Source organism: Megalops cyprinoides, chromosome 20, assembly GCF_013368585.1.
Source record: "Megalops cyprinoides isolate fMegCyp1 chromosome 20, fMegCyp1.pri, whole genome shotgun sequence".
In the NCBI taxonomy this organism is placed as follows: Eukaryota; Metazoa; Chordata; class Actinopteri; order Elopiformes; family Megalopidae; genus Megalops; species Megalops cyprinoides.
Genome location: NC_050602.1, coordinates 25,796,939 through 25,869,027, shown reverse-complemented (window position 1 = coordinate 25,869,027; position 72,089 = coordinate 25,796,939). Strand labels below are relative to the sequence as shown.

General features: G+C 45.6%; 1 protein-coding gene across 4 annotated transcripts; it reads left to right on the top strand.

The window, feature by feature from the left end:
* Positions 1–36,855: 36,855 nt before the first annotated feature.
* LOC118795463 (serine/threonine-protein kinase N2-like) lies at positions 36,856–68,742 on the top strand. Of its 4 annotated transcripts, none has more exons than XM_036553942.1 (22): positions 36,856–37,265; positions 45,188–45,485; positions 52,143–52,297; positions 57,063–57,192; positions 57,570–57,715; positions 58,099–58,312; positions 59,904–60,089; positions 60,403–60,512; positions 62,553–62,696; positions 62,799–62,874; positions 63,410–63,575; positions 64,036–64,156; positions 64,347–64,483; positions 64,739–64,814; positions 64,988–65,079; positions 65,388–65,564; positions 65,907–65,969; positions 66,631–66,707; positions 66,995–67,137; positions 68,005–68,112; positions 68,326–68,406; positions 68,516–68,742. In XM_036553942.1, exons 1-22 carry the CDS (start codon positions 37,245–37,247, stop codon positions 68,717–68,719), a joined length of 2,925 nt encoding a protein of 974 aa, XP_036409835.1. In that variant the 5' UTR covers positions 36,856–37,244; the 3' UTR covers positions 68,720–68,742. The 4 variants fall into 4 exon arrangements, with proteins under 4 accessions (XP_036409835.1, XP_036409834.1, XP_036409833.1 ...); XM_036553941.1 differs by having other exon boundaries at positions 64,033–64,156; XM_036553940.1 differs by lacking the exon at positions 36,856–37,265 and adding an exon at positions 43,454–43,521.
* Positions 68,743–72,089: the final 3,347 nt, after the last annotated feature.

Here is a 72,089-nt window from a genome sequence, read left to right as displayed (position 1 = left end):
GTGTTGACATAATAGTTCTGTATGCAGCTATATTTTGCTACCATAATGCAATTACCAGCACCATGACTGTTAATGAATGGCCTTTTGGGATGCTGCTGTAATGTAGTTCACTAACACTGTAGCTTTTACTGTGAATAAGTTTTTGTAGATTCACAACTGAATTACTGTAGGAGCAGGGGGTATCTTGGTAAGTTATGTAGAATCCTCATGCAGGATATTCACTTGACTCCAGCCATTCCAAGAAGTACACAGTCTTTAATTCTCCGATTAGTCAATCTGAATGAAAATATCTTTTGTCTGTGCCTGCTCCAAAAAAAAAAAAAAAAAATCACATAATTCAAAAATAGATACAAAAATTCAACCTGATACATTGAACAACAATCTGAAAACTTTAAACAAGAATACCAATTACTATGGCATTATGAAATAGCCTTAATTGTTACTTAAGGGGATATTTGACAATCAAACTCAAGCACTGAACACGAAACTGTGTGCTCAAGTGGTTCTCCAGATTATAATTCTCCAGTGCATCATTAATTAAAGCAAATACCTTCTGGGGCTTCATGGTTTCGCACCAGAACGCCTTAGATACGTGACAATTAACCACGTTCAGCACTGTCCTGGTACTGTCTCTTTCAGATACACTCCAGCCAGGCTCTGACATTACTATGAATTTATTCCTCACATAGTATGCAAGAGGATCTTACAGTAGGGTCTGTTGTGGGGTTCTGGTTCTGACATTAGGGTCTGCTCTGTGGGCTCTGGTTCTGACAGTAGATTCCGCAGTAGGATCTGGTTCTGACAATAGGGTCTGCAGTCGGATCTGGTTCTGACAGTAGGGTCTGCTTTTGGGTTCTGGTTCTGACAGTAGGGGGGTCTGCTGTGGGGTTATGGTTCTGACAGTAGGTTCAGCAGTAGGGTCTGGTTTTAATGGCGGGGTCTGCAGCAGGATCTGTTTCCAATGGTAGGATCTGCAGGTGGTCAGCTTCCCCTGACAGTAAGTCTGCATGCTCCCTGTGGACAGTGCCAGTCGAAGAGACGGAGCAGGAAGGATTGCTTCCTGTAGAGCATACTCAAATGCCTGTCGCAGAACTGGGTTGTGCCACGTTTGTCTCTTATTAGCTGCCTTTGGTTGATTGCTGAAGTAAGATGTGGAGCAATGAAAGTGGAAAGTGTATCAAAGTAAAGCGGGTTTTCTGAAGCAGTCGCATCTAACGGCTGATAAAATCCCCTGTTTGAAGAGCGCAGGCTGAATTAAATTAAGCTCCCCCGCTCTCCGAAACGAGAGAGTTTGGGGAGAGGCTGAGCGGGTCTCTCTCGGCATCCCTGAAATCGGCTCCTTGGTCCTAAAGCTCTGCGCGGTTTAGAGAAATTTCATTTCTGCGGAGATTAGCGCCCGGCATCATCCCGCTCAGAGCGCCTCTGCATTAACGGCACCCGGCTGCCCACCGACGCTGGTGTGCGTCGGTTCGGCAGCATTCGGTGGGCCTCACTGCGGCTCTCTCTCCCAGCTGCCCGACCTCTGCGCTCCCAGGCCTCAACCTTCTGTGACAGAAATAGTGTGAGAGCTCTGCCAACCCGGGGAGTTAAAATGACATCTTCAGCGCGGTGTGCGATCCTTTTTCATTCGGCCGTTAGATGACACCCCCCCACCCCCCCGCAGCTGCGCTACGGCGCTAAAAAATCCTCCCCTCCCCTCACCCTCAGCTGCTGTGAGCCAGCTTCACTCTGGGGTCACACTGCTGTCCTGCCAGCTATGCATGGATTTCTACTCCACAGATGCACACACACGCATGCACATATACATACTCAGCTGACAAGTAACATATTAGTGTAAATAACAAATACTATACAGCTCTTTTGTTCACTTATCAGAAAAAAAAAACAAACAGAAGAGATTTCAGTTACAGAGTGAATGAAATATATATGAAATGAGTGGTTCTTTGGGTGAGTATCTCAGAGAGCAAAACAATGCTTCTGCATCATTGCAGGGCCTGAGCACAGCCGTGCAATGAGCAGAAGAGGGAGACGTGTTAACGGAATTTGTTTTATGTCTGCCAGTCAGGGAACTGTGATGTCATAATTAGCAATGATCTCATCAACATCTCAGAGAACTTGAGCGAGAGAACCTGAAATAGTGCAGTGGATGGAACCAAGTGTCAGGGTGGCACGTGTTTTACAGATGTTATTATCTCTCGTGTACATTCAATTCAATCAAATACTGCCCCCCCCCCCCCCCCCCCCAAACCCCACCAAAATATATTGCAGGAAATTATGCTGTCATAACACTGCCCGACTGTGGTACACATACAGAATGGAATGCCAATATCAATTGAGCTGTTGTGTTTATCACTCAGGGACAAGAGAGCGGCGCAGAGATTCATGACCTGTCCTAGGTCATTTCCTCAGTAACACGCATGCACACACACACACACACACACACATACACACACACCGAGCCCCCGCACAGGTCCACCGCAATACCTCTCCCCTTGCTAATGTTCCAGATTTATAATGTGGTAATTTAATATTGATAAGGTTGCAATTCTTCAATCCCCTTGTTATCTCATTACTGTGCTCCCCTGACCCCGTGCGTCAGGAACACTCCCTTTCTCCATCGTTCATGGCGGGGAGTTCACCGTTTCTGCCGAGAGGGCGCCCCGGCACCGCAGCTGTAAGGCGCTCGGCTTAATTGGAAATATGGCCGCTAATGAAAGCCATGCCACCCACCTACGTGCTTTTAACAGCATCGCACAGATCTCCTCCTCCTTCCTGATGTACAGCGTGTCACCGGTCTGTGTGTTCAAAGAGATTCGGAGATAACGACGTTCAGATGTCCATGTAAGGAGCGTGAGTGTATGTTAATACGCGGGTTAATGGTGGTCTTTCATCACCCATACAGTACAGGGTGAGTCCCCTGTATAGATGATCACCATATGCCCGGTCATTTTTATGCAGGCAGATTTGAGAACACCCCAGTGAAGGCTCCACAGAGGTCCTGAACTCATCTGTCATTTGTCCAGACCTTTGATATACATCCACCCACTGGACTGCAGGTTGCCATTTAAGCTCGCGGCAACAGGTCAGCAATGCTTTGAGGCTCGCAGTTCTACTAACCCTCTTCAGATTTCATGAGCTGACTATATCCGCAACATTAGCGAACTGTTAAAGGGTTATTTCATCATTTTCATATTGTATTTATTATTAAATTGACCCTATAAAAATCCTATCAAAAGCTGAAACGTGATAAGTTACAAATTACAGCTGGCTCACTTTGATATGTATGCTATGTACTCTGAGTCTCAAGGCATCTTCAGCACAAATTGCAAGCAAGATTCCTCTTTGCAGCATAATGATGTATTTCACAGACCTAGACCAGTAGACAAAGAAACCTGCGTTCATCTACCATGAAAATGATCTATTGCTGACTGAAGTTTCAGTTTCAGAGTTAAGAGCCATCAGCCCCCCTTACGTGTGAAAATATGGCCATCCAGTGAACACATAGCACTCTGACAATGTTTCATAGTGTCATCACCTTGGAGGAGCCTTCAGAGAGTGGTGCATTAACAGGGTAGAGGGTTACTGAACACTCAGATCATGAAAATTAAACAATTAGCTCAGAAAAATGGACTTGATTGCCTTTCTGTATGAATAATCTCAGTGAAAAAGAACAATAACTCATCAGGATAGTTCCTCATATGTAGAAGAAGACAGTGAGTCATGTTGCGGCACGCAACCCCAGCACGTTTACAACCAGTGTTTCCAGGGTGTTTTCTCCGTTTCATAGTTCATTTCTCCCTCCTCTCAACATGCACAGCTGACATGTTATTATGAAATTTTGGAGTATCAAACTGTACGGTAACTACAACACTTTAAATGTCAACTCACTCCTCGGGCTGAAAGAGCCATAATTACAGTCATCAGCGCTGATCTGACTCGATGTTTCACCACTGCGCTGATGGCCATAACAACACATAAACAAGGAGAAAACATATCCGGCAAACATAAGGCACGCCGCGCTCCTGTCATCCTCAGAGACGTGGTACGGAGGAGAGGAGGAAGACAGGAACATGAGGATGTGGAAACAAAGAGAGAAAAGGGAGAGAGAGGAGAGAAACGGCAGGGAACAGAGGAAAGCGAGAGAGAGATCGAAAGGAGGAGGGGGAGAGAGGTTAAGTACTTTACATTTGACAAAGCTATACAATATAAGGGAAGTCAGAAAAGGTTAGTCATATCATCAGATCTGTACAAAAGCTGACCCAGATTATCTTAACAACTGCGATGGTCTGACCTAAACATTAGGTCAGTCTTGCATTCACTGTCACCAAGGTTCCCAAAAAGAGGGGGGAATGAATACATTTTCTGTGATAAAAGAGGAGAAAAGATTGATTTCATCATGCATCATATAATAAAAACAGAACACCATAAGAAATTATACATATAAAGCATCTGTCATTGCCTGTGAAATTGGCTGGAATGAAAGCCAGTCAAAATGGCGACAGTAAGCGCCACCTGCTGGAAGAAAAACGCAGTTGCTCCATCTGAAGTCTGTAAATGTCTCTCAGCAGGACTTCCATAAACACTGCTAGAGATATGAATTATTAACAATGATGATTAAATGATCTGCATGACATTCATAAAGTTAACCTAATGAATATGTATGTGAGATTAATGTGTTTCTAATGTCCTTTCAAGCACTAATTTCAATTACAAATAAATTAGTGCTTGATAAATCTACTTGAAATCAGGACAAAAAGCACTTTTTGGATTACCACAATCCTAGCATGTATATATAGTCACATTTTAGTAACCAAAGTTCATCATTTTTATAAGGACAATGTGGGGCCTGATTCACTACAATGTGAAAGTGTGGACACCTCAACGACTGCACACTCAAGTCATTGTGCTGTCCCACATTTCCAGAGCTACAATTCAAAGGAAACACTAAACTGCCTGCTAATTGCAGACCAGGTATATGGTTGAAATAACTCTATATCTGTCAGAGGCTCTCTGAATGCAAGCACACACTCGCACACCCACGCATACACGCACGCACACATACATGCATGCACGTATGCACACACAGACAGTGGCTAGGTCTGAGCAGCATCAGAGGCAGCTTCTGAGTTGTGCAGGAAACAGGCCCGGTTCCTGACATTGGAAATCCTTAGACACGGCATGCGACCTCCTCCGTACTCACATCCATGTCCACAGCTCCTCGTAGGAACATGTGGCTAAACTGGGTTATCACCAGCCCTTTCAGATGGGACCATGTTACACTGCCTCTCTGGTCTGGTGCCAGTTAATGACTGGCAGAGTGGAACAAAAAAAATGCATTAATGCCAGAGTTATACGTCTATTCTCACTAAGCGCAGGATAACATTTCTATAGACATTTTTCCAATTTGAAAGAACTGACTTGAGACCAGCCATAACATGGGGATTGCCCTTTAATGCTTTCTTTCACCCTTCCTGCCATCTCTCTCTCTCTCTCTCTATCTATCTATCTCTCTCTTTATACCTCTCTCTCTCTCCCCTTTTTCTCTCCTTCTATTTCACCTACCCCCCCACCCCAGGAACCCTGACCTTGAAACTTCAGTGGAGTCTATAATTTGCTGAATTCAGTCATCAGCACAAGGGAAGTAACAAAGTAACAATAGCATGTTTAAATGGGATGGTCATGAGAGCCACTCTACCCTGGTGTATGGAGAGAGAGCCAAAGAGAGGCTGCCCCCAAGATAAAAGGTCTCACACACAGCTTTGAAAATGCGGTCTATTCCAAGGAGAGGACTTTGATACCTACAGATGCCCCATGCTGTCTCTTTAAAAAGCCCCTGAAAACACATCACCACTCGGCCTACATGTCTAAACCTCCATCTTCAGTTCAATCACAATTCTTCACCGGCACGAGAAACACACACTGCACATATTGCCAAAGGTAAAAATGAATAATAACAACAATAATTGTTCTAATGGGAATAATAAGAAAAGCAACAATAAAGGCTACATTAATAATACATTAAAAGTTGCTTATTTAGCCTTGCTCCAGTGGTCACTCTAGACACACCACAGGTTTCTGCTGTGCCTACTGTGTATTTGGAGCGGAACAGAAATGCTGAATGTCTGCATTAAGACCTACTTTACAGTGGAATATCTCCCTCTCCTGTTTATTCTACTCACTTCAATTGAGTGCCATACTGCATAACTAAGTAGACCCAGAGAACACACTTTTTTTTCCTTTTTAATGTGAGACAGCAAAGAAGCACAGTCTGAATTAATGACAGGAGCAGAGTTTTCTCTAGGTTTTGAACGAGATCGGCTCCGACCAGCTTCTTCTTGGAGAGTCTGTTCTTCGGATGCGGAGGGACGACGCTTGAGAGAGGAAAAATTCACTCGCTGCTGTTGCTGTTTTGATGTCCCACAATTAAGAACTGATAAAACAGAAAGAGTAAAGTAAGATCAGGGGCGAACATCAAACGTCTGACTTTAAAAGGCGGGGAGACCTTCGGGAAGCTGGCGGACCTCGCGGCCTCTCTCTCTCTCCCGTGGAAAGGGCCGGACGGAAACTACACACAACCTCCATTAAAGCTGTTTTCATTTCATTAGCAGATAGGACCTGGGCCCCAGAGAGGTGAACCGTCCGGATCAAAAGGGGGAGATCAGGATTTAATTAAAGCAAGGGGGCCTCCTCACACACACACGCCACATTCACGCGTGGTTAAAAAAAAAAACAGGGCTATTAATTTAACATCAAGATCTACCACCCAAGGCCAGCTCCAAAAGAAAAAAAAACAGGGTCCCGTACCAGATTGAGGTGGGGGAGAGATGTGTCCGAAATCATTAGCCCTGCTCTGAAACTCGCACACTCTCTCCCAGGAAACCAGATGAAAGCACTTTACAGGCTAATAGCCCACGCCACAGCCGCTGAGATGCACTGACATGGGAACAGTCCCGCTACAGAAGGTAAGGTAGAGCCGTCCTCTTTGGTAGCCTCGGTGCAGAAGAGCTGGTGACACACAGCTGACTCGGATCCTTTGTGCACCTGCACTCGGAGGGGGTTTTAGCGCGGGTGTCGGTGTGCGTGGCAGGAGGGATTATGTTCTGGTCGAGACTTTGGTGAACCCTGGGAGACAGCCTCTCTTTGTACTCTGTCATCAAAATCTGGAGCTTACATGGACAACGGCTTAGACCCCTGGCTACATCCATGACAGGTGCATTAAGACTGCAGGAGCTACACTGTCTGGTCTGTAAGGGATAAAGTAGACCCCTGGCCTCATACCTCAATCAGCACTTCCAGCTAAGGGCCATCTTCTATGTCTGCTGGTTAATCCGGGTCTTAACACAAACAGCGCGACAGCGATTCCCCATCTAATTGTTACTCCAACATTCAGAGCTGAGGCAGAGGGGGAAAGAAACCGCAAACAGGAGAGGGGCAAGCTGCTTCTGCAAAGCTAGGAGTATGAGCATGCATGACAGACAAGGACGATTTCAGCACAGCGCTTCAGAGATCATTACAGCGTAGCTGTGAATGTCGTGCCAGGTGAATCGGTCCTGAGCTACGGGTTCTCGATCTGAGGTGAGGGGCACCACACACACTGCGCAGCACAAGACGTTTCTCTGCATTATTTATCCGCTAAACGGACCTCCCGCAGGGCTGCTCACACTCCTCAGAGCTTTGCATGTTGAGCCTTTCGCGGGGAGTTTATTCAGCTGGACCCTCCCTGGAACTGGGGAGGGTGAGAAGCAGCCCCCTCTACGTCGCATCTGCAAACCCGGGGACGAGGACGGAGCCCGGGCGGCCGGCAGAGGATGCGCTGGCCTGTGGGGCCGGATTGATCGTTCGTCCTTGATGCGGGCCTGCGGCGTGGACATGGGGCTGGAGGCCCTGCGAAAGTGTGTCAGTCAGCTGTAATGCGCCTCCTGGAGAAAGGATGGGGGGGTACAGGAAGGGAGCCGCGCAGACTCGCAACAGAGGCTAATCAGCTGCCTCGCCGGGCTGGTTATTTTCGGTGAGGAGGCCGGGCGCAGCTCACAGTGACAGCAGAGGACAGCCAGGCGAGTCAAGTACAGACCATCCCTCACCAAGCATCGGCCTGCTTCCTGCAGGAGGGCGTGGCCCTCAAGGCCTCCGAAGTGACCGATACTGTGAGTGCAATTTGTCAAACTCCTGCCAGCCCTGCAGCGTTCACACACACACACACACACACACACACACGTACAAATACACACACGCATGCACGGATACACACACAGACACACACACACACACACGTGCATGCACGCGCACACACACACATGCACACATGCACACATACACATGCACATGCCTACACACATTCTCTCTCTCTCTCTCTCACACACACACACACACACACACACACACACACACGCGCGCGCACACGCACACACACACGCACACAGAGTTTCATGTAGCACATGTGTGCAAAAAATGTGGCAAAATCTAAATACAACTGGAAATGGCAAACAAGGTTACTGAAGTTGCAGGACTGTGTGATTTCACAGAGAAAAACACACAAAGGACTCTGAGTGGAGCACACACAGAAGGCAGCGGACCAGCGAACCCCCCTGACATTCCCAGCAACGCACTGAAGCCGCAGCTGTTTCCTCTTGTTCAAACAGAACGGAGCGACATTGGCCAGCCGAGGATTACTGTCTGTGGCCCATCTAATGTGACTCCAGCCCCTGTACAACACCCATCTGCTGCCCTCTCACTCATGTAGTTCATATGAATTATTTATGGTAATCACAGGAAACACATGTTGCTTATGCGTTCAACAGAAAACATGACCACGCATGAACCTTTCTGTATTAGGCTACCTCAGGAAATTTTAAAGTTATCACGCTGCTATTTTGTTTATATTTAGAAGACCAGAAATCTGATCTGGATCCATAAGGGTTTGTTTCCTTATAGTGGCGACTGCTTTATTTTTTACAGCCATAATTGTTTGTTTTGGTTCTCTGATAATGGCCTGTTGCAGGTAAATTTTCCATCAATCCATAAAGCCATTATTTGTATTTAAATTTGTCTTTTTCAGTTGTACTTTTTTGATCGCATTATAAAAATTTGCACTGCTAAGCATAATTGAAGGTTTCCCTCGATTGCATAGATATGAATTCCATATGACATCATCTCATTCCGTTGTAATGACCCTGAAATTCAAGCAAGTTCTAGCTGAAAGAACTGTAGCCAAACCTGTGCATAGATATCAGAAGAACAGCATTTTACACCGATAAGTATCCCCTACCTCTCTCAGCCTTAACCCAGTAAAATGAAAAAAAAAATCATCTGTTTAATAAATTTCCTATTTAACAAAAACTCAGATTGCTTCTGCAATGGTTCTGCCCCAAACCCGGCAGCCGTGATTTCTGACATGATGTCCATTGTGTCTAACTCAGTCTGTATGTAGGTCATGCACCTGTTATCTCGACCCAGAGATACCAGGTTTCGCTTAGCTACCATGGTGATGCCAGCCAGCCCGGACGAGGGAATAATAATGAAGGAATAAACTCTAAACATTCAGACCCCAACAGGAGCAGGACAGAAACACGGCTAAAGGCAGCAATGAGCAGGGGCCAAGCAGAGGGAGAAGAACAGAAGCTAATTTGTGATTAGAAATACTGTTCTTCTGCAGAAGCCTCCTTGTATATAATGTCACTGATCTGTTTGAAGACAACAGTGCTCATACCTGCTGCAGTGGGGCCTGTACTATAGAGACAGAGAGATCTGCTGAGTCAGTTACACACAACTTTGACTCTCAGAGCGCAAGAGACAGGGAGATCTGCTGCTGAACCTGAGTCAGCTACGCACAGCATTGACCCTCAGAGCAGAAAACATGGGGAAGATCTGCTTCTGATCCTGGGTCAGTGCCATGCAGTTTTAACTCTCGGAGCACACGGACTGTACGGTTTATGATACCGGGACCTGAAAGCACCTGCCTCTGGAAGAGTCACTGTGGGGAGCACAGAGCTGCTGGTTCACTGCAGAGAGAAGCAACTCCGCTTAAAATCTGACTGCTCCACCAAACTTCGATTTACAGCCCCATTTCAGACAACACGAGGGTTTCAACATTAGGTCAAACACCCCGTTGAAAAGCAAAAAGAGAAAATCTTACTTCTTGCACAATTTCTGCTTCAATCCAGATTATAGTTGGAGTCCTACATTCAATCTCTCAAAATGCCAAAATGGAGGTTATTTTACTGTCACAGTTTTACCTGCCACACATTATGGAGAGACAGTTTCATTCAGAATATGGAGCATCAATCAGAATGATTTACCACTTTCAACAGCATTTTCTTGTTGAATGACAGTTCATGTTTACAGGAAGAACCTCTAATGCACCATTAAATAAATTTGCATGTAATGCTAAACTGTAGATTGCACGGTTCCCATAATAAAACCATTGAGAAGAACATGGCAAAATAATGCAAATTGCATTTTTTTGTATTTGCATATGGATGTGATTTGCTTTCATCCTTCATCTTTGCTGGGAATGTCACACATAGTTTCACAGGGTTAAAAATGTTGCTGAAATAGGTCATTACTGCAGCTGGAGTCTATTGAAAAAGCGTGAAATTGCTAACAACAGCTGTGCGATGGCTCAGTGAATTATGCGCCCAGCACAGTGAACAAGGAGGGCCAATAAATAGCTCCATTTGCAAAAAAACCCACATGCCATCGAGATCCATCAGGGCCGCAGCTGAATACTGAAGATTTCGAGGGGACGGGGGGGAAAGCTAAGAGGTTTTACTTATTTCTGCAGTCAGATTAGTGGATGGTCTTCACTCATAATAGCATCTGCGCTGGCATATTCAAGTGTGTAACTCCAGGGCAGTTTAAAGATCTCCTGTGCATTACCATACAGTATGTCCCATAACAGCAGAGACAAGCACATGCAATCCAGGACAAAATATGGCATCTCTGCATATGCTGTAGACTATGTGGGCACGTCAGTTATACAAGCAATAATAATATGTTTCTCTCTATATGGATTTGACACAAAAATGCAATATGGATGCCTTTCAGACATGAATAGGCCATCTGGCATGGTCACTGTTCAGCCTCTTTATTTATAAATCCCTGACTAGTTTGTATGAATGTTTTGGAGAATGAAAGACTTTAATGTGCACCTCATATTATACAGCTACAGTTGCCTTAAATATTCCTCGACACATGGTGCCCAATTAATGCACATTTTAAAGAGGTGATTTTGGACGAGGTTCATGAAATCTCCTCTAATTAGATGCATTTGGGCCATACTTTATTCAGGCAGTGTGAATGGGTTATGTGTTTGCCTTACTCAGACTCGAAAGAACCCTGTTGTTAATTGTTTGGCAATTTATCTCCGGGATCATATTTTTCTACCAGACAGACCTGATTTCAACCCTATGAATCATGTCTGCAGACTGTGCGAAGACATATTTTATCGCTAATAAAGCACACAGAGAATTTGGATTGAATGTGGGCATGTTTCACATTTAATGAATACCCTTGTTGATGGAAATGGATCAGAAAGAAGAAAATGACAAGGCTTCTGCTTTCATGAAGGTTAATACATGTCTGTGGTTTGATTTAAGATTTAAGAATAGTAACTACGCACCCGTTTCTGGGAAAAAAAATATGGGCGTTAAATGTATGTTTTTACTCCTTTACTTGTAATGGGTAAACAAGCACAACATTATGAAGTATCAATGAAAAGCACATTGGGTGCATGGCTCGTTTTCCTCTCAATTAAAAAAAAAATCTTGCAAAAAGGAGCATTAAATCCAGTTTTCAAAATTGAAAACTTACCAAACAAATGACTTACACTTAGGGTTTAGGGTTGGAAAACTGAAGTAATTATCAGTAGCTGTAGCTTAAACATTTCTTTCCCCATTTAAAACACAGAGAAAAAGACAAACTGCCTAATTCCAAAATTAAGAGTAAATTAGATTTAAATCCAGCTGATTCCGGTTTATTATCCTGACAGTCACCGGGGTGATATCTTCCTCTTTATGATACGACAGTCTTGCTCCTGTCTGGCTGGAGATTTGGCGGGCCATTCGTGTTTATGATGCTCTCCTTGTGCACTTAATTCATCTATTGAATATCTGATTCGGGTAATGAACTCAAAGCATTAATTTCACAGCAACAATAGATCAATTGTTTCCAGTAAAGAGGCCAGCACAGATGAGCATTCCTGAACTTTTCAAGTAAACTGATCGTAGTTTATGTGTACAAATGCAGTCACAGGGGGGATCATCGATCCCTCTGCCGTGCAGACCCCATTTGCAGTGGATATCTGAGCTGGCATTGACTAAAACAGAGCACACAGCGCTACTCCCCCGTTCCTCAAGGGCGGTTAGCTGTGGCAGACGACTATTTTTAAAGAGAATTTCATTTGCTCCCCTTGGAATTTGGACAAATAAGTTAATGCAATGTTAGTGCTGTTTTTGTCATTTCCTATCCCTCGCCACAGAGAGGGCATTGTCTGTGACCGTGCGGGTGAGCAAGGGACTTCTCACCGGTCAGACACGTTCACCGAGAGCCAACACATTTGACATGTAACATTTTCACAACGTTACAGCAACGTCTCAGCCGCAGGCCAGTGCTGCAGTGGTACAAATAAGACCTGCTAAAGGGCATGGACTGATCGAAAAACAACTATGGAAGAGAGGTGTGCAATACGTCCAACATGTATTACAGGATGACTACCAAACAGAACAATGGGCAAAACATGACCCTGATGAGGTTAAAGAAACATGCATACAGGTAGTACTACAGCACGCATGTCCCTCTTTAATTATTGTTAATACCGTAAGACACGGTCTTCATTTGTAGTTGACTCCGTTTGAGTGACAGCCCATACTGTGTGCGACAGTGATCTGTTGAGGAAATTAAAACTGATTACTTCAAAGCATATGAGGAGTCCCAGGGGGTACCAGCCATGGCAGTCAGGCCTGGGGATGAGGACCCAGCCAATGTGACTTCCACAGAGGGACACAGATCACAGCCGGCAATCACTTGGCAAATACAGGCGATTCCTACGGCATTTTGCGAATAATTTCCTGTCTTATATTTAATAGGAAAGAAAAAAAAAACAGGATCTCAGGATTTCATGCAAATCTGCCAAGGAGATGAGCTCTGGGTATTGGGCAGACAGGAGCCAACAAAGAACTTTCAGATTTAAACAACTAATTAAGGGACACAATATCGAATGAGGGATAACTACTCTGAGAGGCAAATTCATCTGAACATGTATGAACAGAGACACTGAAATTCAAAATAGGTGGTTTGTCAGACAGCAAATTCCACATTTTATTGTATTATACAGGTAGGAAAGACGAGGCGGCTCAGATGTAGTTCTTCTGGGAACACACAATGCACTGACTATGGGGAATGCTGGTGTCACGTGGAGCCAGACACATCCGGACGCCTGCACTGGCTGCCAAAGATCCAGACCAACGTCAACACGTAAGATTTACCCTGTCGCCAGCACTCGGGTTACCCCCGCCAGGGAATGGGACGACTGCGTCAGGTTTCGGGCCCCAGACAGAGACAGTGGCTGGTAAAATGTTGCACTTTAACACCTCGTTAACTTTAATGAGTGTATAGCTTTGCAGTGGCAAGCCCAGTGCTGTACTGTATGCCCCCGTCCCCAGCCGACCGCACCACACCACACACACACACACACACACGCACGCACACCACACACACAAACACACGCGCACACACACACACACACACACACACAGACATACCCACACTCACACACCCACACACACACACACGCACGCACACACACACACACTCACACACACACACACACGCACAGGACAGAGCCTGAACTCAGGCAAACCATTTGTGGGTGACCTGAATTGCTAGGTGTAGTTCTCATGTTTTCCTGTAATCATGTAGCTGGACAAACAGGAAGCTTGACTTGCATTTATTTATTCTGTCTGCTTTTTTGTCTGGCACAGCAGATAAAATAGCCAGACGACTTTCATTTCTTTCATTTGAAGTTGTTGCCTAGAAGGTTACGGCTAGGACACGTCCTTATCAGATATGCAAATATCCATCTCATGTTTGTATCCTTTGCAAGCTGTCAGTCAGACCAGTAAGTGTTGGTCTACCTGAGTGTTTCAGCTAGTGTGAGTCAGACTAATGTAACAGAAAAACATTAAACAATCAGGTTACCTGTTATTGATCTCTACTCTTCACAACAAGTGTGTCTCCTCTCCATTACCTAGGGCTCACAGTGTAACTTAACCTGCATTTAAGAAGACGCAACACCAGTGAACTTATTTTATTCCTTATAAATCCCTAACACTGTGAATTTCTTTTCAGTTTCACAGAGTTTATTTGTAATAAGCAGTGCTACAAATTATCTGATGAAATAATAAAAAAAAAATTACTGTGCCATCCCCAATTTAGGTGTGTTTACCTCCGGTTGAAGTAAACGTGCGAGTGATCCCTTTCTGTGACTGAGGGAAGATAAGGCCCTTCACACACCCGCTTTTGCTCCTCAGTGAGAAGTTAAGGCCATGCCAGATCTGCTCAGTGGCTATAATGATAAGAAACTTAATAGCTACAGGTTATGAGCTTCATAAATGTAAGTTATAGAGAACAATTTGAATAAAATAAATTTACAGTAGCATCTTCATCATTGACATGAATTTCTGACTTAACAGCACATGCTTAAAAGTGTTTTCACCTAGAAACACTTGTACTCTTGCTCACTAATGTTCGAAGAGGATTCTACCATATTCATAGTTCATAACCAGCTTGCACAAACCCTGATGCACAAGCATACATGACAGGTTGGCAGAAAAGCCTCTGTCCACTGTGATCATGTTTCCTGAGGAGGCTTAGGTGAAAAGACCTGCTCCTCTGCCAAACACTGCTTAGCTCATCCCAGGCAAGCACCCCAGAAATATGAGGAGGACAATCTGATACCCTCTCCCACTTCCTAAGGTTTTCACACTGACATTTATCTGCCTCTGTATCATCTCTCAATGTTACTGAAATGATTTTTTTCTTTTTTAAAATTGATTTTTTTTTTCTTCTTTAGTTAATGGTTTGTACTACACACTTCATTAAGGAAGAATACAGACGGCCTGGTATTATCACAGTGCACTTCAGTTCTTTCTCATTAATGCCAGAAAATGAGAGTTTTTTAAAAGCACACTTTCTGGAAACCTGAAAATTATCTACAAGATGAGAGATAATTAAATTCATCTAAATTGAATCTCATAACCATCAAGCACATTAAAGAAAACACATCCACAGCATCTATTATAAAAGCTCCCAAAGCCTTGAGGGACACCTTTCCCTGACAGGGGACTCCACTTATTTCATGCTGCATCTTGGCCTCCATTAAGCTTCCATTTCCTTCTGAAAATAGTGACATCCATAACTTGTATGTATTAGGGATGGGTCATGATTTTCGAATTTTTGAATAGTCATTAAATTATTGCGACTACCGTCTTAAAAATGTATTTATTTTTTTCCCAGAAATGCACTTAAAAGCTGTTTGCCAACCGGCATCAAACAACAAAAGACGAAGAACGCGTTAATACCAGGCGCAGTTCATTATACCCTGTGTTTTATAGGGTTTTTGGGTTTAACCCTTTTGCCCGTACGGTCACACCGGAGTGATTTGTCGTTTAGCGCCTATGCTAAAATCGGTCGGATTAGAACACTAGATTGGAAAAATTCTAGCTAATTTTATCTTTGAGGAAACAGCGATTTAACGTTAAAAATGTAGCAAATGCTAACTGAAAACTATGAGAAGCTTAATAACATTAATGAAAACATAACGAACCATGTAGGCCTACGTAACACGTGCATAAAAATAAATGGGTTTTGTAGATTCTGTTGTGGATTCTAGGTCATTCAGACAAACATTGCATCACTAAAGAACATGATATCAAAATACAAAGACAGAGTTGTGAAAAGCGTGAATGGGTCTCTCTCTCTTTGTGTGTGTGTGTGTGTGTGTGTGTGCGCGCGCTCGTGCGTGTGCGTGGGGGGGAATCTTCGAAGAATGGTCGAATAGTTCCCAGTGAATATCGAATAGTGTTTTTGCTTGAAATGCCCATCCCTAGTATGTATGGCATGTCTGTACTGCCTACAGATATAAACATAACAGTGAAACAGAGAGAAATTAAAATGATTAATAAAATAAGATTAATGGTTAAATATGCCTGCATATTACAAGGGATATGTAGAGGTGTCACCTGATCCCTGATCTATCAGCTCCACAAAGTGTTAACAGAACTTCACGGCAAGTTTTAAATCCTTCAGAACTTTCAAGGCTTGCATGAGTGCCAAAAAACAAGTTAAGACCTGACTTGTTTTTTTGGCTTTTTGTCCAAAATTGCACATTTATCCCCTCAAAGACCATAATCACATAGCATTTCTCCTAGTGCCAAAAGTTCTGATTCACCGCATTTCAAAGGTAATCTGTGTCATTTTCAGAAGACTCATAACTACTTTCAGATTAACATAGCACTGTCAGTGAGGAACTTTTCAGTGGCGTTATTAATGTTAAAATCTACGCTTCTTTGCAGAAAGTATTGCTATCTTCAGTCAAAAGCTGGGGTCGCTCGACATTTCAAGGTGTTTAATGGGACAGGCAGAACTGAAACTTGCCCCCCGTTACAAGCAGGCCTATTATTAAGTCCTGCTCTCCTAATGGGTGAGCGTTCGCCGTTATCTGAGGCAAACCGAGAGGCCGCAATCCGGCTCCTGAATTAAGGCCACCTTCTTTCCACTGCCAATGAGTGCGTTTCTGGAGTACTCTTTGTGCCCTGCCCCCCCCCCCCTTTCCCCCGGGTCCCCCCTGTTCCCCCTCCCTACAGTGAGACCATTTGCAGCATTGTCTTTCTCCAGCAGAACGCTAATGGTTTCCACGTCAGCCATTTTCCCTTGGTGTCTGACACGTGCGCTTGCTCCATTCTTCTCACCCATTCTCTTTGTGCATTATGAAGAGGAAAAAAAGATTCCAACTCAGTCCAGCCACGCAGAAACTCCAGAGTTTCAGATTTTTTTTTTCATATGCAGAGCACCATGCAAGCTGTTACAGACACACTTAATGGACCTGTCCCGTCAGCCCGCTTCCTGGGTTTTGACTTCTAGTGATCTCACCACTCTCCAGCCGTACTTGCAAGGTTATCCGCAGAGGTTTTCATTCTTAATATTTCAGAAAATGGAGCTGGCAAGCTCTCCTCTTTGTTCAGTGGCTGTATCTCAGAATACATAAACTCATTACCCAGTCGTGACACGTGGGTAAACCCAGATTCAACAGGATGCAGGCAGAACTGAACCTTAGTTACATCCAGGAGTACGAAATGTCATCAGCTCATTGTCCCCGCTTTGTGATTGATGATGATTGTAGCCTTGCCTAATGGAACCTGTAGAGGGTTGTTATCCATTTTGAGGAATTTTTTTTGGGTACATTGTGACATAGGTTCTCACTCTGGTATTCACGCAACTGGAGAAATCCATTGCATTTCTTGACACCAGAGTCTACGTGCACCACTTGAAGAAGAACTGAGAGAGCACACCTGATCATAAATTACCATGTGTCAGCACACCTGGTCTTCATCCAACTCATCTTCATGCACTCATCTAGCTCAGATACACCATTCTACTAGTGACAGTTCTAAATCTTCTGATTTCTAGGAGTTGATGGTCATAGTAACAATTGTGGTAATTTCCATCATCGTCATCATAATTATTGTCATCATCATCAATAGCACCATCAGCAACAGTATCATCATCTCATTTGAGACCTTCTGTAAGTACAGGGACTCATGAGGAAAGGAAATACAGCAAGCAGAGAAATCGCAAAGTAGAGTAATTGCAATTGCTTTGTCATTTCTGGAATCTGAATTCATTCTAGCCAAAGTTAAAATCAGTGGAAAGTTCAAAGTTTTGACAATATGGGATTAAAATAAAAGCTACGGTGGTGCTGGGGCTGGGGGGGGGGGGGGGGGGGGGTTGGAGGCAGGAAAAGAGGCTAGGTCAGCTGCTGAAGCTGGGCTAGGCTATGGGACTGGGCCAGGCAATGGGGCTAGTTTGGATGCTGGGGACAGGCCAGGTGCAGGAGGAGGGTGGCTAGGTAAGATGCATTTCACGCTCTGCTCTTGAGTACCTGCAGTAAGAATAATGAAATCAGGCCGGGAGTCGGTGGTGTCCCATGAGGCGGCAGCGAGGAAGAGCAAGCCTGCAAAAGAAAGACCAGCGAGCCTCATTTCCAGCAGCGACTCTCCCCAGCCCTTCCAGCCCACGGAGAGCTCTTAGCTCTCTAATGAAGCCCGAGTAGCGGAGGGGCAGTGTAGGGGTCCGGCTTTATGGAGCAATAAAAACACAACTGCATTCAAAAATAATAATATAAAAAAAACTCAGCCCATCCCTCAACCAGCCTAATTTGCTCCGTTTGCTTCAGTTGCGGTTCCTTCTCTTCAAGACAGGAGGCCTAATACCTCCTTACTCGCATTAGGGCAGTTAATTTAGGGACTTACAAATAAACGGAGACCACTGCAGGGCAGTACCTGAAGTTTTTAACAGCCGGAGAGTGCTCCGGGGCAGCTCCCGCGATAGGAATACTGATCATTACGTACATTTTCTGGACCTAAAAAGGGGGACTGCGTCGCTTATAACTGCCCCACACCGGAGCATGGAGAACATTGCGTAACCAGGAAGAGCAAGATAATGAGGCCCCTGTCCTCTGCAATAACGCTAATCATCTGTCACCTTAAGGCCACTGCTTTACAAGGTCATAACAAATTCACTGGCGTGGATATAGGCCCGGCTATTGTTTTAATGAAGGTGGAACATCTTATGAGTGTAGTAAACCTACTGCTTCTAATCACCCCCACTGTCCAGTTCCCTGCGAGCACCCCACCCACAAACACACACACACACACACACACACACACTCACACACACACACAGAGCACACACTTTAACACTAGCAGAATAAATATGCTTACGGCTGTACATTAGGTGTTATGCGGATTCACATTTTCTAATTAATTACGTTTGTGAAATTTCACAGTATTAGGTCAGCTTCGCAGATATCATCAGAAATCGGGAGTGATGCAACACCTTTCCATATGGAAACTTAATGAGGCCAGCGCTCGCAGTCAAAAGTGCGGAGCACCTATTGAACATCTGTATCTGGGGGCCCTGGCAGGGAAACTCCAATAAAAGGAGCACGCACTTCTATTTATGTTTCTCTCCAACTGCCAGAGCTTTAAATAATAAAGTAAACGGAATCCATTAAACTGATCACACTATGGCAACTCAAAATTGTGTTTATTATGCTAATGGAACATGAAATTAAGAAAAGGACCTTTCTGCCAGCAGAATTAATTAACGAGCTTTAGAAGAGACATTGAGATGTAATTTCTCTCCGAGTAAGGAAGCCTAATTTGCAGTTGCACGGGTGCTCACTCGGCTGATTGTGTGTTACTCCTACAGATGTGCGGCTCGCAGCACGTCCCTCCACCAGAAATGAGCACCTCATTATGTAAACAGTGTCTAATGAAAGGTAATACAGCTCAGCGCCGGCTCATTAATGCGCCCTCTTTGAATTCGGGCCGGGGCGGATGGGGGAGACGCGCCCGCTGGACGCGCCCGCACACCCAGACACTTCCCTGCGAACCTGAACTCTCCTCACACCTGCGCGTTACCTGAAACCCCGCCACTGACTCCGGGGGCAGCTGATTAAACCCAGGCTAAGAGTTACAGTACCTGCTGCAACTTCCTCTGCATCTCTTACCAGGCACACAGAAATGAAGCACCGCACGCAGTGTGCTTTTAGGGTACCAGGTCAGGACCATGGAGCAATCAATCACACACACACACACACACACACACACACACACACACACACACACACACACACAAACACACTCTCATGCACACACACACACACATGAACATTTCATAGGCAGGTCTCATTATGAAGAGTGCCTCTGTGTAGGACCCTGACCCACTCGAACCCGCGTCATTGCCGGGGTCCCTGGAGCAGCCCGTCTGAGAAATACAGATCCTCATCTCTGTTAAATGGAGTATTAGGTTCGGTTTGCTTCATTGTGATTCTATTTGGCTAACCCTTGCCATCTCAACAGAGCATAACAAGAGAAGTTGAAATAATATTAGTTTAACGTTTTGTTTATGCAGTACGTTTTACATAGCGATATATATATAACCCAGCCTGATTCATGGTGTTCATTATTGCCGACACTGGGAGACAGTGTAAATATAGTCTCCCCCACCTCAATGCTCAATTCACATGTAACATAATTAAGGGCGTATAATATGTTAAGAAAAAACAAATAAATGTTTCAGGGGCTCCGTTTCATGGGAAAGCGTCCGGCCCCTGCTTTCCGGTCTCTGAGGAAACGCTGCGATCAGAGGCCTGTGAGAGAGGAACCTGAGAGAGAGGCTCGGCCATCACACGCCTGCCTCTGCAGCTTCTGCGGCAAACACCTTCTCGGCAGCCTCTGAGGCTGACAGTCAGTGACATGAGCAGTGTTAATTACAGTAATGGCATGCATTCTCATTAAGTCATCATTTACGTGTCCCGGGGCCAGGCGGACGCCGCGATTCTCCGGCAGCTCCCGCTCGCCCCCCGGCACCGTGAAACGGTCTCGTTAATGAAGACAGCTGTTCCTTCCAGCCAGTGCCGTGACCGCGGCCCAGCCGGGACGGGCGCCGGGACGTGCTGGCGTCCCTGCTGTCGGTCTTGTGCCCGGACACTGACGGGCATGTCGAAAATAGAGCCGCGCTGCGGGGGCAGGGGAATGTTAACAAGCGAGACCCCCACCTAACATCTCACACACTGTGACAGGAGTAACCCCCCCTCTGCTACACACACACACACACTCTCACACTCACACTCACACTCATACACACACTCACACCACTCCTTGCGTGTACAAACATACATACACACACAAAGAAACACAAAGACAACATACAAGACAACATACAAGCACACACTAACCATATGATGTCACACACACAGAAAAGAAGCACAGCATGCAGTGTACTTTTAGGGTACTGCGATCAATCTTCACACAAACACACACGTACACACACAGACCACTCCCCCCATACAACACACACGCATACACACACACACACACACACAAGCACACAAAGACCACTCCCAGCCATACAAACAATCACACAAACACACACGCACACACACACAAACACACGGCATTGTTCTCACCTCTTCCATATTCACCAGGTCACAGCCCCTAGGGCCAGGTCTGCTCGGCTGCCCCTGCAATCAGGCCCACACTGAAAGAAGCTAAAGCAGCGCTGACATTTTCCACTAAAGGCCACAAATGCTACGACAAGCAGCTGGCCAGACAGAGCTGGTGGCAGGCAGCGCGGCATGGCACGGTGCCCTCCCAACCACCCACGGCAAGACAAGGGGAGCCATGAAGCCTCTGTGCTTCTCCTGCGGTCGGGGAGGAAGCAGAACACTGATACAACTTCCTGTGCGGAGAAAAGAAGCTTTGTTCCCTGTCGTTACATTCCACAGAACACAAAATCCCAGCAGAACAGCACGCTGTGGGAATATACGTACCACGCGCAATCAATTGAGTTTTATCTTTGTGCCGTGGTTACCAGATAAAGCCGGTCGGTACGCTGAAAAAAAAAAACGGGAAGGGGCAGACAGCTGCCGCTCTGCCCGTTCCCCCTCTTTAACAGTCATGAGGAGAAAGGACCCAGCCCCCAGATTTCACACACTTTTAAACCCTGAAATGTGTGTTCAATTAGGAGCTGGTAAAAAGGATTAGCACTATCTCAGACGCATGACAATATTTAAATTGCCAGTTAGTACTGCTCAGAAGAGATGTGGCAGCAGCCCCCGTGAATGGAAATTAGAATGTCTGCTTAGGGTTACATCCTATTTCGTCTGAATGTGTTAACCATAAAAGCCTTAATTCAGTTATCAGTCCGGGGATCTAGCTGAAATTGCTCCTCTTTATTGGCTCCGTCTATGGCTGCCAGGGACAGCCTTTGAAAAACAAATTCCTGGGAATAAAGAGAAAGAGAGAGAGAGAGAGAGAGACAGACAGAGAGCAAGAGAGAGAGAGAGATTAATTTATCATTAAGTCTCCGCTTAATTGAAGTCAATTCTGAACAAACTTGAATTCAATTTCGGCTCATTAAATTGAATGCGCCCGGTCTTTCTTCCAGAGGATTTGAGCTGGCTGCTGTGAATAAGGGACTTACTTCAAAATTATTAAATTGAGAGTTTATTTGGCCTTCTCATGCCAGAGCTGCTTTGATGAGGTTTTATACACAGATGGGAAGGAAGAGCAGCTGGAGGAGAAATCAAATTGAAACTAAGCCTTGGAAAACAGCGGAAAACTTGCGGGCGTAATAATACCTAATAATTAAATTTCCACAAACAATAGCGGCAAATGAAGTGATCTGCGAAAGGTTGGGCGCACTCATTTGCATAATTGACGCCGGTCCCCTGCAAATGAATAATGAAGATAATAAAAGGTGTCGCTAAAATTGGGCACAATAACGGAGAAACTTCATCAAACCCCCCCCACCCCCACCCCGCCCCCTACCCCCCCCCACACAACCCCCCACCCTCCTTGATTAATTTGCTCTTTCAAATCAGCACGGGAAGAGGGGGTGCGTGATTAAGTGCACCGGCGTCGTGGCGGGGTACCCACCCGGTGTGTGTGTGCGTGCGAACCCGCTCTCCCCGAAACACCGCCACGGGCGCTGTGTGACTGGGCCCTGCAAATCCGCCGTAATTGGCGCTGTCGTTAACCCCTCGCTTCCCGGCTCAAACCCTCATTAGCCTTTCCCATTTTTTTGTTTTTTGTTTTTTTTTTCTCCCTCTCACTCCCCCACCCCTCTCCCCTCCATGGCTGGCATGGTTCCCGTGATGGCTTATCACTCTGGTGGTTCATGAAATCAAAACAGAACATCGTGAAGAAGAACGTCAGTTTAGGAACTTCACTAATGCTTTGCCAGTTTCTTGAGTGTTTATAAGTGGTCCTGTGGTTGTTATTAATATTGATATCCTTGTGTTTTTTTTTAATTAAAAACCAGTAAATAGTGTTTAAAAGGCAGCTAGGGATAGTCTGTGAGAATGTAAAGCAGAGGGGAAGGGTTGTGATGCACAAGCAAAGCAGTTATAAATTTGCTCTTCGGTGTGTGCTTGCTGCATGCAATTGAACACTTTCCTCACATTCATTGTCAGACACTGATTCACGTGGGGCCGATTCAAACTAAAAACTGCGCCTCTGTTGCTGCTAAGTGAATTCCAACATAGTCCACTTAACATTGGAGGGAAGCATTTGGGCGCAGAGTTTAGCCAAAATGAGGGTGTTTTGGTCTAAATGAGGGCGCGTTTCATTATTTCCCAAGATACAAAAATTCTGCCTTGACATTTAAGTCTGCTCTCACTCTGTAACTCTTCTGCACAGAAAAAGGTCACCTAAGTCATGCACCACAGTGGCCACAGTCTGTAACAACAACATTGTTGATAAGTTGACAGGCAAAGTGGAGTGAAAATATGCATACTTTGCACCACCCATTTTAAGAAATACATGAACGTGTAAGTTACATCTGAATTCCAAAAAAAGAAAAATGTGCAAGCAGGCACACAAAAAGACACTCGCCACCCTTAAGTCTAAATCGGCCCCTGTGTCATAAAACTCAATCTCAATTTCCAATTAGATGTAATCGCTAGATGATAACTGTAACAGAAGCCATTTTTTTCCTGAGAATTGCCCAAGGTTTCCCTTAATATGCACATTTAAATATTTCAGCAGGAGCTTGAAATTAATTAAAGTTTCCTCAGCAAATGAATAATTACAAAAGTGGAACTCAGGTAAAGTTTTCACTCAGGCATACTGAGTTCAGACTGGCATTCAGTATGGCATCTGGAAGGCTGATTTATGAATGTTTGGTAGGACTGACCAAATACTTTCCCTGGGTTTCAACAGTCAGACAGGTGCCCAGGGCTTTAAAGAGGAACAGAAGCTCACCCCAGAAGCTGTACTGCATTCCAAACCACTCAGAGATGAAACCGTCCTTAGAAATGACTTCAGTGTTGAGACACAAACCCAGTGCTGGTCCTGCGGAGGGCTATCATGCCTGGAGCAGCCATGGCCTACAGTTAACCTACCCGGGCCTCAGTCTTTACTTGAGAACGACAGCTTCAGACCAGGTGCATAAGAGATGGGGCCCAGGAAAATGACAGGGACAGGGGGAAAAAATGAGGCAGGCTGCCCTGGGGGGGGTGATACAAATGCTTACTAATTTCGAAAACTTGCCCTGGGGAGGAGGCAAACTGACATGCTAATACACCTTAAACCCGATGCCCTTCCACAGTGAATAATACTGTAACTCTAGAATGCAGCTAAGCTGCAATGTAAGGCAGAGGCAGCTCTTTTAAACCGTGAGCTAAGTTCACGTGAGAGCGCTGTAAGTGAGTTTATGTGTAAATCAATGAGTTATTACATCAAGCGCCCCGGGCTAAATACTGTACATGTACATTGTTGGAATATATGTTCACATTGCAATACAAATTTACCTGTCAGAGTTTCTCATACATGAGGCTGTTAGAGATTCTCAAGTTTTACCATATCAGACACAGAACTCAATATGTCAATGCTTATCAGGTCTCAAACAATGCATAATATAGACTGATGCTCGATTTGTTGTGTTCCAAATTGTTATTATATTTCATACTCAGATTCAAACTCATGTGATCCAACTGAAGTGTATATATAATGGGGCTGCTTTTTTGGGTGAATCTAATTGCACTAGTCTAATAAGGCGCAGCCTATTTTAGAGTAAACACAATGTATGAGTGTAATATTAACACATTACACAATCCTCAACACTCTTTCTGAGGTCCTGTGTGCTCCCGTTTTACAGGTACTCAGTGAATTAAACATGCACCTCTGGTGCGTTACCATGCCAGTGAATTCACCTCAAAGAATGAAAAGTATGCCTCTGAGGAGCTATAGGCTACATCACTTCAGCTGAGAGTCAGACTACAGCACACTGAAACTGATTGCTGTCATCGCGACTGCTATTTAATCCAAAGGCAAGGAGTCTGCGAAACAGTTTTTAACGATTTCGAGATCACTTCGTTCATCGTTATGTGTACATGAAACAAGTGAACACTCAAGTGAAATAAGTTCAAGACACAGGCTAATGAAGTTAAAGAAGAAATGTAATGTTTTATTGATAGAATTCCAGTCCCTGCTTCTTTCTGAGGAGACAATGGAGTTGTTGATATGTTGATGCTTAACAGGAGAATTATTCTTTGCTCCTGAATACTATATTTATGAATAAATGTTAACATCTGACAATTACATACAAATATGAAAATATAGTGCATCAGTGAGAGGATGGCTTGAGGCACATTATTAGCCCACTGATGGACTACGAGAGGCTATAAAAAGTAAGCAGTGTAACTCACCCTAGATAAGGGCTTCTGCTAAGCGTAATAAATAATTTGGCATCAGCATGCAGGATCATGGCCTCTCTGTTTTCACTGCCACACCCCCCTGATTCTACAGTCGGGCCTGAATAGACAGAACAAAAATAAAATAGTGGTATCTCTGAAGGGAGAAACAGGAAACCTTCTGCATGATTGTTTACAGCATCTACACTTGAAAGATGAAACATGTGGTTCTCAAAAAGAAACACATTGTTAAAAATCATTTTTGTTTCTGGCCTGAGCACTTTAAACCCTTTGTGAAACTGAGTGAAAGGGTGTGACACAGACAGTTCAGACCAAAAAGACTTAATATTAATAACTCTTATTTTTAATGCCATCTAACGTGTTTGAAAATCTCCCAAATTCTGCCTCTCAAACATGCTTATATTGTCACACCATGTGCTGCCTGTATCTGTTATTTCTGAATTACATGCAATTAGCAGTCACCAGCACTGCTGGAACCAGCATTCCTGGCACGAGACAAGCCCTCTCCACACTGAACAGCCACAATAAGGGCAACATTACGGGTCTGAATCATCTTTAAGAGTCTCATTGTTCTGCTTTAAACAGTGCTCTGGCATCAGGTGTCATGGTAGTAAATAAAGGATGAGATACAGTAGGGGTTAAGAATGGTGAGGGAACTCAGCACATGTCCAATGGCAGTGCAGCATGACTAAGCCCTGTATTTTATAACTCAGAGGGAGGTAATACCCTCTGTTAAGTGATACCTTACCAAGTGGAATATAGTCCAGCATATTCAGCCCTGATTGAATGTGAAACTTTCTCCTACAGGCAAGCCCTGAGTGGAAATATGTCTGTGTGCAATTATTGCAAGTGTCAGGCGAAATACTGACCAGTCATTTTTGGTTGTGTTATCTAGGGGGAGTGAATTCATATCCCGACCTCCACACACACACACACACACACACACAGATCCAGACCACATCAAAGACAGACCTCTACGGAGAGAAATAGCTTGGCTCTGACTCACCCACCCAGCTCCTCCAATATTTGAATAAGAATGTCAATCAGCATTTGAATTGCTACACTTCTTAATCAATGCAAAACAATCAAAAACAAGCGAGCCTCCCAGATTTTAAGCCTGCAAACCTCCCTCGTTTCCCCGAGGACCCAAATGCAGCACAGAATTCGTCTTTGGCACGCATAAACTATATCATATATTGCCCAACTTAACAGAGTTATGTAATGCTGTTGAAAAGGAACGCAGGGAAAGCTGTTTTTTAAGCCTCCTGCATTACCTCACCTGATAAGCTTGTGCTCAGAGCAAGTTCGATTTCTGTCCAACATCGCCCCTTAGATGTCAGCCGGAGTACAACAATAAGCTAAAATCCATTTTCTGGAGAGTTCCTAAAGAAGATGCTGGACTGAAATTTGAGGTAGATTAAAAGGTTGCAGTGTAGTCAGTCACCTGAAAATGGTCTCCTTAGCTGTACATGTTTGCTTTGTCGTAACATATTACATTTGCACACATGCTGCTGGCATCTGTGACAGTTTCTTCCCTAATTACTCAGTCATTTTGCTTTTCAAAGCTCAGAAAGACTACACATAGAATTACTGACTTTACTTGTGGTGATCCTCAACCAATGCAGGTAAAATAAAATAAGTACTGTACAGAGATTGCAAGTGCTCAATTTACATTCAAAATCATACCAGTTACTTTTATGTAATGAGTAGGAATTAGGTCTGTCCGCAAACCTCATCTTCACCATATCACTACCACACTACCAAACCTGCACATGAGATGACTGGCACAACTTAAGGCTATAACTGTGATTTAAGAAGTTTGAATGGAGGAAGACTGGGGACACCAGCCTGTAATTACCCCTGTTTGAACTGTGGTGTGTAATTTGGCATGGCTGTCATGGAGAGTGCCACAGCCAGAGAAACAAGTGTGTGCTGCAATGAGATAATAAATATTATAAGAATTGAGAACTGTGACTCATGCATCAGTGATGGGAATTATTTTTTTTTATCCTGCAATTTAAACTCAAGGATCTTTGACATTTGGGTTAATAACTCAAGCCTTGTATGCATTTGTTTAACATACCATTGTCTAATATGGAAGTTTTATGGGTTTGAAAGGAATAACATTTTTGTTTTTAATTGTGTGATAGTACTATTCGGATTCTGCGTCATTTCTGAATGTGCTCTGTTTCAGTTCTTGTAATCGGTAAACATCTTAATGTTGATGATTTAAATGTTTAATATAAGAATTGGGGTGGGGGGGGGGGGGGTGTTACAGGAAAGTGACTGGTTTCTTCAGGGAAAATGTGATGTTTTATCTCCCTCTATTGGTTGAATTGTAGCATTACATTTTTCCTGTTTTTATTGAGAATCCATCCAGGAAAAAGTAAACCTTTAAACATCTGCAGAGCATTTTCAGCTAGCTTACTTCCCCAACACAAAACTGCATTGTGCTACCATAGACCTTATCCAGTTCTGATCACATTTCTTATTTCAGTGCCAGGGTCTGGAGAGAGTATAGTGAATGTACTGTATATCTCATGAACAGGAGAAACAAACACAGATATCATGGCATTCAGATCTTTGATTTGCTCAATTGCCTTCATATTGAGTGACTGCACAAACAGAACCCAGACTTCAACCCACGATATTCCAATTCCTCTTTACGTGGTGCCCAGATAGCCTTATCTTAACCTACACTGTGATACAGTCTGCTAATCAAAATCCATACTGTTGCAAATCTGTGCCGTCAGGTTAGGTCACTAAATTCAACAGTTAATCTTGAAAACGTCTCCTGAAGGACAAGCAGCTGTGAGCCCTGGGTTCCCGCTATATCAGGACCTGGCTAAGACCTTCCTGTCAGGAACCAGACAGAACACAACCCAGGACGCAGGCTAGCAGGTCAGGTTCAGTTAACAGGCATGGGAAGGTGACATCATGTATCCCTTTATACTAACTTCCACAGCTGGTAACAGACCAGGTGGCTTTGAGTGTGTTCTATTTCAATGTAAATAAATGTAATTCATCTATAGTGCTCCGCAGGCAAACACTGTTTAATCAAAGACTGATTTTATTGTATAAACCACGTAAAGTCTACTGCTCACATCAAAATACTATCCAATAATGAACACCCGATAAGTGCTATATTGCAATTTCATTTATTTCAAAAATTTAATATTCATTCAGTTATCCAGGTCTCTCTCCCTCTCACTCATACCTCACACACACACACACACACACACACACACACACACACATACACACACACACACACACACACACACACACACACACATACACACACACACACACACACACACACACACACACACACACACACACACACACACACACACACGCATACAAATAAAAGGTAACCATTACTTTGTTGTATGTGCCCATGTGGAACATTAAAAAACATGATCTGCGCTGCCAACTTTCTTAACTAGTTGGGCATCGCGTAATTCCTGCCAGTTTGCAAGCAATGTCCTCGGACACTACAAATGCATCAGTGTGGGGTGAGAAAATTCAGTGTTATTGTGAAGGGAAGATGCCACCTGGAGAGCCTCCAGGTTAGGTGATCAGAGGCTTATCGTCACAGCATCCAGGTCATCTCCTGGTGCACCTGCCTCTTATCCTGTGCACAGGTCCCAGCAAGGGAACGCAATCCAAGCAGGATCAGATTATTCATGCAGCTTTGTAAGATGATCTATAGGGATCCCTCAGTAAGTCACGGGTCGCAAATGACAAGCCTCACAGGCTAAATGAATGGCCTGTTCTAGTCATTAAACTTCTTATCTTCTTATGCACTGACAGAACGACTGGCAGGTACATAGGTGCATCCTGACTGTTAATATGAAGATCGGGATTGTGAATTAGCAGGGCGGATATTTCCAATGTCTTCCCCCAGCATGGGTGTGTTATGAAACATCCAGGACCAGGGAGGTGTCCACACTAAAGCCCCGCTCAAATACAACTCTGGGTCACGTTTTCAGCATACATGGGACATCTGCCATTAATTGTTTGTTTTTTTTTCCTTAAAACAAATTTTAAGCAAACACAATCTCAAGCAGGCATTCACTAAGACAGGTGCATATTGCTGAAGTCTGAACATTCATACTATGTCCTCAAACACATTTATTAAATCCTCAAACTTTCCTCTTGCACCTACTATGTCACTAAAGAGAATGTGGTATGTTATGCAATGACCCCCTATTGCTGGATTGTGACACTTAGTATCGTCTCTGCTCTTAACCTAATCTTCTTATATTCATATTTGCATGTTATGGATAAGAGTGTGTGCCAAATGACTAAATGTGAAGTAATGTAAAGATTACTAAATGTATAGGTGGCTGAGAACATGCATATGGCGTAGAACAGCTCTGCGCACCCATTATCATGGTCAGACATATATGGCGTAGAACAGCTCTGCGCACCCATTATCATGGTCAGACATATATGGCGTAGAACAGCTCTGCGCACCCATTATCATGGTCAGGCATATATGGCGTAGAACAGCTCTGCGCACCCATTATCATGGTCAGGCATATATGGCGTAGAACAGCTCTGCGCACCCATTATCATGGTCAGACATATATGGCGTAGAACAGCTCTGCGCACCCATTATCATGGTCAGGCATATATGGCGTAGAACAGCTCTGCGCACCCATTATCATGGTCAGGCATATATGGCGTAGAACAGCTCTGCGCACCCATTATCATGGTCAGACATATATGGCGTAGAACAGCTCTGCGCACCCATTATCATGGTCAGACATATATGGCGTAGAACAGCTCTGCGCACCCATTATCATGGTCAGGCATATATGGCGTAGAACAGCTCTGCGCACCCATTATCATGGTCAGGCATGAGATGCACACTTATGGCAAACAGATGGTTACCTTTTGTGTCTGCAGTTGACTGTCAGCATTTTATATTGAGTGACACAAGCAGAAGTGCAAGTGCAATGCAAATGACCAGCCATTAGGTCTGCTGCCCACAATTCTCTGCCACTCATTTTATTATACAGCTGTGTAGTACAGTGGTGAGAAGCAGGCCTTTTAACCGAAAGGGTGCTGGTTTGATTCCCCACTGGAGCACTGCTGGTGTACCCTTGGGCAAGGCACTCAACCTAAAATTGCCTCAGTAACTACCCAGCTGTATAAATTGATATAATTGTAATTGCTCTGTGGATAAGAGTGACAGATAAATGACAGTGATGTCATGTAATTGTGTGGTTCAGTACGCTGCAACTCCTTCACATGAGTTTTGTGGGAAATGTTGTGTGGGACAATAAAACAAAGGACCATCTGCAGTCCTACTTCCTCTAAACTCCATTTTGTCTTCCTGGGAAAGAGAAAATAGGAGCCCTTCAGAGTGAGTTCATTAAAGTCACTAAAGAAATCTGCTTAGCTGACGTTAGGGATACACTGGTCTGATGGGTTTATAGCTGCTTCGAGAGCAATAATGATGTTTATTCCCTCCTCAGAAATGAGATTGATTGACACATATTGTCTGGCTGCTGCCTGCTGCTCATAATTTACGCACCTTCCACAGACTCAAATCTCACTTTCTGAGACTACATTTTCCTGTGGGGTATCCTGAGTTCTCGAAGGAGAAACAGAGCCTTCAACCCCCAGCTCAGGAAATTTACAGCTCAGATTTACTTACTTCAGTCACTGTGAGACTGAGACCAAGGTGTCAGTAAAGCACAAGGCAGATCAAACCAAGAGGTGCTTCCTACCAAGAGTCAATAACAACTATTTGAAATCATCAGAGGATTCTGATTGGTGATTCCAGGGGCGTTTCTAACTTTTGAAAAGATCAGGGGCTAAGTCAAGTTTGCACAGGGCTTGTCTTTTTTTTTGAAGGGAGATCGGCATTAGTAGGTTGGGGAGGTTATAATCTTTATAATAAATAAATATTGTCACACCTATCACATGCTGCAAGCTAAGTTCCGCTCTGTTACACAGTCTGTCTGTTGTTCTGCTATAAACACCTCCTTTTTCAGGGCAAAAATATTTGGGGCTAGGCTATAGCCCTGAATGATCGGACCCAACGCCACTGGGTGGTCCTGTAGTTTTGGGAAAACCACTCAATCCAAAGGACACCAGTGCAGGACAGATCATTTTAACAAAGGTAAACTTTCTCACGGCTGAACAAATATCGCATCCTGAAGGCGAACGGTGAGTACCCTTGTCTAAAATGCTGCTGAACATGCAAATGGTGAAAACAATTTGATCGGAGAATCATAATGTAATCACTGTGTTGCCTTAGTACTGTTAAGCCACTAGAGGGAGTAGCAACACCAATCGAAACAGCACCCTCGATTGCCCATCATCACGTAATTTAAGGCCATTCAACAAAAGGCCCTGTGGCAGAATGCATCCTACCATGACCTTCCCATTGGCCCTCAGATCGCTGGGAAACAACAATGAAAAAAATAAATTATCACATTACACACCAGACGCTCTTATCCAGGATGACTTACATAGGTTAGAATTTTACGTGTTATGTACAGCTGGGTATTTACTGATGCAATTCTGAGTTAAGTACCTTGCCCAAGGGTACAGTAGCAGTGCCCCAGTTGGGAATTGAATCTGCAACCTTTTGGTTATAAGCCCTGCTCCTTAAATAATATTTATTAAACATTGCAAGTACTTGTAATACCAGTGTGATAGTATTCCAGTCATGTTGCATGTTTACTTAGGTAGGGCTTGAATAGAGCTATGCTCACGTTCACTGGTTTGGGAGTGTCATTAGCCTGGTCTGACACTGTTGCTCATTCATCTTGAATGGATACACTTCTGTTCTTTTGTGTTGGAAGTCACTCTGGATAAGAGCATCTGCTAAATGAATGTAATGTAATGCATTCTGTATACCCAGGACACAAGGGTTCTGAGTAAATCGCCCTTTCTCTCCCATTGATATCCATTGTTATCCTAGTTAGTTTGGTTTCCTGACTGTTATTTATTTTGGAAAATAAATACATTTTTTTTAATATTGTTTGATTGTCTTAATGAGCACCTCCCTGCTCTGGCTTGATCATTTACCAAAAATAAGGAAAAAAAACTGAAGGTTAAAATGATCCCTTATTCTGAATGAGATCAGCAACACACTTATGCATGGCTTGAGAATGAGTCTGTGTCATTTATAGACACATACATCCTACTGATATGTAAGATATTTTATGAACTGGAAATGGAAAATGTCTGGCTATCCAGGTGCCAGGTGGCAACTTTCTCCCCTTGAAAACATGTCAGAGAGCGCTGAAGCACTGTAATGTATGCTTCTGATGCTACTCTGGGTTTTTCAGTAAAACATGCAATGCAAAAGAAATCAAACCTCGGGCCCTGGGGATTATGATCAAAATATACACCAGAAAAATCAGAAAAACAGGCACCCTGGCCTGCCTCCTGCTTTAAAGGCTAGTGAACAGCTTAATCACAAATTAATCAAATTTTCATTACTTATCGTCCTGTCTTAGTACTACTCAGCCACTAGGGGGAGAGCTCGAACGTTGCCATTGGAGGTTTTCCAGCAACAAGGGATGTCCAAAAACAAATCAATTCTGGAGTCTTCAGAATTAAGTGAAACATATGCATGAGTGAAAAATAGTAATTAAAAATGTGAGGGAATTAAGACATATGGTAACGAAAATTGAACTATTCAATCAAATCCTGAGTTCCCGTGAGAGCAAAATGGGTTCACAATTTGTTCTGATATTCAGTATTTAGAAGAAGATAAGAATATTGGCAAACCCAAATGCATCTTTCAGAGCAGTAGTGACTTCAAATATGTATTTATTTAATATAGTCCTAAGGTCTACAATGTAAATAAATCTTTTCATGGAAATGCTCTGGTTGAAAGCCTAATTCCTTGGGAGAAAGATTATGCCAGAAGAGGCCTACCATTTCACAGGAGTTTAGAAAATGTAAATATATATATGCAGGACAAAAACAAACACACAAAGTCCGTTCATAAGAGCACATTTATTCAACATTTTAAAACTCAAATACAAGAAACAAAGCTGACAGAATCTGTCAATATCGACTCAGACCACACAAAGCTTCACCAGGTAGACAGAGCGCACTTGTGCAGGTGTAACTTGTTCAAACACACGTGCAGGTGGGTCCTGAGCAGCTATGCACATAACTGCCCTCGTGCAGACGCCAAGCCAGTAGAGTGGCTCAGTGAGAAGAGACTCGTATAGTAACAGTCCAATAAGCTGGGGCTCCACAAAGCTGCACGTAAGCACTGTGGCATTACGTAAGCGCTCGGGTACTGAATGCTCAGAAAAACCACAGGGTTCTTGCTGAGGGTCAGAGCCCCAAACTTCTGCTTAATCAGTGTCGGGAAGCCGACGATCCCCGTCCGACCTCGCTGTGTACAGTCTCGGTCCACGAGACGGTCACACTGAGCGGTCAGGCTTACTGATGATGTCAGAGCTGACTGGCGGAGCAGTGCCGCAGAGGGAGGAGCTGTCTGCTTGCGGGGGGGAAGCTGCACGCGGCTTGCCGGACTCCCAGTGAGGGTGTCCCTAGGTAAACACCCTGGTCTAAGGCGAGAGCCAAGTGACGTGGGTTTTACAAGGAGAAACAGGACAAGAACCCCCACTTTTTTTATTCCATTTATAGCAGACAACTGACTGCACAGGACAGTAGTGTAGCATAGTGGTGAGGAGCATGACTCATAGCCAAAAAGTTGCCGGTTTGATTCCTTGCTGTGGCACTTCTGTTGTACCCTTGGACAAGGTATTTAACCCAAAATTTCCTCAGGGAATATCTAGCTGTATAAATGTTTAACATGTAAAAATTTTAACCTATGTAAGTCACTCTGGATAAGAGTGTCTGCTAAATGCCAATAATGTAATGTAATGTACAGACACAGAGAATGGGGCCATACTCTGACAGCTAATAAGAATTAGGATGGTTTTCATGACACATGAGCAAGCTATAGATATTACACCTTGGTCTAGTAAAATGGCTTAAAGGCTTGTTTTATCCTTCATCTAATCCTACTGTTAGAACACAACACCAGGAATAATTCCAGTCCTGATGTTATGATCACATTGGATAATATCACCTCTTTTTACAAACGCTATAACATATTTATGATCATAATAATGAAACTTGGCAATGACGGTTTTGTTTCGAGTGGGACTTCTGTGATGAAAACCAAAAAAAAATCCACTCTTAAGTTTAAGGTGTGAATCCTTTATGTTACTTGATGTGTTCTTGTGACTATGTCGTCCCCAGTCCTCCGGAGGAGTGTTATTAATACTGTTCTAATGTATAATGAGGGAAAACGCAGAACATACTGCATAACCTCTCGGATGAAAGGCAAGGCTAAAGATTATCACCTTGATAAAGCCACACATGGTCGAGGACAGGAAGCATGATTGTTAATACAGGAAGCTTCTGGCTTTTGGCTCAAAAGAAGTGCCGTTTCAGAAAACCAACTATTGTGGTTTCAGAATTTCACAGGAACCACTCTCTTTCTCTTTCTCCCTCTCCCTCTCTCTCTCTCTCTCTCTCTCTCTCTCTCTCTCTGCCTCACTCACATACAAAAAATTCTGCCTGCAACCGACCAGCAGCTGGATGAATTACACTGAATTTTTATATAGTTAACATTGAGAATAACCTTAGTGAACATTCATACTGAAACTGCATTATTAGACTGGAACTACATGTTACATTGACACCAACCTCTCCACAGGCATGGATTACGAAATGGTCAATTACACTCGTAAGGAAGAGCAGGGGCTCAATATAAACAATGACACTCAAATGAAATCATTCAATAAGCAACTTGCCTTCTCTTCAAAAATCAGTATAATTATTACCTAAGGATTGAATTAACTAATTAATTATACATGCGTTCATTCATTTATTTATGGGATGTTCTGAACTGACTTGCTTGCAGCAGAGGTATCGATCTCAGGTGTTGTTTTTTGTTATCATCATAAATAACCCCAAAGGTTTCAGTTACCATTAGGGGAAATGATCAGTGCTACAGTAATGTCTAGCTATTTTTATGAATGTAATTATTATGTTGTGCTGTATAACAAATGCATTGTTTGAATAATTTAATATGTACTTGTTGAATGGTGATATCTTGAGATTGTTATACACTGTGGTGGTTCATAGATGGGATTATGTTAGAAGGTTTAATGTCTCGATTTGAATATGTAGCATCTGTGTCTTTATGTTAGACACTGCACCCCATGACAAGAAAGCTGTGGCCAATATTGACACCCAGTTGACTAAAACCAGGAGAACACACCTGAGTATGCTAGGAACTCTGGCTATTAACACATAAGTTATACATTTTCTGTCTGCATGGAGTGTTATTCTGAACCACGTACTGTGCACTCTCAACTCAAGGGGTAGTAAAATCCCACAGGGAGTCTGTGTCTGTAGAGAAGAGGGCTCTGTGTTCAGCAGAACAGCTTCATGGGCAAAGTCTGCATGCATGTATTTACCATGGATTTTCTACATAGCTCCAAAGACCAGCTAGGCCTCTGAGCCTGCGAAGCATTAAATCAGCCATAACATCAGAGAATACAAAACGATCGTGTTTACTGATACTAGCTCCAAGAAAGAAGCTTCATTTTAACGTACTTGGGATCAGGTTGTGGTGCAGGGATGAGTTTCAGGCATAAATATATAAACGTATATAGAGATTTAAAATATATCTCCATATATAATAGGCTATATTGTATACATAAAATATATCTCCAAACTGTTCAGGAACATAACTTAAAATGACTATTTCTTACTCTGCTGCAACTCTAAAGGTTTTTGTGCTTTTTATTACTTTCTTTTTTTTGGGGGGGGGGGGGGGGGTCTTTATCAGATGGTGTTTATTGGTGATGGTGTTGCTCATTAAACAGTCTTAAACATTCTCATTAAACATCTTCTGGAGAGGATGTTTAATGACTTATTCTACTTATTCTATAGCAAAAGACAAAAATGTTCTAGGATAATATGTGGTTTAATCACACATAAATCTGGAATTCTGAACTAGAAAAGACATTTAAATAGAAAAACACTCTTAAGTAGAAAGTCACTTTATTTATGAATAAATGCCATCAACAGCCATTTATCCATTAAAATAATTTTTAATTATTAGTAGTCGTTGTAGCAGTGGTAGTAATAATACTAATACTACTAATAATAGTGACAACTTGTGAAAATGATAACGGCTTTCTATGGTGTTTTAGAAGCCTAGGACACTTGAAATGATCCTGTCCAGATAAGTCATGAACTGCGTCCGGACAGTTCATCTCGGAAAAATGCGTTACCCTCCTGCTTGTACGGACTCTCTGTGATCACATGACAAAAAGTGTATGAATTGAACCTGGTTGGGAGTGAGGCTTCGGCAGCAGGGTGTGTAGCTAGCTTTCTTAGGGCGTACGCTGTCGAGCTAACGCGTAAACCACCGCCTCTTCAACCAGCTGCATTTTGACAGCTCACAATATCGACTTTTTTTTTTTACATTTTGTGACTTTTACCCGACCGCCTTTTTTATTTCGGCTAAATCAAAGAGCAGAAAGCATCGTGATGGAAAAGTCCGGAGTTTCCGGGCTGACCGATGGAACGGTTGTTGGAATACGGATGGTTTCGTTTTAACCCGTAAATAGGGAAATATAAGAACACGGGAATAAATCGCAGCGCAACTTTTTTTGTTTTTAGAGTGACTCACCTCCCCTTCTCCGCCGAGTTTGATTCAAAGTTGAGAGCCAAGATGGCGGCCGATTCCGTGCAGGTAAGAAAACTTAACAACTTGCAATAAATGCGCAAAAATCACGGGCAGCACAGTTAAAAGTGCGTCCAACTGTTCGGGTGACACACTGAGGCGATCATCTAGTAAGGGGAAACGTTATTTTCTGCTTGGTAGGTTACAGATGGAATTTTCCCCCTTTTTTCCCAGAGGGTTGCCTGGGAAGCAGGGACCGAGGCCTGGAAAATAATTAAACAATATCCCAACTGTTGCTTCAGCGCAGTGTAGCCAACCAGCTAGCTTGCTAGCAGCAGAAATCATACTTATCTAATGTCGTTAGTTCTGCGAATGAGTAAAACTACTTTTAAAATGTCAGATCTGTTTCTCTAACTTGCGTATTGCGTTCTATTGTGTGAGCGTATGCAAAGGAAAATAGGGACAAATATTTGCGGAGAAAATAGCTACATAGCAAAACATTTCCATGTTCCGCTCAGCAGTCCCGGGGCATGGGCTAACTGGCTATCCTTGAGCTGTAAACACTGCGTTTGTCTAAATGACTTTAAATTGCTACTTTTGGATGTCAGGTGTAAAAAAGGGTGGTATCCCCGGTCCATTTCTTTATTTTATCGGTTACCGTTACAACATGTCAAGCGATTTTTTTCGGCGGCGGTTCCAAGGCAATGAAACATTTCTTTTTTTTTGCCATGCAGTTTCTACTGTACGGAATTGATAGCCTCCTAGCTAGCCGATATTTTACACGGTTTTGGTTTAGCTTTCTCAAAAGTAGTCACGGTGAGCGGAAACGAAAACCCACAGACGGAAAAACATGGAAAAGTAAATTTAGCTAGTTAGGAAGCAAACTAACCAGCCGCAGCACTGGCTACATTGTGGATTGCTACATATGTAGCCCCTGTGACAGTCAGTTGCTGTAACACGGCCTTGCCTCATTTTTACAGTAACGTTACAGCTTTTATGAAGGTTCTGGACTTTTTCCTCTTTGTTCGCATTGCTGTTTTCTGGCCGAAACTAACTGATCAAAAGCCCAAAAATGGCAACCTAAAGAACTTCCCGTACCGTTGCATTATGTGGACAGCTATCTATATCCTAAATCACGGCAACTGTCGGGTCCCATGTCATTGTTTGAAATTGTTTAGAAAGATTGCAGTACAGTCTACAAAGTAAAGAGTCTTAAATAAATATGCCCGTGAAATGTTCTGATTGAATTAACAAGATTTACTGAGAAGTTCCTTTGGTAGTGATCAATGATTTGTGCGTAAGTATAGGCAGAAATTGCAGTAAGTATAGCCACTGTTTCCATAATATTTGCTGCTGGCTTTTTGCGGAGCTTATTCAAATAATCCTTTGGGCTATGACATACAGTATTTTTTTCTTGGCACGTAGATCAACTGTCACTGAGGTTTAATGCAAATTTTGATGACGGTAAGACGTGATGGTATGTGAGTGGGTGGAGTAGTTTCGTGCTTGACTTCAAAAGTGTATATTACTGTGGTCATGTCCTTGGAATTAAAAGCTGGAATCATAAGTTGTGACCTATGCAGAGACCTTTGGGATGTCCACAATTGGTCTATAATGTATTCTCTCTCAAACTTGACTTCAGGAAGACCTGTTGTGAGAAGCAGTGTAATCATAAAAGGACATAAGGTTACAGGTTCAACTCCCAGCTGAGGCAAAGCTGTTACACCATTAAGTTAATCTAGTAGTAGTAATAATAGCAAGGTCATATGGCGGGTCTGTAAAAATGACCTTTGTAAGATGCATTCATATCACATTGATTCATAACATATGATCTTCTGTCCTCTTAAATCACAACACAGCTAGATCCCAAAGCCTAAATCGTAATGCATTTGGACCGAAACTGGGAAAGGAAATGGATACCTCAGGCAGAGACGTCCGTGATCAGCTCCTTGCTTGTCTCGTTCACTGAAGACCAAGTTGGTCTGACAGGTGTCCTTTGTAAGGGCGGCTTTTTATCAGGAACAAGATCTCCAGTGTTACTGGTTCAAGCCAATTAATCACTCTCTTTAAGTGGCAAGGCAGGGCTTTTCCAGGCCTAGGAAGTAGATTAAAATTATTAAGTAAACGAGCTGAGATTGCATTCCACGTGGAGGGGTTAATCTGGTGGGGGGGAGGGGGGTGGATGGAGTCCCAGGACCTGCCTGACGGTTTGTCCCTCCGCTGTCTGTATGTCCCCCGGTACACTCAGCAGATGTGGTACCCCGGTTTTCAGCTTTATTTTTGCGTTTTTCGCATCCTTGGAGAAGTTTTATCACAGGCGGTAATTTGGGGAACTCTGCTCTCAGCACGGAGGACTGCGAATCGGGGGTGTTTGGGGTGCTGGGGGGTGCATATCTGTCTGTGCTGACTCTCATCGGACTCCCAGGAAGTCACCAGTTTGGGCTTTCGCACAGACACTAGAGTGTGAAGTCTCTGGCGTTGGGGGGGGGGGGGGGGGTGGCCAGAAAGTAAAATCAAATATTCTGAACTGGTTTTGCAAGACTCAGAAGTTGTGAGGGTTTTCTTTGTGTGAGGTTGCTTGTTTGCACTGCAATGTGCATTGAATCAATTGGCCACAGCGGTTGCATCTTGTGTCTCAGCTTTAACGTGTCTGGTTGAATACTGTGAGGTTCTGAGCCTGAACCCCTCTCTCCTCTCCCAGCTAAGCACTGACATTAAGGTCTGAGGATTACAGGTATTCACTGACACAGATTTGATTTACAGTGTAGCACAACTGCCATATCGCTAAGCATTCATTTCATGGTCAGAATTGACTGTAAAGTATGTGCTGTTCTTTTTTTTCCTCTCACAGTTGTTTTAAAGGGAGCAGGCCACATTCAGCAAGCATGAATGGGGTGGTGTCACATGGATCATTACCAGAATTTAATATTATATTACTAAACACTCCTTGCCAGTATTGCTGTATTTTTGGTATTGATCTCCACAGAATTTTTTGTTAGCAAAGGGTGGCGTGCCCACAGTTGTAAGCTCCAGTATTGCCATGGTGTTTAGTGTCAGAAATGAACTTTCGGAACACAAATCTGACGTTCAGAAAAGGAAAGGGGTGGGGTGGGCTGTGATGTCATGTTTTTTTTTTTTTCTTTCTTCAGTAATAGCAGGGGGTGTGGCCTAGCAGAGCTTCCCAGCTCTTCCCTGCTTTTTGTCCCTGGCAAAATTGTGATTTTGCACGTGAAATTCACTCTGCGTCGATCCTTGATCTCCGTTCTGAATGAGCTGTGTGTGATTTTCAGCTGTATATGGACGCATCAGACATGCATGCGCGTTATGATAAACATTACACTAATTCTGTATTTATTGATGAACTTTGATTTATTGATTGACTTGTTAGACACAATGAGTCACATTTAAGTGCTGAATGCCCGGAGCAAGTTCGTGAAAGCGCTACTCTTTCCTCCTTTTGTCGCCTGATAAGTTGGGTTTTTGTTTTAGTTTTTTTGGTAAAGTTGAGTTGGGTTTGCGATGCCAGTTTTCTTTTCCCTTGTTGCAGAGGACAGAGTCAGAGCTTGGAAACGTAGCCTTCTTAGGCAGGAGATTACAAAGAGACAGCGGGCTATTTCTGTCCTCGGCATCGCAGATTATAGGCCTACACCTAAATTATGACATCTTACATTTAGGCTAACCCTGATGGAGAGGTACAAAAACGGTTGAGTTTGATGTAAAGGAAGCTGGGGGGAGCTTTTAAGCTGAGTGTAAGTCTTAATTTGAAATGAAAAACTTGACTCCGTGCTCCTTAAAATGATGTAATCTTAGCAGCGGCTCTGCCTTGGAAGGGAAACGTGCCGCTAGCACGCTAGCTTTGCCATGTGGCCCCCTCGTCAGATTGCGTGAGAGGGGCTGTATTCGATTTGGGAATCCGCGGGACAGGTGTCCGATGTCGGGGGGGTGGGGGTGGGGGGCTTTCCCCGCCCGGCAGTGCAAGCGCGTTGCCTCTGCTGGGAGTTTGCTTTGCTTTTCAGTGGACCGCGATCGCCCTGTGCATTGTCTAGCAGCCAGTTTTTGCTGTTGGAAAGTGTTGCTAGGTGGAGCCGAGCGCTTGCACGTATTGGGGGGGGAGGGAGGCCTTGTGCTTTCTGGGGTGGCTGACTCACTTTCTGAACACGCCGAAATGGAAAACACTTTCAGCCGTGGAAGTTTTCTGTTGTGGCCTTGCAGCTCTTGTTTTTGTTTAAACCGCCAGAACACCGTTCACATCAGCTCTGTGTCAGCAGCTAAAAGCTTCCTCTAAAAGCAGCCTGCTTTCAGATACAGTGGTGGTGGGGGGGGGGGGGGTGCATGGCATCTGACAGGCTTGAGGGGGCCGAATTTAGCAGTTTGAGCTTCCACTGCGAGCGCTCTGTTCAAGTACATCTGGAAAGTGACCTCCATTTTACCTGTGAGTCATCTGTTAATCAAAATTTCTCCCTGGATTACAGATATTTATATTTCATTCATACCCCGAGACAAAGGTTCGTGTTAAAGGGAAGTACAGCAATCAGACTGTGGAGAATGGCTTTGACACAGGTCTCAGATTCACACTGAGTGAGGGAATAATGTTTACAACGTCTCCTATTAGGCTAATCTAGCATCGAAATCCCTCGATAAAAACATTCACCGCTAATATACCAGCTCCACAGTCTTGGCCTGCACACCTGTTGAGTTTTTCACGTGCTGTGTTTCTAATGCTGGGAGAACGAGAGCTGCATTCGCTGGTTAAAGTGTCGGAGGCGGGACACAGACGCGGTGCTCGGGAGGTAAACAGGTCGATCTGATAACCGGGCAGCACACTCACCTGCTCCCCATTGTTTCACCCAGGGAAACAATGGTGCAGACCGAGGCTGATAACCGAGGCCCTGCTTATCCTGTCATTTTGTTTATCGTTGGATAAGTGTGGAGCGGATCCTGAGTGCCTCTCTGAGAGAGTAGCTGTGTGTGGGGAGAGGGGAACACGGAGCTCTGCCCTCTTACGCGACCCACAATGCCGTAGGGCCACTGCAAAAAAAAACCCCAGCAAATTCCAATTGTCAAACCAATGAATTCCTTTTTCTTTTTTTTTCTGCCTCTTAATTGCATTGTCTTTTTTTTTTTTTTTTTGCTTTTTTCCTTGTTTTGACAACCTTCTTCGTCTACAAAACATCAGATTTTATTTAAGTGGTTTAAAACCTTTCTCAGAAACACACCTTCTGTAGTAATTACAATGCTGAAACAGTCGCTGAAATGTAGTTAATGAAATTATAGGCAGTCTCTCCTGGGCACACATTGTCAGGCAGCCTGTCACAGCAGCACCTCAGAGGACACAGCAGCCCCCCCAGGCCTCTCTGCCCCCCCCCCCTGGGCTCCCCTGTCCTCCCCAGGCCTCAGCACAGTGTGAGATGGGGCCCCCCGAAACTCTCCACACCTCGAGGGCGAAACCCGGCCCTCTTTCACTGCAGCATGGTTCCAGGCCCACGCCCGCCCCACCCCTCCTGAGAGATAACGACTCCGTCAACTCCCTAATGGGAAAATGTGGATCATCTGTGTATTGCCTACCCTCCTGTGACCCTTCAGACAGAGAGAGAGAGAGAGAGAGGGAGCAGTGTGTGTGTGTGTGTGTGCGCGTGCATGCATGTGCATGTGTGTGTGTTTGTGTGTGTGCATTTGTGTGTGTACGTGTGCGCGCATTCACGTGTGTGTACATGTGTGTGCGTGCGCATGTGTGTGCATGCGTGTGTGTGTGTGTGTGTGTGTATGTGTGTGTGTCTCCTGGCCTGGGTGGGGCGTTAAATGTTAAATGCAGAGTGGCTGTGACCCTGTCACCACTCCACACACGGCCACACCCCACCTCCCAAACCCCCCAGCCCCCAGTTCCCGCAAACCCGTGGGGGGGGCCGGGGGGGCAGGCCGCAGAGACCGCGGCTGTCCTCACCGCCGTTTATTTTAAGACCCAGCTTCCCCGGGAGTCAGATTAGGTCCTACGCAGTCGGCTTTCTCGTCCGCTGTGATCTCAGTCAGTGCTGTGAGGCTAAGCAGGATTTGCCCTCCCCAACCTGCTTATCAGCTCTTCCGATGTGGGTGGGGGGGGGGGGAGGGGGGGGGGTGGAGAGGGGGGCCGGCGTTGGTGAGAAAACAAAGAGCGACAGTCAGAGCAGCTCTGGTTCCTGACTCACTGGGTGATGCCTGTGGAGTGCCTCTCTCTCGCCTCCTGAACTTTGCGATCAGAATTGGTGGGGAGCAGACGGAGGGCCAGCGTGGGGCCTTGAACATGCGAGGGCTGTGTGCAGCCGACGTGGTGGAGGTCGCAGAGGTCGTGGTAAGGTTTCCGCTCGGCTCATTTCTGAAGGCCGTCCTCTGAACTGCTGTGGGTTTGGTGTTGGATCTGGGAATGGATCCATTGCCCTGTTTTTGGTTCTAGCTTTTAGATGTTCTGTCTCTATGAACGGCAGAGCGAGGCAGAATCTTACTTTACAAGTGAGAGAGTTTCATCCAAGGAACTTTCTCTAATGCAAAATGGGCATCAGCTGAAAGAGTTTGTATTTTGTTATTCAGTGATTGATGATCATCATACAACTTCCTTCATGCAAAGCAAAGGCAAAAACAGATTCTTGCGGGATATTATTTGAATGTATTATTTACATGTTAGGGTGAACTTTGGTACTTTACAACGTTATATTTAAGTGGACTTTGAAACTCAGTTATAGCCTGGTTTTGATGGCTCAAATGCATACCAGCAATACTCTGAAAATGATTTGGCCTTATAATTTAAATTCAGGGCAGTTTTGAATGTTTTGAATTTGATTTAGCTGTATTGTACAGGATGTTACCACAGCGACAGCTCTTGTAGCTAAAAATGAGGATAGCTGCCAACTGCATCTAAGAGAATGTATTGGGGGAGGCTGTTGGTCCGTGTATCCCGGGCTGGTGTGTAAACATGTTAACATGTTAACCTGAGTGTACCCCGCGGAATGATCCAGGTTATAAACAGCCCTGCGGAGCATGGGGCAGGCTCGGGGGGGGGGGGGGGGGGGGGGGTCAGCTGCGCCATTTCACAGCGCTGTAGTGAGTCCTCGGTGTTGTCCTGTTCCCTGGGCTCAGCTCTGATTAGCCCCGAGTTTGAGGTCAGCACAGCCCCATTGAGGATCCCCGTGGTTACACACGACCCCGAGCGGAAAGTGGCTCCGCTCCTATCCCAGTGCCGTCCGCTGGTAATCCTTCAGCTACCTACAGCCAAGTATGGTCGTCACAGACGACAGCGGCCAGCAAACAGGAATCGCTCTGATTTCCTGTTGCTGCTGGTTGAAGTTGCGTTGGAAATGCTGTTGTGCGCCTGAGTGTGAGCAGTGATATTAAAAAATACAGCGCAAGGATGTGTGGAAGCAGCTGCCGCGGTAAACCCGTAATAATGAAGTGACGTTGTAAACAAGGATGGAAGCTGCCAGTCGAATGGTTCTAATTTTAAGATGTTTACGAGAAAAAAGGGGATAATATATTGCAGTACACCATTATCTCTCATAAATCTGAGCCTATAGCAGCCCAGCCTTAAAAATATCTGATGTTATTTTTTGTATTTTGTATGTGAACATTTTTATGTCAATGTGTCATTTTATACATTTTTCCTGAAGCTGTTCTCTTGAAGTTGGCTTAATTAGCATTAATTAGCATATAAGCATTTGAATACCAATTCTTTCCATAAACAGAGGTTAAATATGGTTAAGCTTAATGTTGTATGGTAATAGTTTACGGCTGTACTTCCCTTGATAGCACTTAATCCCACTTTGGCACTACATTTCAAGGATGGCGCTAATGTTTTAGCATCTGTGCAGATATTTGACAGACCCTATTGAATGCACTTTTGTATGTCCCTCTGGATAAGATGACTTAATGTAAACATAAATGTTGAACCCCAAAACCAGTGCACTTTGACCTTTGCCCATGTCACCCCCCTGCTCCCTGTTGACCGCTCTGTGCTTCCTCCCCAGGGAGATGGCAGGAGCCACATGGTGTCAGAACTGGGCCTGGGCCAGAACCTGGACCTGTCCGACACCATGGTGCAGCAGAAACTGGACGAGATCAAGGACCAGATCAAGAGGGAGATCCGCAAGGAGCTGAAGATCAAGGAGGGAGCCGAGAACCTGCGCAAGGTCACCACCGACAAGAAGAGCCTGGCCTACGTGGACAACATGCTGAAGAAGTCCAACAAGAAGGTGGAGGAGCTGCACCAGGAGCTGCAGGAGCTGAACGCACACATTGTGGTCAAGGACCCCGAGGATCTCCTGGGTACGGTCCGGCTCTACCTCTCTCACTGAGTGAAAGTGCATTCAGAGAGCCGGTCAGAACTGGCCACTCTGGTGTCACTGCTTCTGAAGTGTCACTGGTTCAGAGCACTTGGTATTGTTAGCTGTAGTATTAGCTACACACTTTCATTTTGTAACATGAAGACGTAAGCAGTTTCGAGGACTAAGTGACCGAATTAGGGGCTGGTAAAAGTGTGTTTGCTGGAGGACAGAAAGCGCTCTCCCTGTAGCTGATAAATAAGGTGCTGTGTGTCTGAGTCCAGCGATGGCCTTTGGTTATCGCCCAGTTGTTTGCATAATGCAGTTAGTCAGCGGTGATGAATGTCGTGGGCGTTTGTGTACGCATCCAGCAGCCTCTAATGAAGAGAGCGGTTGAGGCCTGTGGGGCGTCTGTGAAACCTAATGAGCCCGTGCGCAGAGGAGGCCGCTGGGAGTTCTCCTAACGGCCCGGCCCGGCAGACCCGGCTCGGCTGGAATATTAGCTTTCCTGTTTCCAGGGTTAGGCTGGGTGAAACGAAACCCAGCGGGGGGGAAGAGGTGCACGTGGGGCCGGGGGGCAGGGTGGCGGGAGGCGGGTGGCGGGCGCCCCTGCGCTTTTTCGGCCCGTTTCCTGAGGGCTCAGTGCTGCGTTTACACCCCTGTGGCTGAGCGGCTGGATCCAGCCCCAGACCCGCGATCGGGACAGGAAGCAGGGCTCGGCCTCCAGGCATGATGTGGTGAACAGGCCCCTCCCCTGTGGGGGGGGGCGGTTAGGTCCTTTCCTGGACTTGGCTGTGACTGCATTGGCAGTCCTCATAAGGCATCAGGCTAGTTATTCTATCAAACATTTAAAGAAGTTGCATGTGAGTGGAATCAGAAATATTTTACAAAACATTAAAATATTTGAATATTTTCCAAGCTGACGTTCACAATAGGTAGAACAGCTCCTGAAATTTCAGGCTATGTGCCGTTAAGAGTTAGATTTAGACTGTGAGATCACAGAATACAGAAGTTTTTTTTTTTTTTTCATTACCTGTGCATATCTTCTTTGATCTGAGCCAGGCTCGTATCTGGAAGTCTCAAACAATGGCCTGAAAACCATGGCCTCTGTTTACAGAAGAGCAGCACTGTCTGGATTCATGTACTCCAGTCAGGAACTTGTGCCCGAGGGCTGTCTGCATCTGGACACAGACAGTTAATGTGGGAGTCTGTGTGTTTTATCACAAGCCATGAACTTCTTAAGTTACGCTATGTCTTCATTTCAAGGCCTCTCCGGTTTGCTTTACATTGTAACTCTCAGTCGAGGCGACGCTGAAGGGCTTCGCAGGAGCTATTTTCTAGTGTGTGGTGCATCACGCTAAGTTATATTACAGTTGTAGTACAGGAGTTAGAGATGGAATTCTGAATGGGCTCTATACCCCAATGGCTCCTATGAACTGGAGCAAAGAGAGCTAACAGGTCCAGTATTTCATTCTGTCTGTTGTTTAAATCAGGTATTTATATCACTGTCTGAACAGAGTTTCCAAAGGAAAACAACTGTGTTCTTGTATTATTTGAATCTGAGGAAGCCCAAATCACTTGCTGTTATTGACTGCCTTTCATTGGGTGTTATAGATGTATAACACCCTGTATGCTGTATTTTTAGCTGCAGCTGGAGGAAGCAGCCATTGTAGTTGTGTACCTTAGTCTCTCACTGACTGACGGACATAATAACGTCCTGAAGTAATGACATTTTACCACTAGAGTGCGAAAAGGCCAGCAAATTAGTTACAGACCTTGAACCCCTCCTGTTCAGCTCTCGTTAATGGCTCTTCCCCTCTTTAACCATCTGCAAGTAAACAATCTTTGAAATCCTGTTTTGAAGAAAGTGCAGAACCAGTCAAAAAATTTGGATGCATCTGATTAAGATAATGGGAAGCATGCATTAAACGGCATTTTGATCTAAAGGCTTATTCTTAAATGTTTGAAATTTGTTCCTTAGCCAAATATAAATAGTGAAGTTGATGCCCATGTATGAATTTCTTTCTAAAAAATGTTTAATTTTAAAAAATATTTTTGGGCTATTCTGAAGAATGTAAAAAATAAGATTTGATTTGTTTGTGACACTTTCTCGATCACTTCATAATTCCATTTGTGTTATATCATAGTTTTGGTGTCTTCACTATTTTAAAATGTGGAAAATGGTTAAAAAAAAAAAAAAAAAAGTCCTTCCAAACTTTTCACTGGTACTGTATATGCGAGGGTATGATTCACCTCCAGTTAAATGATGAGCCAGAAGGCTCTGATAGTGTGTATGTAGCTAATAAAAAGGGTTTGATGTTAAGTGTTTAGATTCAGCATGCTCCATTGTTTCAGTCAGGGTCCTCCTGCTTTTTATCTGAAAGATTGCAGGAAGGAAGCTAGAAGGGTTTTAAATTCTGGGAGGTCTCTATGGAGATGAACTGTTGCTTTTAGTGCACAGTGCTAATTTCCAATGGCCACATAAATACAGTGAGTTAATAAAAGCCATATTCGGTGAAGCCCCAGTCCGCGCTATGGATTTATGACCCAACGAACATGGTGCAAATGGATCTTGAAAGCCTCCTCTCGAAATATTTTCTCTCACGGAAAGAAAAGCGGGTGGTCTTCATAATTTTTGTTTTTAAAGTGTTTATCTCTTTAAAACACTGACGGTCTTCAAAGGGGCCTGCATTTCCTCTGATCTGCTGTCTGGACAGGAAGAACCGTGCTGGAAACAGGAAGTGTCCTGCAGTCCTCAGGTTCTGTGATTGGCCACAGTGCGGACAGGCCTCAGGCTGGACGGCAGCGTGCTATCCTCTGTGTGGGCCTCAGGGCGCTCTCTCTCTCTCCCTCTCTCTCCCTCTCTCTCCCTCTCTCTCCCTCTCTCTCCCTCTCTCTCTCGCTCTCTCTCGCTCTCTCTCGCTCTCTCTCGCTCTCTCTCGCTCTCTCTCGCTCTCTCTCGCTCTCTCTCTCTCTCAGACCCCCTGACTGAGCTAGCCTGGAGCTTCAGTTAGATGTCGTACATTCTCCTATGAAAACGTTGCCTGATGAGTGGAAAGATGATATGGCGAACGTGGCTGTTTTTAAACAGCAGGGCTGGGCTCATTGGAACTGAAGCGGAAGCCAAGTGGCTCTCCTGTTAGCCCCTGTGGGATTGTGTTACCTGGGGAGACTGCCGTTTCATTCGCTTAAATGGCTCGTCTTCCCTCGTCCACCAGGAAGTACAGCAAGCCGTTGCCTCTCGGTTTTAAATACAGCCATTTTTGTGGTCCGCTTTTGAGTTGAGAATGTTCCTTTTAAGCCCAGCTCTTTGCCCAGATTTATTCAGATGTGTTGCTTTTTTTCACTGTGGTAGCAGCCTCAGTTTGACTTCCTTTTATCCAGTATGAAAGCTTGGCTTCCTCCCATATAGATAAAGGAATATAGGTATTCCTTTTGTCCCATATGGATAAAGGAATATGGCTATTCGTTTTACCCCACTGGGGCTGGAAACGCAGTGAGATGAGAGGAGTCCCTGTGGAGGGAGCTGTGGAGAGGGAAGGGTGCAGGGTGCTGAGCTGTGCTCCCCTGCGCTGAGTTGTGCTCCCCTGCGCTGAGCTGTGAGGCGCCTCCTGTCAGCATTCCAGCGCTGATGTCATCCTCCGCCGCTGCAGCTCGGAGAAGGTGGAGGCCGCCACCGCGCTCTCTCTCTCTCTCTCTCTCTCTCTCTCTCTCTCTCGCCTTTCTTAGAATCCTGCCCTGAACTCCGCCGAGCGCCGGGGAGGGGAAAACCCAAACCCTGCCCCTGCCTCCCGTCCCCTCACCCCGCTGGCCGAGCGCGCCTGATTTATGGACCCGGGGGTCGGCCCACTCCCGGTCCTGGGGGGACGCGGCGGCTGCAGGACCCCAACCCCCCCACCTGGGCCCATAATTCACTCAGTTTCACCTCAATGGAACCAACTTAACAACGACTCGGCTCTGAGAGCTAATTATTTAGCCTGATGGGCAGCCTGGAGTGCTGGACTCTTCTGGCTCCCGGTTCAGACAGCCATTATGAAGCAAATAGGCCATACAGCGAAAGTTGGTCCCGTAAAACTTTTAGCTTTTAGTGTTTATGTTTGTTGGGAAGAAGTGCTTTTCTCCTGCAGCACTGCAGGTCTCTCCTGCTCTTCTGCCTGCTCCAGCAGCAGATCTGCTGCGGCTGTGTTAGCAACGCTCCCGCTGTGGAAGTTCTCAGGCCTGTGTGAACGCAGTCTGTCTGGCGGTGTGTTCTCACCTCAGCTACAGGAGACCAGCAGTCACATAATATTCCTCACTGACACCCAACCCCCGCCCCCCCCCCCCCCCCACCCCCCGCTGAGGGCGAGTCCAGAGCAGCGCTAACTGAATTTGCAAACGGCGTAATGCAATAGAAGTGCCGTACGCTAGGCGGTTATGAGCAATTAATGCTAACTCGCTTCATTACAGATGATTTTTGCCTGTTATATGCCACAGGTGTTGAAGCGATGCCCGTTTATTAAGTGCGCAGTCTGTGGCGTGCAGCGGTTAACAGCAGGGACAGCCTGTTTTTTGTGCCGTTTCTCCCAGCCCCCTGTTCGGGTCTCCTTTCGGTCAGGCTCTCCCTTATCGTGTCAGTGCAAAGTCCCGCTGCCGCCGGTGAGAGCAAAGCCCTGAACTGTGGTGACTCTGTGGTGGGAGCGTGAGGCAGCAGAGCACTGTGGGTAGTGGGGAGCACTCTCGGCGGCCTCGGCGTGGGGTAATGACATCAGCCGTGTTCAGCGGAGCGTTGTGGCGGGGGGAGAGGTGACACCAGAGCGGGCAGCGGAGACGGGGAAGAGGGATGGGGGTTCGCCCACCCTGTGTGAATAGCAGCCATTCAGAGCGCGCTCAGTCGCGAGGGGGGATGGGTGCCGGTCTAGCCCAGACACGAAAAAGCAATGAGCTCATCACCCAGTGACACGGCTTAGCTGAAACTGCAGAGAGGAGCGCTTATTTTTCCACTTCACCCAGGTACATATATCAAGCGCATGGCCGAGAGGCCGCCGGGGAGCGGGGTGCTTTCAGCTGCTCTCGCAACATGTCGGGGTGTCTTTGCTCTGTGGTGACGTAGTTAAAAGAATGACTTTGAACAATTTGTTCACACAGCCAAGTAATTTGGCTTAGGTTGGAATATTATTTTTGTCAGTCTCATAAATTTATGTGTGACCAAAACCACTGCTCAAAGTAGTCATACACCATTGTCTTTTCCATAATTGCTAACCACCTACTTTCTGTGTGTCATCCCAAGTTTACCAGCTTTATATTTCGTCATGTTCTGTATGAGAATATGATAAGATGGAAAAGAAAAAAAGCATTTTTGTCAACACCGATACTAGCCGGTTTTCCTCGTAAAACTCATCCAGCGTTTCATTGTTTGTGTACGAAGGTGGTACAGCGAGACAGAGTATTCCCGTTTTGGTTCTGACATTCTCGCTGAACGTTACTCAGAAAACCTGTTATGTCGTTCGTGGTGAAGAATCGGCGGGGCCTGCCTGCACAGGTCTCAGGCGGTGCGCAAACATGGCATCAACCTGTCATTGCGGTTTATTGCACAATAGTCCCCAAATAACTAGGCTGCGGTATCAGCCAAGTCCTGCACGAACCCAGAAACCTCACACGCTTGCAAGTGTGTGTCTGTGTGCTCGCTGCTTCATGCTAGCTTCTTTATGGAATGCAGAATTCCCCGCCTGAATGTTCTGACACGCAGCATAGGTTCCAGTTTATGGGGGGGGGGGGGGGGGGGGTGATAAAAAAAAAATTGTTATAAGGGAGACCCCTCGGCTGGCTAGTATGTTTCGTGCCATAAGCACCCCATCAAGAAGAGGGTGCTTGGGGGGGGGGGGGTCAGCTTTTTAAAACTGGAGACAATCCTCTTACAGTTTCACGAAATTCATGAGAAAAATCAACATTATATTGACCTCTGGCTTAGTCAAAAAGCTCGTTCACATTCGCTTATCAGTGTTTCCTCTCCGTGTGAAACGAGTGAAACCTGCCCGGGCACTGAGAGGATTAGCGTCACAGCGGCGTCACGACAGCGCTGATCTGGGTGAGAACGGTCCTTCACAGTGGTGCTGTGTTACGTGGTGACGTGTCAGCAGGTTTAGAGGCCTTACTGGTAACGCTACTCTGTGAAGGGCTGTTGAAGTCCCTGATGTCGTCTCCCTGAAGGTGTTCTGCTCCGTAATGAGATGAGATTGAGATTTGTTCAGTGAGACTAGGCCTGAATAGACTTGCTGTGGGACTTTTCTTGTTCGTTTGGGGAATACCCCGAGGAAGCCACCCCAGTCTTGCACCCCCCCCATGTAGTTTGATCAGTTTTGTACTCATTGTCAGACACTCTTAACATAGTAATGCATAGCATTTCATCACAGGTGAACTGACTCTTCCAAATTGGGAGACTGGAACTGGTATCTGGGTCAGTTTTATACATCAGTGGAGAAGTTTAGCGCAGAAACAATGTCACTCGAGTCCAGTTTTGAATCTACAAAGGGTACTGACAGTAACCATGCAGCGTCTGTTCTTCTTGGCCAGGCAGTGGGTTGCTGGACATCTGCAGAAGCTCATATCTTATCTCCCTGACCCGAATGTCAAGTATTAAGACGGACGGCTTCTCTTTTTTTTTTTTTTTTTTTTTTGGTTCCAGAGTGCCCACTAACGCCAGACACCCCCAGCAGCGAAGCGCGCATGTGCACCAGCAACAGCAGGCTGGCGGCCCTGAAGAAACAGAACGACATTGAGCTGAAGGTGAAGCAGGGGGCCGAAAACATGATCCAGATGTACTCCAACGGCTCCTCAAAGGTAAGCAGTCATTCCCTCTGTCAGCTCTGGTGCAGTTTTCACCTCGGTGTTTAAGAAAGAAACTCTTAAATGCAACAGAGTAGAAGATGGATGCTCTAATGAGAACACCAGCGAAGCCGGAGAAAAAAAACGCAGATCGAGAAGTAGGACTGCATACTATCCTGCAGCCCTTGTTGAAATGATCTCTAAATATTTTAATGAAGTAATCGTTTTCCTGCGAGTCCTGAGCAGAGCTGGTGTTTGTACAATATCAGTGTGGCTGCTGCTGCAGGTGGGCTTTCACAGCTTGGCGTATCTCACCTTGAATGGGGATCATCTGGATCCTTTCGTCTGTAGGTGGAAGAGTGGGCGGTAGTGTTCTCCCCAAAATTGTCTAGCGAGCCAGTGTCTCTGCACTCTCTCTCTTCCCTTCCCACATTCCGCCCGGTTCATTTAGAGCTTCCTGTGCCCCCCAGAACTACCCCCCTCCGCCCCGGCGCTGTGCTCACAGTCATTAGGCCCCGGTGATGTCATCACATCCCGTCAGCCATTGGCTGGTGAGCCCGGCTCCGTCCTTGTGAATGGAGGAGGCTCCCTCCAGACAGCCCTGGTCAGGGGACTGCAGTCGGAGATGCCAAGGCAGGGCCCAGATATTCCCTCATGCGCAGGGAATGTGAGCTATGCACAGGCTCGCCCCGCACTTCACTACTGTACTTGGAATCTCAGCTGGCTCCCCTCACATTACACTGTGAGGATATACTTAATAGTAAAATGTGCTGGCTACAGTAAGGTATGGTTTATAGGAATGCTGCAGCAAGGGTGTATGTGTATGTATGAATATTTATATATATATTTACGTTTGCGTTTTTATATATATATAAATATATATGACCGCAGGTAACTGAAACCGCAGATAAGGGGGGACCACTGTGTGTGCGTGTATATGTATGTATATATATAATATATAATATATATATACAATGTGTATATAATTTGTGTGTGTGTAATGTGTATATATAACATGAGCGGATTGAAAGCTATACGCTATACTATAGTATAGACTTTTGTTGAAGTCTATATACAATAAAGAGGGCTGGAATGTTCACCCACCACATCACATTATTTCTAATGGATTAGAGTGATATTAGAACATTAACATAACAGTGGAGGTATTGTGGAGGGAAATGGCTCCTGCGTGATCCTGAATGGCTTCCTTGTCGCTGAAGCACGGACTCCCAGACTGCTCTTTCTGAGGTTTGAGGCGCCGCTTCAGGCTTCCCCAGCTTATGATGCAGTCCGGATCTCAGATTCTGATTGGCTGGAGATCCGTAGTTGCAGCTGCAGGGTTCTCTTTGGGGGGGCTGATCCGGCCCCCCAGGCTCGTATTTCCCTGTCTGCTTTAAGTGTGGCTCTTTTTGCTGCTGTTTGTAATGAATGTCAGTGAAATGCATGTTTAGTAGCTTCTCCTCTCCTGCTGCAGTCTGCTGCAGTCAGGCATGGCAGGACCGATGGGAAACGGCGAACGGGCTGTGCAAAGCAGAACCTTCAGTACTGCTAGCTATCGCTAGGTGGTCATACAGGAGTGCGTGAGCTCCCTTTGGCTGCGAATCCCAAAAGCACTGTTCTCAGACCAGTGTACTGCCACTCGGTGTAGAAGTGGAGGCACCACAGACCTGATCCTGGTAAAAATATGTTGTGTCATTGTTCGGCTTGGAAATACCCATACTTCTGCTTTGCGTTGTCTCTGTGTGGGGGAGTGGGGGTTGGAGCGTGTTTCTGCAAATGTCCTCTCCGTGTTAATTGTATTTTATCATTTTCCTGGCCAGTGTTGCCAGTCGTGATGAGGTTTTTCCCTGCATAAATGCACAGCTAACCTTGCAGTGTTTTCTTATGTGGACTCATTACATTACACTACATTACATTGTCACTTACCACTCATATCCAGAGTGAATTACATAGGTTGCAATTTTTTACATGTTACCCATGTATACCACTGGATATTTACTGAGGCAATTATGGGTTACGTACCTTGCCCAAGGGTACAGCAGCAGTGCCCCAGCGGGGAATCGAACCGGCAGCCTTTTGGTTACAAGTTCTGCTCCTTACCACTATGCTAAACTGCTGCCCCTCATCAGAAAATGGTCAAAAATGCCACAGTGTCCTAAATTCCACCATTATTTTTGTTTGGCTGAATTAAATATTGCTGTGTACTGTTATGCGTTTATCTGACTAGAAGGGCTTCTGTGTAAAGTACAGAGAGAGCCCCTACGTTGGACTAGGATCAGCACGCTGTAAGTAATCCCCATCTTTACAATGAGCCACTGAAGTGCCAGGCTGATCCCAGGCCAGTGTGCCTTGGTCATGTGATTGAGCCGGAGGAGTGCTGAGTCCACTAAAAGGAGAGTGGCATGTGGCAGGTTACGGTCGCGCCTACAGTGTGATTTACAAGTTGCACGCGGAGGAGAGGCCCGCCACGCTCGCTGATGTCATCTCCCGAGAGCTGTGGCTGGTGGCGGTGTGAATTCCCGTTCCTCAGCCGTTTTCTCAAAGAGATAAAAACTGCATCGTTGCATCAGTTATACATCAACTATCAGTAACTAACATGCGACTATCAGTTAATCTCAACGCCTATATGTCTACATTTATTATATGAAATTCTGTATTTCATATAATATGCCACCATGTTGTTTGTATAGAATATTATGGTTGCAATATTTGCCATATAATATGTAAAACTGTCTAGAGGGCTTAGTTATTGAATGGTCTGCATACAGTATACTGTGCCACAGATGACAGTATGTTTGAAGTGAGATGTAAACCACTTTAAGGCACTCTTATTATCACTGAGCATAAAGAGATGGAGGAGTCAGCTTTGTGCTCAGCCTGTTGGCTCCTGTTCATGATCAAACTGTTGATCCAAAGCTGGACTTTGGGCTTTACCTGAAAGTGAATGTACTTTTCTTTTGGCCATTTAAAATTGTACAGACTGCTTCCACTCTGCCTCTTTGGGAATGGTTGCAAACTGGTGTTCATCTGTTGCTAGGTAGTAAAACAAACTACATTAATTGTACACCGGGCAGCAGTGTGCTGTAGTGGTGGTGAGTAGGGCTTGTAACTGAAAGGTTGCTGGTTTGATTCCCTGCTGGGGCACTGCTGCTGTACCCTTCAGCAAGGCGCTTAATCTAAAAATTTCCTCAATAAATATCCAGCATATAAATAATAAATGTTTAAATGGATAAACATGTTAAATTGTATCCTATGGTTAGTGGCTCTGGATAAGTACATCTGCTAAATGACAGTAATGTAAATGTAATTGGATTGTCAATACGTGCGTATATTATCGGCAAATAATATCTGCTGAAATCAAATATGCTCTCACTGTAGCTGAATATTTGTATGCATATGGTTTGATTTCAGTCAGTCTGTGCGATATTTTAGATCAATAATTGCACGATCCCAGCCCCAGTGCCTCACAGGGGAAACCTGGTGACGTTGGCTCAGAGCGTGCTGAAATGCAGGTGTTTGTACCTGCCATTACAGAAGACCTGCTCCGTGACCACATTAGTTACAGCAAACACGCAGCATGTTTTCTTCAACACTAGAACTGTGTCTTTATTGTTTTGCCGTAGCTGCGCGTGTTATTTCCTGCACTCATTTGCCTGCTGTATACCAGTGCTCCCATGTGGAACTGTTTTCTGTAAGCACCTAAAAGAGGGAAAACCCAGCCCTGGGTTTGACTTCATGAAGTCTCTGCACTGCTATGCAAAGGGTGCTGCTTTCAACAGGCGTATCAGTAATAGAAGTTTATAGGGCAGCTGGAGCTGTTTGCTAAATGCAGTAAAGTTCATGTTTGGACTGTGGTTTCACCTGTAAATTTTCTGCCTTTTTACAGAAAATAATTTCAACCGTTTCTTCCATGTGCATCTTAAATTATAATTTTAATGTAAGTGGTGTTTTTCAGCCCAGAGTCCCCTTTAAGAGGGTGAATCTCTCTCGAGCTTGCACGGTGAAGCGTTCCCTGTAGAAATGATGGAGAATGCAGGTTCACATGGTAGCTCTTGGAACAGGAAGTGGCATGAGGGACCAGGAAGTGACGCGTTGTGCCCCGGCGTCTGTCTGTCAGGTGCCGGGACCTCAGCAGGCAGAACATCCTGTAGGAAATGAGCGGGGGCTTCCATCAGCTGGGGAACGGCTGCAGACAGAAGCCTTCCTCCTCGAGGTCCAGCAGCACTGTGACTGTGGGAGGAATTTCTTCAGGAATTTAGATTACTTAAGCCACTTCTCGGCCATCTTAATTGGACATTGGCTTCTGCAGAGATCCAAATCCAGCTAATCTGTTTTTTTTTCCTTCAAAAACTTTGATAAACAAGCTTTTGTCAACAAAACAATTACAACTGTAGCACTTTATCTCAACAACATTTATTATTTTTGTAAAGAATCACCTTGATTATTTACATGTAACTACAAGGAAACAGTTAACGTTCATGTTTAAAAGGAATGCCACAGGAACCACAATATAAATTTTGTGGTTTGTGATTCAGCAACACTGTCCCATGGGTCATTTTGAGATAAACAGATTAAAAAAAAAGAAGCCTATTCAATGGAATTGGAAAATAATCAGCTATGTTCATCAGACACCATGCAGCTGTAGTTGAACGTAGGCCTAGTTTTGGGAACCATTAGCCACAAGTCCTGCCCATAAGCTCCGAGGCGTGCTGATGGCCATCACTGTCACTTTGTGTTCACTTTTCGCGTGTTTTTTTTTTTTTGTTTGTTTCAACCACAGGACCGTAAACTGCTTGCGACCGCTCAGCAGATGCTCCAGGACAGCAAGACCAAGATCGAGTTCATCCGGATGCAGATTCTGAAAGCCAGCCAGACCAGCGAAATGAGCCTGGAGAGCAATGATGGCATGGGTACGATGACCAGCTCCTCACTCTCAGGATATGTAGAGGAGGGTCCATCGCTCAACACTCAGCTAGTCCTGTCTTCCCCTCATACTTGCTGCTCTGTGCAGTGGTGTAGTGCAGTTACAGAGCTGTCTCAGTCAGTAATCAGCTCATCCGAAATTGAATTAAACTCTGGGCTATTGTGGGTGAAGAGGGCCTGTCCCTGAGATAGCTTGACTGCTCCAATGAGCCGATAATAATCGTTTGGAAGCTGGTCTAATTCTTTATGGAGGCTCTTCCTATAAGTGGGATGTTGGTAATGAGCTGAAGTCCAGGCTGAGATTAGCTGCGCAGGTTGCCGGGTAGCTGTTGCTATGTGACGGACCGCTCGTCTGTCTCCACAGCCAAGCCCATCATCAGCCCGCTGGACCTGCGGCTGGAGGAGCTACGCCATCACCTGCGCATCGAGTACGCCGTCGCCGAGGGCGCCAAGAACGTCATGAAGCTGCTGGGCTCCGGCAAGCTGACCGACAAGCGGGCGCAGTCCGAGGTACGGGGCACACGCCGTCCTATTGGCTGGGCATTAGCTAATGGCAGGGTAGCATGCAGAAGAACCGAAATGGGCATATTCTGTCGCAGGGAAGCCTCTGATTCAGACTAAGTGCTCAGTACATGCAGCTGTCTGTGGGGGGTATACTCTACTTACAGTTTTACACATTCAGCTGTGCACTGGAGTGATTGAGGTAAAGCAGCAAACCCAGCTAGCTGTGTCCTGGATTCAGACCCGCAACCCCATGATTCTACAGTCCAGTGCACTAACCACTGTGCTGCATGTTGAATGGGGAGTGCGTGCTTGATGGGGCCTGAACTCTGCAATCTGTGCCCCCCTTTCTTTTCTTGCCTCATTTCATCGATCTTTCTTCTGGCATCCAGGCTCAGGCGAGGTTCAACGAGTCCAACCAGAAGTTGGACCTGCTGAAGTACTCCCTGGAGCAGAGGCTGAGTGAGCTGCCGAAAAACCACCCCAAGAGCAGCGTGATCATGGAGGAGCTGGCGCTGGTGTCCTCCCCAACACTGAGCCCACGGCAGAGCATCATCTCCTCACAGAACCAGTACAGCACTGTGGCCAAACCTGCCGCCCTCACAGGCAAGACCCCCCCCCCCCCCCCCGCCCCCCCCCCCCCCTCCGTTTTAATTCTGCAGTCTGGTTATACATGGGAACATGGCCTAGGGACTGGGGTGGGTCACTCTGTGTCTCTCACTCTGTAGCTGAGTGAAAGTTTCTCCTGCGTTGTGCAAAGCGTAGTTGTAGATGGACTGCCTCAGCAGCTGAGAGGCCTTTTCCCTCAGTTTTTTTGCACAGGTTAAAGAGCTGAGCGCAGTGAACTGTCCATGGCTGACATCTGCAGAGTACAAATATCACTCCCAGCAGTAGCGATGAATCCTCCCAGTGCACTTACACAGTACATACACAACAGCCACCACTGTGTTAATCACACACACACACTCTCTGTCATAGACACACACACATACACACACACTCATATAAACACACGCACACACGCACAGATCCACATGCACGCGCACACATACACACACACAGCACCGCATCTATTTATAGTATAGGCAGCTGCCCAAATGAAAACGCATGCTTGAGCTTTGGCGAGCTTGTCTGCTTGATTTATTGCGCCCCAACCACTTGTAGGTTTAACCTTCACCCCGGGACAGGGGAACAATGGGTCATGTCTTCCAGAGGAAACATCTCCCAGCACAGCGCCCTGGCTCTGTGTGTTCACTCTGTGTTATTGAAGGTCTTAATGTAGTTTCTGACTGTGGCGGAGCCCTGTGTACATGTGGAAGGTCTCACTGTGGTTTCTGACTGGGGCAGCTCTGTGTACATGTGGAAGGTCTGGCTGTAGTTTCTGACTGGAGCAGCCATGTGTACATGTGGAAGGTCTGGCTGTAGTTTCTGACTGGAGCAGCCATGTGTACATGTGGAAGGTCTGGCTGTAGTTTCTGACTGTAGCAGCCATGTGTACATGTGGAAGGTCTGACTGGGGCAGCCATGTGTACATGTGGAAGGTCTCGCTGTGGTTTCTGACTGTAGCAGCCATGTGTACATGTGAAAGGTCTCGCTGTGGTTTCTGACTGTAGCAGCCATGTGTACATGTGGAAGGTCTCGCTGTGGTTTCTGACTGGGGCAGGTCTGTGTACATGTGGAAGGTCTCGCTGTGGTTTCTGACTGGGGCAGGTCTGTGTACGTGTGGAAGGTCTCGCTGTGGTTTCTGACTGGGGCAGGTCTGTGTACGTGTGGAAGGTCTCGCTGTAGTTTCTGACTGTAGCAGCCATGTGTACATGTGGAAGGTCTGACTGTGGTTTCTGACTGGGGCAGCTCTGCGTACATGTGGAAGGTCTGGCTGTGGTTTCTGACTGGGGCAGCGCTGTGTACATGTGGAAGGTCTCACTGTGGTTTCTGACTGTAGCAGCCATGTGTACATGTGGAAGGTCTGGCTGTAGTTTCTGACTGTAGCAGCCATGTGTACATGTGGAAGGTCTGACTGTGGTTTCTGACTGGGGCAGCTCTGCGTACATGTGGAAGGTCTGGCTGTGGTTTCTGACTGGGGCAGCGCTGTGTACATGTGGAAGGTCTCACTGTGGTTTCTGACTGTAGCAGCCATGTGTACATGTGGAAGGTCTGGCTGTGGTTTCTGACTGGGGCAGGGCCCTCTGTCCTGCAGGAACTCTGGATGTGAGACTAATGGGCTGCCAGGACCTGCTGGAGAGCGTCCCGGGCCGATCCAAATCCGCCGCGGTTCCGCTTCCCGGCTGGAGCCCGAGTGAAACCAGGTCCTCCTTCATGAGCCGGGGCAGCCGCAACAGAGGAGGCACCAGCCGGAGCCTCTCCAAAACGGACGACCTGTCCAGTTGAGTGATCACTTTGTTTATGAGCTTTAGCCTGGGAAATGGGGTCTCAGTCTCAGCTGGGGTTCAGGAAATGCTTGAATCATACATGCAATGTTATGATCTGTTATGTCTGTCTTATGACAATATGCATAAGACCTGTATGAAATGAAAAATAAAGTATGGATACAGTGACTGGAATGTGTGAAAATGATGAACATAATGAATTTAATTGCAGCTTTTGTTATTCACCTGCTGTTGCTACCTGAGAGTTTTAACTGTGTGTCTGTGTGTGTGTGTGTCTGTGTGTGTGCATGGATCTTCTTCTTCCTCCAGATGAGATCAGCGCTGTGCTGAAGCTGGACAACACAGTAGTGGGCCAGACCAGCTGGAAGCCGGTCAGCAACCAGTCCTGGGACCAGAAGTTCACCTTGGAGCTGGACCGGGTATGCCAAAACCAACCCCCCCCCCCCCCCCCCCCCCCCCCCCCAACCGCTTGAACACTAATCCCGCACGTGCCCCTCCTGGGGGGGGGGGGGTGTGGCGGATTGAGAGGCCATTGTGCTGCCTAAACTACTCAACCGGAGTCCTGGAGGGCTGCAGTGCCTGCAGGCGTTCATGTGATCCAGCAGAGAGCCGCTCCCCCGGGGTCCTGAGAGAGTCAGCGGTGTGCGCAGAACCGCTGGGCTGGAGCCCTCTCCGTGTTGATTAGCCCTGATACTGCGTCTCAAACACAAAAGCTAATTGTGTCTTATCCGTTTGCTTTCCTGACACGGTCGTTCACAGCTAGGTAACTAGAGTGTTTACTGGATATTCGCACCCTGCAATACCATCAGACACGCTGCTGAAAACTCAGTAAATCTGAAGTTTTGGCTTGGCCTGACATTCCCACAGTGTTAGTTAAGTATTAGTAATGGGGCCGCTGAGCTGAAGTCTCATTAGCGCGCACTTAGCCACGGTCAGCTGAAGTGCAATGAGCGAGTTTGCCACTGATGCAGAACACGGGCTGGAAATGGAAGTCCCTCCGATTCACTCCGACTCGCGCGTTACCTGTCGTTCACACACCGTCGTTCGCTCTGATTAGCGGTAATCTTGTGTGGCCTTAATGTCGCTTTACATAAGCGAGGCCTGGGCGGGCGATAATCTGGTTGCGCAACCGGCCCTTAGCGTCAGGGATAGCCCTTCGCAGGGCTGGGCGTTTCACCTTCCCCGACGCGTCACGGGAGCTGCAGATTTGACTCCCGTTCAGTCTTTGTGTCCGTTCTGGCAGTCCCTCTCGGATGCTGGCCCGGCCAGATCGTTGGGTCTGAGGTGGCTTTGTTGCAGACGCTGGGTTTAGGCAATGCAGTGTTTGGACACAAGCGTCCCCCCCCCCCCATCACGCAGGCCAGGTCTGGTGCTGAGGATTTAAGCATGAGAAACCTCGGTCAGAGTGAACTTGGTACTGCTGGGAGCTGGCGGCAGGCTCAGGTCTTTCAAGAGGATCATTGAGCTGTTACATCCTCAAATCCTCATAAGCATGTACAAACATGGAATAAAATCAGCCTTGCTAACTTATTTACAAATAAAAGTTTTATAATTTAGGGTGCCTCAAACAGGAAAAATCAGCTAGCAATGCAGTTAGCAGTGTAATCATAGGAGCGAAGTGGAAGTCATGATTAGCGATTACTTCCCTGCGTCTGTCTGTCTGCCACAGCGTAGCTGCTGTGTCTGCAGGTCTGCCATAGGTCAGAACAGTGCAGTTTCCATAGCACCTATACTGCGGGAGGCAGAGGTGAAGAAGATCTCAGATTTTGCTTGCCCCCACAGAAGTCTGCTAAAGTGCTGTGGCATTGAAAAAGGGCCTCACTTCCTGTAACTAATCCCAGGCAGAAACAGATATTGTATTGTATAAACTACAGCCTTTTGCAATGGCAGGAATTATTGTAACGGCACTCGGAGCAGCACATTTCCGTTTGCCAACCCAGGAGTGAACCAAATTTGCATCAGGAAACTTTGGGGTCAGGTTGTAGTATATGAACCAAGCAGCAGCCCTGAGACATGCATTTTTGTCCAGAGTCATGCCTCTAGGTGCAGTGAATATAAATATTTATTCAAATAAACTGGGGTTGTACGCAAATGACCGCGTCTGTTTCCTCACTTCAGCGTTTGGTAAAACCGAACGCCAGAAACAAGCCTGTGACCTCATGCAAAATGGCACCCAGCAGATGTATGCACACAAGCATGGGTGTCGCTTCTCAGCTGTAATTTTCCTTCAGTCGTGTTCTTGTAGTAACATTTTTTAAAGCGTTCAGGAATCCAACAGAGCATATACACAAGCAGCCAGAAACACACTTGTCCTTAGCTTGGTGCGCCTGAGCCTTTGGTGACAAGCTGCAGGGTTTGACCTGTCGTGCCTTACTGAACCGTGTGAGGGAACGGCCATTGGGTCAGCCGTGACGGGTAGGTGGCACCAGGAGAAGAGTAACCTGTGTGTTTTTCGGCAGTCTCGGGAGCTGGAGATCTCGGTCTACTGGAGAGACTGGCGGTCCCTCTGTGCGGTCAAGTTCCTGCGACTCGAGGACTTCCTGGACAACCAGCGCCACGGCATGTGCCTGTACCTGGAGCCCCAGGGCACACTGTTCGCAGAGGTACGCTTTCCCCCCCTCCGAATGCGGCCGCTTTGCATGCGTTTACATTCCGCCCTGCGGCATCATGGGAGCTGCTTCTGATCGTTGCCGCCCTCTGCACAGGTGACCTTCTTTAACCCCGTTATCGAAAGGAGACCAAAACTGCAGAGGCAGAAAAAGATCTTCTCCAAGCAGCAAGGTACATTTTCAGTGTGTATGTGTTTGTTTTTTTTTTTGTTTTACATGTGAAAGTAGCATTTCCATTGCTCCGTGGTAACACTGCGAGTTTAAATCACAAACGGAAAACATTGGCCCTATAATCCTGCAGAGTACTGTGGTTTTTGAACAATCTAAGTACTTAATTAGGCATTTATAAGGATCAATTAGCCCTAACGGGTTCAAAGTGCTAAGTAAGTCATGAGACCGAGGAAATCTTGCCCGATAGCACCACACGGGAGAGGGCCAGCCTTCCAGCCCTGGAGGGACAGAACATTTCTGGGCATGAGGTGGTACTGGAAGCAGGCCCGTTTATAAATAAGCAGCTGACACAGACTGGAAACGCAGGTGATTTGACTTCCTGCCTGAATAAGGAAGTGAAGTGAGTCAGGCCGCTGGGAAGGGGAGTGAAGGCCAGACTGGTGTGTTGCCTGGAGGCCAGCTGCCTCCTGCCCCTGCCCCCTCCCCCCCAACCCCACTGCATGCTGGGACTCAGGGTCTGTTCCTCCACCCCCCAGGAAAGACCTTCCTGCGCGCTCCTCAGATGAACATCAACATCGCCACCTGGGGCCGGCTGGTGCGGAGGGCCATCCCCTCCGTCAGCAACTCCTTCAGCCCCCAGGTGCCTGAGCTGGCCTCCGAATCCACGCCCAGCAGCCAGCCAGGCTCGCCCACCTCCACCAGGTACCGCGGAGCGTGTGCACCCACAGGAGCAATCCTGACCACAGTAACCTGCCTGCTCCCACACCAGAGCATGTCCTTTTCACTCACTTATTAAATGCCAATGATACCGTTATCCTTACTCTTCTGTGTGACCAGGGTTTAAATCTTCAGATTATTCCTGCTCTAAAGATTAATCTGTTCTGTAGTTGGGCTGAAGTTGAGAATCAAGAATCAAGAAGAACTTTGTCATTGCGCAAGCACAACAAACACGCAAGATGTGTTGCATATAATCCTGACTATGATTGGTTTAATAACGTAATATGAAAAGTTTCTAAGAGACCCTTAAGTTAAATAAATTATGTGACTGTTTCTCCATTACGGTGCAAATCGGTATTGAAAATTGAACATGCAGTAGAGTTGGGAGACTCGTGTTCCCCAAGAAAAATGAGCTTTTACGATAATGGCCTCTCTTCCTCAGCAGTGATCCGACCGTGACCAAGCTGGACTTCGACAAAGAGGAGACCCCCGGCCCCAAGCGTCACTCCATGCCTGTGGAGATCAGAGAGCCCGAGGGCACGGCGCCGGGCAGAGAGGAGGTGCAGGTAAACGCCGTTCTCCAGGGAGATTCCCTCTCCTCTCTCCACCCTGTCCCTGTCTGTCACTGCCACAGCGGGAAGAGGAAGCTCTGTACCTGGAATATTGCATTAGCGCCTGTGTGCCGAGCCTCGTCGCTCTGTCTGTGTCTGTGATTGGTCGTTTCCTCTTCGTAACCCTGAAGCCCCTCTGTTGCAGGACGCCCTGGCGACGTTCGACTTCCTGAACGACAGGAATAGCATGGTACTCAAACCAGACGCCGATAACGTAGCACAGCACGAGATCCAGCAGCCCGACCTGAAGCTCATATCTGTGGAACAGAGCACTGAAATAAGGTAATTCTCCCTCCGGTTTTGTTCTGTCTGGTGCATGTGGTGCAAGGATGGGTTTCTCTTCTACGCTTTACTGTAATGAATTTCCTCTTAATATCTCCTGGGTTCCAGGTGTTAAGCATGTTTCTGTTGAATTTCATGCAAATATGGGTAGTTCAGTGTTTAAGCATGTGCACATTTTTGCAGGGTTTTTTGTGGCAATTAAAGATAATACCTGAAGGGTGTCAGTAAAAATTATTACTCTGATCTTTCCTTCAGGGAAGAAGAGCAGTTCCAGTTCAGCCTCAAGGACTTCAAATGCGTTGCAGTGCTGGGGCGTGGCCATTTTGGGAAGGTAAGTTCGCATTCCACTTGAGTGTGATTGAACCAAACTGAGCATTTCCTTTAGAAATGCAAATATTGGTGTTTTTAAGCGCTTCTGTTTCATAACAGCTGCTAAATAAATAAATGTAAATGTAAATGTAAATAACACTGATGAACATAAATGGACATTCCCTCATGCAACAGGTGCTGCTCGCAGAGTACAAAATCACAGGAGAAATGTTTGCCATCAAAGCCTTGAAAAAAGGAGATATCGTGGCTCGTGATGAGGTGGACAGGTAAGCTATAATTTTTATATGAAATTACTGTGCATTTTTTTCAGCAGATGGTCTTAGCCATAGTGGCACATTTCTATGTTATCCATATGTAATATCCCTATTATCCACATCCATGTGCTGGTTATTTACTGAAGCACTTTACTGTTAGCGTCTGGCCTAAGTATTTAACGGTGATGCCCCCCCTGAGAATTGGTCCAGCAGCCTTTGAGTTAAGCACCCTACCTTTTCCACCTATGGGCTCACGTTTTGGGGGTTGGGATAGCTCAGTCCCTGCGGACTTCATCTCACGGTTGGCTCTTCCTCCTCAGTCTGATGTGTGAGAAGAGGATCTTCGAGACGGTGAACAGCGTGCGACACCCCTTCCTGGTCAACCTGTTCGCCTGCTTCCAGACCGAGCACCACGCGTGCTTCGTCATGGAGTATGCGGCCGGGGGCGACCTCATGATGCACATCCACGCCGATGTCTTCTCCGAGCCACGGGCCGTGTAAGAGAGAGCACTCGCAGCAGTGACATCACCACCCCCATGCCCCCAGAGTCCTGACAGACCAGCACAGAACACTTCACTCTCCCTCTTTCTTCAGCATAGCAGCATCTACAACAGCTGTGTGGAGGGGCTCAGGGCCCCACACATGCAAACAAGGCCCACATGTGGTGTTTTCAAGCACAGCTATAGCTAGCCTGCTAACATCATTACGTTACATTACAATATTGTCATTTAGCAGACGCTCTCATCCATAGGTTACAGTTTTGGGCATTACCTGTGTGTAATGCCCAAAATACAGCCCTCATGAATGCAGTACAACTAATGCAGACTTTTGTCTCATAGGTTTTATGCAGCATGTGTGGTCCTGGGACTGCAGTTCTTGCATGACCATAAAATTGTATACAGGTGAGTTCATTTACATTATCCACTGTTCAGCTTCCTCTATATTCCACTGGAGCTGTTTGCTTGTTTCAGATTTCACACAAGCTTCCATTCATACCACACAAAGTCGCTTACATAGGCTAAAATATGATGATCACTGTCTCATAACAAATTCTTCATGGGTTTCATGAGTTCTTGCCATGATTCTGCCCTCTCCTGGAGGTGATCTCTATTCCTACACACAGACAGTAAGTGGGTTTTGATTAACACTGATAGGAGTGTTATACTGACTTTTCCCTAGGGCAGTCTTGAATTTTATGTCACAGTCAGGGATCTGACACAGTCAGGGAGGCTTATGACTGGATTTTGACTTCCCTAATTTGGCCCTTTGTTTGTGGATCTTATTAAAGCGAAACTTGAATTTTCTGCCAGCTGTTATCCTGAACCCTGTTGATCCTCAGGTGAAAAGGTCATGTTAAGGTCACAAAGGCTCCTGATACATTTTCCACATGTTTTACATTTTATTGTAGGTAATTCTATACTTAAACATACTTCCAGCGTACGTATATTTCCAGCCTAACAGGATATGATGGCTCACTTGCTGTCTTGATTGGTTTTGCATTTCACATTTAGACCTTGAATGTACAGTGTCAGATCGATTCAGTGTATTTTATTTAATTTGCAGAGATCTGAAGCTGGATAACCTGCTGCTGGATACAGAGGGCTATGTTAAGATTGCTGACTTTGGCCTTTGCAAAGAAGGTAGGGAAAGGCCTCGAATCTGGCTGTATAAATGAACTGTCTGCCCCAAGCTGCACTTAGACTGTGTGCATTTTTCATCTCTCTGTTTTACCACAATGAAAGTCTGCTTCATTCCTTATTCTTGAGGTTTCTCTGAAAGGAATCCGGTTCTAAGGCCACACTGATTGGACATGAATATTGATTAATTTCACTCTTTTGTGGGGGTGGTTCCCTTTAAGCAATGCGTTTCTACGACCAATACATAGATTAATTTGTCTGTCTCTTCTGGGGGGGGTTTCCCCTCAAAGGAATGGGGTTCCGAGACCGCACCAGCACATTCTGCGGGACGCCGGAGTTCCTGGCCCCCGAGGTGCTGACAGAGACGTCCTACACGCGGGCAGTGGACTGGTGGGGGCTGGGCGTGCTCATCTTTGAGATGCTGGTGGGAGAGGTGAGCGTTCGGCCCGCGGAATCGCATTGAAGTTTGAGCAGCTGCCTCCCAGGCCGGTGGGCTCTGCCTGGTTAAAACCTGCTGGGGTGTCCAGTTCGAGCCACTGCCTAATGCATCGGGACATGCTTTTCTGAAGAACTTCTCTTCAAATGTCCAGTATCAGAATGGATCAGATTTTCCATGCTCTCTGTTACGCATATCCCTTTAGATTCTAAAATTCTTAATATTCAGTAAGATTACAAAAAAGGGAACAACGCTTTAATATTGCCCGATTTGCACACATCCCATGTGGCGGTTAGTTTTCGGTCCCATGGAGGCGTTTTGGACAACTCTGACCCCTGCTGGTGAGAAAGCGTCTCAACCACCAGCTACGCCCATATCTGTGGATCTGACTCATTTTTTATAGCACAGCTGCTGGTCTTCGCAGTTACCTTTACTTGGCAGCTTTCAAACATGAACTGTGTAATTTTAGTTAATGTAATAATAATAAAATTATAAAGTTGAAAAGCTTCTGAAAAGGTGATGTAATTTAAAAAGTCAAGCTTGCAAGTAGAACTCACATAAGTCAATTTCAGAATGTTAAACACATCAGATATGCTTCAGAGATCCCGCCATGTAAAGTTTTGAAACATACACATATGCAAAAATGTCTGCGATTTCTTCCAAAATGAAACTATTGATTTTCTGATTTCGTAGTATTCAGAACGTAATTTGCCTGTCAAAATAGATAACACTGTAAAGCAGAGGGATTTTTCAGTGTGTATCTATACTGGAAACACTAAAATGGGTTCAGTTTTACTTCAGATGTAGGAGAGATCAGTGGAATCTGCATGAATTGTTCTTTAATGGTTTTCCTTGTGACCGCAGTCCCCGTTCCCTGGTGATGATGAGGAGGAGGTGTTTGACAGCATTGTCAACGATGAAGTCCGCTACCCGCGATTCCTGTCGACAGAAGCCATCTCCATCATGCGAAGGGTGTGTTTGCAGGCTTTCTCTGTGTGTCTCCTTGCCTGTTACCATGACCACAGTGATGTCTTCAGCGTGAAATGTGAACTTACATGCTAGTAATTAAATGGCTGAACAGGCACGTTGTTTTGAATGCATAGATCTCGCACCAGAGCCCTAAACTCCCAGCCCTCTCCCCTCGTTTTGAAGTGGTTGACACTGAAATCTCTCGATTGTCCGCAGCTTTTGAGGAGGAACCCCGAACGGCGCCTCGGAGCTGGGGAGCGTGACGCGGAGGAAGTGAAGAAGCACCCCTTCTTCAGAGTATGTTACGAATTCCTCTTCTTTTGCAGTATGTCACCAGAGGAGAAAGCGTTCGCCACACTCCTGACCTCTGACCTCTCAATGTTCTCTCTCTCTCTCTGTCACCCAGAACGTTGATTGGACCGCGCTGCTGGCCAAGAAGGTCAAGCCCCCGTTTGTGCCGACCGTCCAAGGGCGTGAGGACGTCAGCAACTTCGACGACGAATTTACCTCAGAGGCCCCAGTCCTGACCCCGCCCCGCGAGCCCAGGGTCCTGACGGGCGACGAACAGGAGATGTTCCGGGACTTCGACTACATTGCAGACTGGTGTTAGCCCCCCCACCATCACCACCCCCACCCCCCCACTGTGAACGGCAAGTGCTAACTGTAGCTCACAGCGTTGCAACTCTGAAGCTCTGGAGCTGCCCTTTTCCAGCCTGCTGTCGCACTCTGTGCCAAATAAGGGACCCACAGATATTTTTGTAACAAAATGAAGATTTTTTTTTTTAAGGAAAAACACACAAAGAACTCTTTGTCTGAGAGCTGACGGAAGTGGCCTCTCTCGCCACCTGTCCGCTTCGTTATTGTCTGAGCACTGGGAACGTTTTTTTAATGGACTCCTCCAGGAAATGACACTTCTTCTATAATCGAGTCACTTGTCCTTGCTTCTGTGAATCAGTGCTGTAATCCTTTTCACCCTCAGCTTTTCTCATGCATTTTAATTTTTCTGCCTTATAGGAAAATGAAATGATGATCATAGCAGTTTTATCTAAGGCTGGAATGTGCCACAAAGACTTGAAGTGCTTTTATGTAACATGGTCAAAAAGGCAATATATACTAACTACTTATCCACTGTAGTTCAGCCTGAAGCGTGCTTTTTATGAATGAAAGAATGACAAGTCATTCCTTGTCCGTTTCCCCCTGGCAAGATCCTAGGTTTCACCCTTGCATTATCCTTGGATTTGATCATTTTCAAGATGCCTTAAAAATCCTTGTTTTCGATAAAGGGTTTCCGACACCAGCCGACAGGTACTGGGAGCCTTGTGAGGTGGGCTGCCAAGTGGACTCTTCTCTTTCTAACCGTTCGGATCTGAAGCGTGATTTCAACCCGGGAGAACCAAGGAAGAAAGCAGAGCTTGTCCATGCATGTGATATCTCATGTACGAAACTGCATATGGTTTTGACGCTCCACAGTTCTTCCAGTTCATGTATTTCCATAATGCCATCCTTCATGTATCATAATTAGTGAAAAAAATGTATAAGTTATAGTTTTATACTGTATTTTAGTATTCCAGCATCTTGCATCTGCTGTATAGCGTGACCATGTTTTTTATATATAAATATATATAAATATTATAGATGTATGAATATGTAAACATTGAATAGGTAGCTCAGAATATGAAAGCAAGTCTGGACCTCTCAAACGGAATGTAAAATGTATGTTCATAAACAAAACAAAGTGTATATTTTGGCTCATTACATGCCAAAGCAGGCTGTATTTTTAAACGAGTGATCATTTTTTAAGTGACAGAGCGTAGTTGCAGTTATGTGGCTATACTGAAGACATCAGTCCTTTAAGCGTGCTGACGTTGGAGTCGGTCTCCGGGTCGAACCCCTGTCCGGAGAGCTGCTCTGTGTTGGCACTTTCATTCAGGTATTTTGTGTCGGGGGACTCGGTTCTTTTCAACTTGTCAAACTTAAGTCTGCATGTTAATATTTTTTTAACAGGGGGTGGATATTACTAGAGACAATCCCTTATAAAACGGTTAAGATGGGGGTGGAGGTCGGTAGCCATTCATGTTGTATGATAAACAGAGGCCGGACATCAAATCCCACACAGCTATTTACCAAAACCCTTTAAAGAAATGACCTGTGAGAGGTGTCTGCCAACAGAGTGAACCTAGCTCAACTAACAAAGGCTGTACAGAAAATGTTCTTTTTAATATGAATCACTAAGTCAAGAGGGCATGGTATATGTGCACAAGCTGAAAGCACTAATTTGATCTTTGTAGATTTTTTTTAAATCAACGTTTTAGCTTAATTATGAAAATATTGTAAATACCTTTTCAGTATACTGTATTTTAAAGTGGCTGCCTTGGCGTGTTTCCAGAAAGGAGTGGTTATTTTCAATGGTACACTGCATTGAAGTACTTGTACAAGACAGTGGTGACCTTGGAGGAAAAAACTTGTTATGCGGCCCTTACCCTTATCATGAATGTACAAATTAAACATTTGTAATAGAATATGTTGGCCTTGTCAGCTGCTTATACGCACCCTTGCTTTGGTTTGTGGAAAGCACTGCTGTGCATCTGCTGTCTTCAGGGATCTTGTACTTCTGTGGCGTTGGCTGCCGCCATGTCTCTGTAGTAAGTGATGGAGGCGGTTCTTCAGAACCCTTTGGGCCTCCCGGGGCCTGGGATAGTTAGCAGAATGATTGTGCGGCTGACTGAACAAACATCTCTGAGTGTTTAGACCTTCCACTATTTCAGACGTTAGTAAAGACAGTGGTACACACAAAAACCTGGGGTGAAAAAAGGCTAGTGTTCAGCTGCCTGCTGTTTTAACCCTCTTTTTGCAAACCTGTTTTTTGAATCACCAATTGTACACTAGGCTCATCTGACTGCAGAAACCTCTGCAGTAGTGCAGGTTTACTGAAGCAAGATGAAAGCAATCCCCTGATGCACTCACATGCTGCCAACAGCTGCTTTTCACACTACAACTACCATTATGCACCACAGTAAAGACGGTGCCAGTTGGGCAGTAGGCACTACTTTGCTGATGTCATACAGGGAACTCGCAGGTGCTCGAACAGTCACAGCATACCTGAGGGTGGTGAGACAAGGAAACCCTGGCCTACTCGCCCACACCTTCCTTGCACAGAATGCAACCAGCTTGTTCCACCGTTGTGGAAGTACTCGAGACAAGCACCTGCCAGCTGTCAATAGCTTGACTAAAAATAGTCTAGAAGTCAGCTGTTTGGGGGATATCAGATTCAAAGAAAAGATGTATTTTGGGGTCCGATTTGATTAATTAAAAAGCACAGTTCTGACAAAGAAAAAATGGAGCTTGTGGTATGCAAAACATCTTATAAACCCGTGGCTGAGCCGTATGCAAGCAGTTTGTATTGAGTGAATTTTAGAGGCAGGTTACTAATAATTATCACCCACAGCACCCCAGAGAACTCACGAGGACCCCGAAAGACCAGCACCCATCTGGGAGAGGCAGGATTGACCTGTAGGCATCCGAGGGTAAGGTCACGCAATGCATTCATAGTTTTGGTGTGGAGTCACAGCCCGTCTAGGTTGTGGGTTCTCTAATCAGCTCTGTGAATTGAAGACACCACACCATTGTGTAATAAGTGCACCAAGTTTTAACAGTGCAGACTCATAAACTTGCATAACACTCAAGCCTATCACTCATTAGTGTCAGCGGGCGTGGCAGCCTTTCCAATATTACCCATAATTCAGAGCTTGAGCTGCTCATCATGTGAAAAGACTCTGCATTTCGTAAGTACCTCTCTCCACCAGCCTGTCTGAATCCTTCATCCGTTACCGTCATTCTTTCATTCACAAACCTCCATTACTGCCCGAGCTGTTGTTCTGTTATCCACTACATCAATCAAAATCTGTATCATATTTTTCTCTCCGTTTATGCGTCAGGACTGAGGACATGCACATACTGTACAAGGGTAATGTGTAGAAAAT

What these genes read in the sequence shown, in the direction of transcription:
- LOC118795463 (XM_036553939.1), top strand. Translation starts at nt 43,474, where the DNA reads ATGCGAGGGCTGTGTGCAGCCGACGTGGTGGAGGTCGCAGAGGTCGTG. An exon ending in GGACCCCGAGGATCTCCTGG is followed by an intron (nt 45,486 to 52,142) that starts GTACGGTCCGGC and finishes TTTTGGTTCCAG; the next exon opens with AGTGCCCACTAACGCCAGAC. An exon ending in GGAGAGCAATGATGGCATGG is followed by an intron (nt 57,193 to 57,569) that starts GTACGATGACCA and finishes CTGTCTCCACAG; the next exon opens with CCAAGCCCATCATCAGCCCG.